Here is a 72,089-nt window from a genome sequence, read left to right on the forward strand (position 1 = left end):
GTGTTACCTCCCCGATGGATGTGTTGGTTGCACTAATGATATTCCTGGCGGGCTGATCCAAGCACTGATAGAGCTGTGACCTGGAGAGGGCGGCACGTCTGTCATTCTATCAAGAATAAATAAGCCATAGTGGAAATGAAAAACAGAAACTAGGGCCTGGGGTCAGGCAACAAAATTGTCTGGTAAAACTTACTGAAGCCTGAACTGCTAAAGAATTCAGAGCTAAATTTGGAATACAGCACTTTGCTAGAGGCATAAAAATCTCTGTCTGTTCACTGTTTTATTGACATGTAAATGTGTTTCGATGACTTTAATGTAAATTTAGCAAAAGCATAGAGGATTTGTTGATAGAATTCCAGACAATTACTTTAATTTTCAGTGCTGTTTTTAGTAGCTTTGCTACTTACCTGGTTTATTACTTTTGCCGTTTTTTGGATTTTTTTCCTTCCCCTCTCTTTTTTTTTACTATGAAAATCAAAATGCTGCTCTGGAGAGACACTAACTAAAATACTGTTTGCTAAAGAGAAACATTGTTCTGAATTTTTCTGTTCTCTCCTCCTCAGGAATTTCCAACAGAATCAAAAAGAGGGAAAGAGAAGATATTTTCTTATGTGATGAAACTCTAATATTATTGAACCAGTTTTGCAACACATATCATTCAGGAATGTGGGGGGGTTTTCCCTAAAAGATCAAGACCCTGATAATGTTTACTTGCTTTCAGGTTCCACTACAATCTCAGCCAATCTTTCTCTGAAAGCCCCTAAACTTTGGTGATTTAGCTAACAAACTGTGGGCAAGACTGAACCAAGTTCTGAGGGGAATGAGGATGAATCTTTTGTGTTTCATTGTGAGTAGAGTTCTGGTGGTGGCAGTGAAGAGACTGAAATATTTAGTCTTAATTTTACTGTGAAGTTTTGGATTTTCTTTTGCCAAGGAGTTGAAACAGAATGAATTATCCCTAGCATTCTCCTTCCAAGGAATTGCACAGAGAAGACATCTAACCAGAGTCCTGAGTGCCATCCAGTGGGCACCAGAAGTTTGTGGATCAGAAAGGGAAGCCATGAAGAAGTGTTATCCCCTGATGACTTGGATGATGTATACCAGGAGAAATCTAGAGTCAACTGTTTCCAGGTCTAACTATGTCACCATCAGCCTTCCATTGGAATGTATTTGTCACAAACTCATATAAAAGAATCTGTCCAGACCAGGGCAACAAGTGAAGCCTCCAGGCTCAGATTTGGTGCATGTCTATCTTCACCCCTTTCAGAAACACACACTAAAATCTGGGTTACATGCTCTAAAATGACCTCAAAAGGCATACCAAGGTTGTTTTCTGGAGTAGAAAATGACATATAATTGCACAGGACTGTACTACTATTCCAATACTTTTTCAATACAAAATTTTATTTTACTGTACTAAGACAAGCATGGATATCTATAATTATTCCTCTTACCCTCTGGTATTTTGATCACTACATAATAATAAATCGAAACATGTGCAGACTGCAAATCAGAGATGCAATATCTCTTTGTGGGAGTGCAAAGTTTCATAAACCACAATAGGTGTCTAACTTTGTTAGCACCCCTTAAAAGACAAAGAATATTTGGAGCTGCAAAGCAAAGCAAAATGACACTACTGAATAACTTTTCTGTGTTAAAACCAGCAATTCAACAGTACCCAAGATATTTTGATACACTATTGATTGATTTCTTTTGAAAGGTGATTAATCAATCTACCTTGTTAGTGTCAGTGTAGATCTATAGGACTTAACACTTTTTAAAAGCATTTACATCTCTGAACAGATTTGTTTGGAACCCAAGCTCATGCAACTTCATTGCCCATAATTAAGTGACTTTTATAGTAATATTCTGTCCCTTCATATAAAAATAATAAAATTAACAACTATCTTGAATGTTTATCATAAGTTACCAAGAATTGATTTCAACAAGATTTTTTAAATGCTACACTGCTGTTAACGTCTTATCTTACTACAAGAAAAAGTATGCATTTAGTAGCTAGATTTTGAAAACACTTTGCATTCAAAATTAGTCATTAAAAGTCTTCAGCTTTTCTTCATATTCTTAAATTAAGACAGATCAGTGTCATCTTAGGTACATCACAAAACAGCTCTGTCTGAGGCCTAAGCAAGGAATGCTGATCTCATTTGGAAATTTTATTTGTCAATAACAGGTAAGCAACACTGCAAGTATGTTCACTTGAATCTAATAATAGAAAACATTTGCAAGTCAAGACACGCTTATCAGCAAAACTTGTAAGAAATTCATAAAAGCTGAAGTATTTTTAACTGAAATATAAGTAAATATGTTAACAACTAATATGGATTGTACTTACATCTAAAGGGTTATTTTGAATACATCAAATGGACAAAAATATGGCTGCAATGAAGAATATTTCTGAGTAGGAAGTATTTTGCACAGATTGTTGGTTTAAATAATTTTCAAGATTGAAAATAGAAAAGGGGGAAAATAGGTGAAACACAGTTAATCTTTAAAGCTATTTTGCTAATATGCTGTATTTTCCTCTATGACATCTGTGTTCTTAATATAAACTGCAAGTGGTTCAGTGCAGTCCTTAGCATGTCTGACATTGTCAGTGTTTATGATGTCATACTACAAGTTACCAAATATGGAAGCATCTTGCCTCATGCTTAACTGAATATGGCAAAAATCAACATTTTCATTGATCCATTTTAAGCAAAAATAATACACTTTGCATGTTAAAATAAAAAGAATCACATGAAAAAAAGTCTCACTGTCATTAAATCTAATGTGAATAATAATTTCCTTCCGGGCACTAACATTCTCAAAAGGTCCGTTGTTGCTTCTTAAGGTGACCTGAAAGTATTTGTCATGGCTTTTTCTATGAGACTTAAAACAATAACTTCAGAGACAGATTGAATGAGAGGCCTAGTCAAGAAAGCTGTCTTTCTTGGAAAAATACAAGTTTTCTTCTTAATTTGAAGAAAATCAAAATTACATCTCCATGTAACAAAAATGTTTCTGAAGGGAAAGCCAAAATCTACCTAAATTGTTAAAAAAAAAAAAAATCTGCGATGTTTATTTCACTATTGATGTAGAATATAAATTAAGGCCTCAGAAGAAGAGGGAAAGTGCATCTTTCAATTCGGCAGCCTTGGCATCAGAAGAAAGTGCTATATTGTTCTTCACACAAACCGTCCCCATTAGAGCTCAAGATGTTCTTTTCCTTTTAATCCTCATTTGTACCCCTTAGCCATTTGTTTGGAATTAAATTAGCTGCAATTTGGAAAATGTGGATGAAAGGTAGTGCATTGAGTAGATATCACATGTTTCCTGAATAGTGCCTGTTCTGCCTCTTTCACAGCCATTCATTGTGCCTGAAAGGGTGTAGTGTGTGAATTGTTGGACTGTCACTCTGCAGTGAAGTCTAGTAGCCAGTATTACCATGGAAACAGCAGGAAAAAGACAATTAACAAAATGGTTCTGATTTTCCTTATTTCTTGGGGGAAGGGGTGTTCATTAGTGATTTTTTTTTGTTGTTGTTTCTTGTTTTCTTTTGTTATTTTCCCAAAAGAAACACAGAGGTAAGGGAGGAATATTCTTGTTAAATTAGATATTGTCATCAGTGCAGGCCTAGTAAAGCAACAGAAATGTGTGTTTGTGCAATAAAATGTGAGCCCTTAAGTGTTGTCTAGTCTTATTCCTCCCTTTCCCATCACAGAAAAGAGGTCTCAAAATATTCTTAGGTGAGCGACTGTTAATGAGCAGAGCCTGTGAGTTTAACCCTCACACATTCATTGGACTTTTAATTAGTCCCTCTCAGAATCACTCCTATGACAGAAACACAATATACGCCTGAGAGGGGTTTAAACCAAAAGGGGGCTCTCTTTAGATTTTTAGCAATAGTTTAAAATCAAATAAGTTGGAGGGAAGGGCTGTGGGCTGCTGTAAAAGGCAGATTTTTCTGCCTGAAGGACATTCCAGTGCAGGGGTCCAGCTATAATTTCAAGTCAGTCAAGTTCACATTCTGCTTCCAGAAATGCATCAAACAAAGGAGGGAAACAGGCTCTTAGATAGACCTCTGAGTATAAAATTGTTATTTCTCCCTAACAGTGTTACCAGCCTTGACAAATTGTAGTAAAAGGAAAAAAAATACCTGATGCAAATTCTATGCTAACTTCTTATGTCAAACATTTCCAAAAGACTGAGCTCCAGGTTGTGCTCATGTCGCACAGGAGCTTCAGAAAAAAAAAAAGTCCTCTCCTCCCTGCTTATACAGATGCAGTCAAGAACAGTACCAGCCTCATTTTCATTTATTGATCCTTTCCATTGTAGGAGCAATAAACATAGCAGAAAAACTGATGGAGAGCATTGTGATTAGACAAACCCTGTTTCTTTATGCTTAGTGGCAGCAAAATTTTGTGTGCTACTGGTAGGTTTCTCCACTAATATACTAAAAAAAGACATTCAGTTGTCTACAGTGTTTGCTAAACACGCCCTGGTAAATCTATTTTGTAATATATATTTGTTGTTGGAACAGATCTGTCCTGTATTCTGCATTTGAATAGCACCTATGCCTTTGGGAACAAGGACTACTGGATCTCTAGACTGCACTGAGCAGTTATTAAACTATAAGAATAGTTGACTTGTTTTTTATTTTTAAGGAAGAGGTTGCTGTGAAGTCCTATATTAGCTCTCTGAATAGCGATATGGAAAAGAAATTTACTTGCATTGTTGCCTACCAAAGTGAATTATTTACAGGACTGCGTTGTATTTGAAGAAAGGTGAAGAGTGCAGGAATAAAATGACAGAACACATGCTAAGGACATAGTGTAGAGATTTGGGATGAGTTAAAAGTGAAAGGAGAATTAAGAAGTGGAAAGAAATTAGATGGAAAGTCTTGGTCACTGTTGTCTATCCTAGGTAAACACAACAGACCTCTAGAGCAGTGGAGGGCAAACCTAGGGAACAGAGGCTGAAGGCATGCCCTGTCTCAAAGGGTATACTCCAGCAGCATTCAAGGAGATGGCTAATAGGGGAAAAGCAGGAAAAGAAAGAGAACATAAGTTGAAGCAGCCATCAGGTTATCTGATTAATATAACACTGTACAACTTCAGAGTTAAATCTGTGAAGTAGAAAGATGAAGGGAAGTCATGGACATTTCTTTAAAGCATAGCAGTGAATTTATGTAATATTTTGCATTACTAGCTTACAGGAGAATCAACACGCATGTAACCGTAAGTAGAATTTAGCACTGAGGAAGTACTTGTTTTCTGGTTTTGTTTTCTTAGTGTCTGATTAAGGAATTTTCCATAGTCCTTGAGCTCTGACCTAGCAGGCTTACAGCAATGTTGTTAATACCCGTCATGAAATAGGCTGTTGTTGATGAAATGAATGAGGAATCTTGGGTTTAGATTATAACACAGATATCAGCAGAAACCCAAGAAATGCAAAGGAGCTCAAACTCTTTACTTAAGAGATAAACCATTCTATGATAGGCTTTTTTCCCACTTTCCTTCACTGTCATTATGATTCCAACAATGCTCCATTCACTCCCACAAACTATTTTACTTTAATTATTGGTTGAGGTAATTGGTGTTTTCATTGGGCTCAGCATGTTCTGTGCTTTACTTAGTCCTTAGCATTAACACTAATGCACTTGGAATCCAATACTTTGTAGGTTTTCCTGCGGTTTAACTTCTTCAGGAGCAAAGCACAGGCTTTGCCATAGAGATCACACAATCCAAATAATAAGAAAGGAGAGAAACAGCATCAGCTAAAAGTCATAATAGTTGTCATAAGGTTGCTTTAGCTCCAGTCAAAAAAATCATGTTTATTTGTTTGCTAAGTAGGCAGGGTAATTAGGGGAAAAGTAATTAATGAACTTCTCTGGGGCCAGTTATGCCAAAGTATGTCCACATTTTGTGCCTACTTGAATTGTGGACTCAAATTTCCAAAACAGTCCCAGACAACTTTTATTTGGGCATGCATGAAAACACATATTATTTAATCTGGTATGCATGTATGTAGTTATTGTCATAACTAAATGTGGAAATTTATATGAGATTGCTTAAAGCTGACTTTGTGAAAAGAGCCTTTAGGTTTTTGATAATTTCACTGTGGCATATGTAAACCTTTCTTTTACTTCATGGTCTTGAGAGCCTTAATTTTAATTTTTTTAGACAGTATTTTGTGTTCCAATGAACTCTCAAGTCTCACCAGCAAAATGCTGTGTGAAAGAAATGCTTAGGTATCTTAGTTTAGATATCTTAGAATTATTATTGTTTAAAAAGTCATGAAAACAAAAAGATAGTTATATTAGTGACTTGAAATATTGTCAGGAAGATAAAACAGCAAGAACCTTCAGTCTCCTATCATAGCCTCCCATGCACATGCTGGAGGTAAAAATTGTGGCAGTTTTGACAACATTTTTATCAACACAAGCTTCAGGAAACTGTTACCCTTCAGGTGAGTATCCTCTGCAGGACGAAGACCTCAACCAGTCAGTTGGTTCCTGTCAATAGAAGATTAACTAGTGGCAGACAGTTTTCAAAGGAAGCTGTAAACTTAAATGTGACTTAATTGTTTTCTCCTTTTGATCCTTTTTCCCTCCCAAGAGCGTTGCACATAAAACACTAATTCCTGACATACTCTTCCCTGTTGGAAAAGAACATTGCAACTTTCCATGGAAATCTGTGCAGTGGTAGAAGTCAGATAATAGATGATCTCTTGCAACATTAATTTGCTCATTTTTGTTGTGAGTGGAGCAGCCCATTTGCTTCCACTGAGGAGGCACAGGATTGCTACAGCACTGTCAACTTGGTCATGAAGGAACACGTTCCTTCCACTCTGCATGTTGTAGAGCAGACACCTCCCTAGCCATGCCTAGCCACACCAGGCCTAGCCATGGGTGTGTGAGAAAAGTTCTTCATTAGTATTTAAAATTAAGTTCTCGTGGGCACTAAGGCCATTTTTCACTACACAGACATAGGAAAGTGTCATGATGAGTGATGTTTTAAAGCTCCTTCATAATGCTAGAAATAGCCATAATGTGAATGAGAGGTGCTCCCCAAGGGTAGGGATGAAACATCAAACACTTACAGAGATCTGGCCTGGATCCAGGAGAGGAGCTGATTTTAGAAGGATCACAAAGGTAGTTTTTATGTGTCAGTAGGACATATGTAGGATACTATATCAGCAGAAATCCAAAGACTTGCTGTCACAATCCTACGTGTAAAAAAAAAAAAAAAAAAAAAAAAAAAAAAAAAAAAAAAAAAAGGCGAATTAGAATTTTGCTAAAAATATTGTTATTTTTGTGGACATATTGTACTAACAGAAAGCATTACCTGTCAAATGTGCTTCCACCAATCTGCAGATTTTTATTATTTTCTCAAAGAGCAATGCCACTTCAAAGCAAAATTACTATGTAATTATATATTCAATTAAAGTAAAGCTGCCTTAACCACAGCTGAGTTCTCCATAATTGTTTGATGTCATGAAAATCAAACTTCCTGAAGAATAATGACTCAACATCTGTTCTTTCCTCCTTTTCCCCTCTTGGTTCTTCTGGTAGCTGAAAGAATCTTCTTTTGGGGCAACTTTACACTTGGTGTAATTTCAGTCGAGTGAGTGCCGCAGCACAGGACTTTAATCTGGTCTCCTTATTTTAAACCAATGTTTAACTGTGCCACAAACAGTAACATAAAAAAAAAAGTCTGTAAAAGCTTTATGGATCCATTCTTCAGCCTCCATCTAGTCAAAATCATGTTTTAAACAGCTGTGATAAAATCCACAAGAAATTTAGATCTTCTATAACACTGTATGTAAAGAGTTTGTATTCATTCAATGCTACATTTATGAAGATGAAAAAACTTCTTATCCAAGCATAAAAACTTTGAGAAACTAAATTTTTAGATCAACATTTGAACTTTGAGGTAATGTCTAACTGGAGACTAATATATGTAGATTAATAGAGATTTGTCCTTTTGTCAAAGGACAGAGGACATATACAATGCCCAAAATTCAAACCATTTAATATGGAAGCATTTTTCTATTTCAAAGTTTTGTTAGTAGTTATTAAGGGGGAAAAAAAAAATCTTTGCACACTGACATAAAATCAAAAGGAAAATTGTATCAAGTGACTTTTTTACTTTATCTGGACCTGTACAAGAAAACACTTTTCATTATATGAAAAAATATGTCTTCAGACAGGTTTTATATATTCCAGTGTTGGAAACTTTACAGTTCTCTGCAGATCCTTTCCAGTCTTTCCAAGCTTTTTACCGTTTGGATTTTTTCTGACACCTACTATGTCTGTTTCTTGATATATTTTGAGCACATTTTTTCCTATCATAGCCCTCACAGGCTATTATTTTCCATTGTACAACAGTTTGGAAGACTATTGTCCTCACTTCTTCATGCTGGAACCATTCCTCCATGAATCTCATATTTGGTTCATGACTGAAATTTTCATCTCCTCTCCTGAAGCAATTAAATTAAATCCTGATCCTTCATTCCATACTGTGTAGTCAATGATTCCTAAATTGGGCATTTTCTACCAGGCTCTATTCCATTTAATTCTCTTTTTTTTCAGTCTGCTATTGCCATTTTGAATTCCAGTCTATTTTTTCTAATGTATGTTACAATTCCTCTCAATTTCATGACACTTGTGGGCTAACCACAGGTCATTAATAATGGTCTCGGAAGAAGCAGATCTGGACAGACTCCAGCAGAACAGTTAATTGTTTGCTTTTGCTTGTCAGTGAATCACTGATAGATATTCTCTAATTCAAAAATCCTGACTTCCTCCCCTCGGTCATGTGTATCTGAAGACCTTCTATTCAGAATTGCTGACAATTTCCAGAAGTTTTAAACACCTTGAAGTGCTTCACCTAAAATCAAGACCTGCACCTTTACTCTGGTAGTTGTGTATTCCATATTAATTACTACACAGAAGCCGTCAGGCATAAAAGCTCATACTTTTTATTTATTGCTTTGAATACAATGTTCCATTTCTTCACTGCACCAGTGTTTTATGGCCTTGAAAGGAGAGGATGGTGTTTGCAGATATTTGCTCCTTCTTTTTTTTTCCAGGGTTTCTATAGCTCAGTAGAGGACTTTGGATATGAACTTTTATCCTATTTATTGCTTTTTATTTATAGAGAAAATTAATGACCTCTCTAGGTACATTAACATAGAGGGAACATTTGTCAGCAGTTGCTTATTGTGCAACAGAGAACTTTTTCAGCACATGGCCAGACTTCCACAAGGGACAAGAGTAAATGAAAAAGGAGGCAGCAACAATATGATTATGAATACATTGCCAATTTGTACATGAAAAGCTTTGAATATTTTTTCCTTTTTCTTTTTCTTTTTTATAATCTCCTGAAGTGTAGTGCACATGGGCATTTCTAAGTAGATCTGGGCAGTCCTGCAGATAAATCAAAACTTAGACAAGCCAAAGACCTGGCTTTTCTCCATAAGCAAAAATACAAGCCAAGCTGCCAAAGTTGGCTGCCCATTAAAAACAAAAACAAAAACAAAAACAAACACAAAAACCAAACCCAAAGCAACAACAACAAAACCCCAAACCAAAACAAATTCTAAGTAAAGGCACATAAATTGAATGTGACGAGGAGGAAATCATACCAAAGGATTGTCTTTATTCACGGATGTGAAGCTGAGGTAAAGCTTGTAACTCAACAGGATCTCAAATTAACCTTCCTTTAAACCAAGCCTAAGTTTAAGTTCTGTAAATTTATATAATTAAAGTAGGATAACAGGAACCTTAATGTCAACACAATCAGGTCCCAGGAACAAGTAAATCAGCTCTTTATTGGAATAAACAGTTCTTACACAGCATAGAATTACACCTTTTACAGAAGAGGAAGTTAGAGAGACAGAGAAGGATGAAAGAGGAGCCTGTTAGAGACCTGATAATTAAAAGGGTCTTTTTCAAACACAAACAGAAGATTATGATTGAGTTTAAGAAATAGCAGTGCTTATATATGCACTTATTATCAAGAAAGGTTCTAGTATTTAAGTAAAACAACGCTTATGAAGAAAAATAAGATGGGCTATACACAGAAATATTTTCAAAGCACAATGTTGTTCATGGATTTCCATTAAAAATTGTGGCTGTTTAGAAGTGTTCCTTTTAAATTATCATGGACTAAATCAGAGACTAGAACTGAAATGTAGCCACACTCTGAGAGATAATGGCAGTGGAGGCTGCTGTTGTTTATTCGTGCTGTTCGCATTTACTCTGCAAACGTATAGTTCAGTTTAATTAGCATGTGATTGAAAAGTGTTGACGTCTTGTGTTCTGTGTTGCTAAAGGGATTTCTTCAAACTGGGGAATATGTAAATTCCTTGAAGAATTGTTTATACTACAAGAATGGCTTTTAAGTAATTTTGATGACAAGAATTAAAGTAGGCAGTCAACATAGTTATTTTGAGGATTTAATATATTGTGAACACAAGAGTGTAAATAACTTTTGCAAGGAGCTGAAGCAGACTGTGAAAACATCTGTACAAATTTTTTATTTTTAAATATTCTTTTAGTTTATGGAACAGTAGAGTTTAATTGCAGCTTTTGTCCCTTCTCATTTCTGGCAGCTTAAAGTAAGATGAATAAATATAAAAAAAAACAACCTCTCCTTCGAAGCTCTGAGTATAATTTAAAACAGAAAAGATTTTTAAATTTCTATGTGATTCTTCTCTGGACTATAAAAACAGTAAATGTCTGTAGCTTAATTTGTTTCACAAAGTATATTTCTGATTCGCTGTGGTTTTATACAAGTAAAATATGGATTAAACTGTAAATCATACTTCTTTGAAGACTGCACATTTTAATTGTCTGTATGGCAGAGGCAAAGTATTGTCAAAGGCCTGCATAGTTCAGAAAACTCTAGAAATATACATATATTGAAATTTCCACTCCACAGAAAGACTTGCAGCTTCAGAATCAATTTTGATTTGAACCAGAGTGGGAAAAAAAAACCCCAAAAAGTTAGAATGACATGGGTTTTGGGCTTATATTTTGGAAAAAAAAAGTTCTTGAATAATGAAAAACATTTAAAAAAATTTTGTCATAGTATTGTCATGAGAATGTCAATTTTTTTTAATTTATTTTAAAACTGGAAATGAAATAAACAATGATTGGAGGGGTTTTTATTTATGTCCTAGAGTACAGATGTTGATAATCATGAGTTGTATGGGAGCATGCAAGAGCCACTGGCAGCAGCTGCAGCCATTAAGGTACACAGCAGAGTTTGGGGAGGTTGCTGGAAAGCCTTCCTCACTTGTGAGGGTGATTTCTTTACTTGTCCACAACACTGATCCACAAAAAGGCCCAAAATTATCTCAGTGGAGGCTTGTACCTTTTTAGGCAGATGATTAGGTTCTGATAAGGATTAATCTAAACTGAAGTGTTTGTCTAGCTTGGGCCTGTTAAAGATTCGAGTCACGAGGTCTAAGACAGCTTCCTAAGCTTCCTTAGGACAATGCAGGATTATTTATCTGTTTTAGCCAGATGCTGATGATAGAAAGGATTTTTTTCTTCACATTAGGTCTGCTGAGGGATTTGGATCAATAGATGCTGTACTTTCATGTGGGTAAAACTAGGTGAATTTAAACTCCCTTTAAATATCAGAATAAAACACATAGAGGAGAAAATCCCTTTTTGGTTTATTAGCCAGATAACAATCCGTTGAATCCATTGTCCTCATTGTGTCACTAATTGATGATGGCGTTAAACAAAAATTATTTTTCCTCAAAACCAAAGTTAACATACCCCACCAAATGACACAGTATACCAGCTAAGTACTATATTTGCCAGGCCCTACTCTTTTCTTTGGAATACCTCTGAATGTCCTTCTCCTTATCAGGTAAAGTTCCTGCCACTGAGGTACAATGAACTGCAAGAGAGCTGAGTTCTACCACCAGCCTTTTCTCCCATTTCCATCAATAGAAACACTGTTGGATGTTCTCCAATAATTCTTCTCATCAGTCTTGTGAGTTTAGATAAAACTTCAGCAAAATCACAGCTAGCACTACTCCCTCTGAACAAAGGGCAGTTCAAAGAGATAGTGGAAAAAAATTAACACCTGGATGTCTTATTAGGAGAACATAAATCAGGCTGTGATAAAGGAGAGGAGAAAAGACATGAGAAGGTGAGGGAAGCAGAAAAGACTGCATAATGGATCAACTTCCTCAACTACTTCTAGAAAAGGTGAACCAGAAAACCAAGGAGATCCAGCCCTGCAAAATCAATAAAAACTTCTATTGACTTAAGTGGTGCCACATCACAGTCTCTTCTTATCCCTAAACCTTGGAGAGATACCAGGTAAGACAACTGCCTAACCACATGAAAGAAACCTCTGCTCTACCAAGCCCAAGATGAATTTAAAATTAAGGAATTTTGGCAAATACTTGTTACCCTGTATCTCTCACCTGACAGGCATATAATTAATAGCTTAGCAGGTGATAAATAACGTTCCAGGGTGAAAATCTATTCAAGTGCAGACAGCATTTAGTTATAATTTTGTAAATATCTTAGAAACAAAGATAGACACAAGCAACCAGTCACAATAGAAACAATTAGAAAGAAAAATAATGCTTTTTTATTTGCAGCTACATTTTCTTTTTTTCACATAAAGATTACTCTTTATGGATTGCAATACCCTCCTTAGAAGCAATAAAATCCCATCTGACATTTTACAGACATTACCTTGGCTTCCAAAAGCATTTCTTAAAACTGCAAGCTTTGTATGTCCAGTTCCTGGGGTTAATACTTCATATAAAATATACAGAATAATTCCTGATCTTTTCAATACATATTGAATTCATGAGGCTTGGAAAGTGAGGAAGGAAAGAAACTCTGTTAATCTTTAGTGTTGATCATTCTGACATGTCAGGTTTTAAAACTGGTAGATGAAAGTCCAAAGATGCTTTAAAAAGCAGGTTGACTTTTACTAATATATTGAAGAAAGATAATCTTCTGTCTTCAGCATCAGCCAGCATAATCAGGTGGTTTTGCTTTTCTTCCAACTATTCTAAGACATAAACTATGCCTGCTAGTGAACACAGTCACCCCATACACTGCTTCGCAAAAGGAACGAAAATTATGTACTATTTCATTGTGCTGCAGGGATTGGCTTGATCTTGGCTGCCTCATTGAATTAAGCAGGACTTATATGTAGGACTGAACAAACCACAATTTTTTCTACTACAGAAGTATTCAGCCAAACTACTGGTTCCCACTGCATAGAAGTAAATAAAATTTAAATTTAGAGTCTTATCATAATATCAGCTTTTGTACCTGTACAACAGGAACAGATGGAGTATGGGAAAATTTTGAAGTGTTAATTGATTTTGTTTGAATCCTGTTACCCTCTGTTTGGTGTGAATTGTTGAGTTGTCAAAAGATTAAGTTATATAAGAAACGGAGCAGAGAATAAACAAAAATTTCATTCTATTGACATCAGAGGTGTATCTTGAGCTAATATACAATGTTCACACTAGTTATCCCATCTGAGACTACAAAAGATAAGCAGAAAAAAAACCTAATAAAAATTAAAGAAAAACCCTGTTCTCAGAAAATAAAAATTAGTTTTGTTTTTTCTTAAGAATAAGGTAAAAATACAGAATTTCTTTGAAATTCTAGGAAATTTGGGGAGTTTAAATATTTAAGTGTATTTAAATAGGCTGAGAAAACAAATGTACAGGAATATAAGCAGTACCTTGGGGTTTGATAATTATCCCCCAAAACAATAAAAGGAGCATTTATCTTTGTGCTTCACAAATGCAACTACTTGAAATTAAGATCTAATGTGGGGGAAGAGAGAATGTGCTGCTCCTGTGAAGCCATGTCACCTTCCCCAGAAGCAGATGGTATAGAGAGTTTATGTGGATAAGGTTTAGGAATGATGGAGTAAGATCCTATGTAGAAATTCCTGTATTTACATGCACCTAGGAAAATATCAGTAGGACAAAATAAGGCACATAGGAAACTCCCAAAAACTCTGCATCCTATGGATCACGTATTTGATCACATGTAGTTCAGATTATAATCTGAAAGAAAACATAATGTCTCCACAGGATTACATGGAGTTTTCTCCTGTCAAACACTCACACACTGAAGGCAGGAAGAATAAAAGTGATAATTAACCAGGCTGAGATGAACACCTCTTCCACTGCCATGTCTAACTTCAATGCAATGCATTGTTCCTTTAACTAAATATTAGAAACCAGATTTTAGGCCACAATTTAGCTCAAAACTATTTCTCTAAGTAAAAAGAGTTTCCCTTCAGGAAACTGACCTTCTGTCTAAAGTTATTTTACCTCTACAATAATACTTTTGACCTTTAATAAAAAACATAAATATTTTCTTACACCATAAGCAAATCATGAAGTACTGAAGGTAGAAATCAATAATGGTATTTGAGAAAAACCATTCTTTCTTCTGTATTTCATCAGTGTAGAATGGAAAAAATACTGCAACAACTGGGCAAATATGTGGATTAAAACCCCACTGTCAGAACCACCTCAACATCTACTGCACAATATAAAGCAGTAGTCTTAGCAAGATAGCAAATCAGACGACCCTGCCTTAGCAAAATTAACCCAAGAAACAAGCACAATCAATTGAACCTTATGCATATAAATTTTCAAGGGATGAATTAGAACAAGGCCAGGAATTTTTGTTGGTTTTGTTGTTGTTTGAAATATTTCTTATTGTTTGCAGGCATATAAATATCAGAAGTGTCTGGGGTTTTGTAATATTTCTTGAATGACTGTTTCCATTGTGAGATTTTTCAGTAGCTTTAATTTTAACTCAAATGAACAAAGATTATGAAATCTGCTGACAATTTCCTTGTTACTATGATATTATATGTTTGAATTAACTTTTGGATAGCTAGTTTTATTTTTTTTCCCCTCTGGAAAATGCAAGATGAGTAACCTGTGGATCCCAATTACATGGGAAATTCCAGCTTTGGGGACACTGGTTGTTTATTAGAAATTGATGGAAAAAAGAAACATTACAAAGCAGCAAGTATTTGTCAATTTTTGTGGTGTTTAATCCCAGTTCTGCATGTAGAAAAAATGCATTCATTCAATGGTAAGGACTGTTCATTTTCTCCCTGATTGTATCTTTTATTTTTGAATCTTTTCCTTTGCAATGTATATGTACCTTGCTAGCAGAACATAATGATATCCAGACCTTGCAACAGCAGATGAAGAACAGTGCACATGGTTGAAATAATCCTGGAAGCAGCTGGAATTGCTTAAGGCATTTCATAAATAAATAAATACAGAATAAATACTCAAAAACTTTCTATTACTGTGACTCTGAAAGAGAAGAAGGCGAAGAATCCAAGGAAGCAGATCACAGAATGAAGCCAGTACTGGAAATACCCATTAGATAATCTGCTGTTTATTAGCATTTGTTCTGCTACCTCTCTCCCACAACAGCCAGAGCTATTTTATGCTTCACTCACTTTCTCTAGAGGCAGATCTACCCTGGACTTAGAGAAAGCAAGCAACATTGGCCATACAACTTATATACCATGACTCAAGGTACCTGCAAGGGATTTCCATGTTTTACAAACACATGAGAAAGGTATTTATTTTCTAAAGGAAGAAGGAAAAAAAGTGTACTTTGTACCCCTATTCAAGAGTTCTGTGACCACCTGGCAATGTGATAAGATAAATAAATTAAAAAGCTTTTTTTTTTTTTTTTTTGTAATGGTCTTGTAAAATCACCAAGTTTAGAATTTTCCTTTTTAAACATCCATTTACATAATGACATTTTATAAAATGTCATAACACTTAGTTTAGTATCTGTAATGTATTGGTGGATAAGAAAGAACAATCATTAAAATTTTCATTGATATAGGGGCTTGGCTTTTATGTTAATTCTGACAATCATGTATTTTAAAATATTTCACCACAACTCTTATTGCTTATGGCAACAATGGTTAAAACTATCCATTTAAGAAAATGCTGAGACTTGGCAATAATAGCCTGTAAAAAAAACTTTACTGGCTGCAGACAAACAAGAGTGAGTCCAAGTCATCTGTATTGATAAAGAGCTACTGGTTTGAGTGGAGTGACCACGCAGATGAAGTTGGTCCAGAGTGATGGAGAACAGTTATTTGCTCCCTTCTTGGCAATAAAATGTCTGACCAAAAGAAAGAAAACCTTCCCCTTTTATGGTCTAGTCTGGAAATCTCCACAGATTTATATAAGTACTCAAGTATTCCTCATTTTCACTATTCCTTTTTCTCTGCCCTATGCAAAAACTGAAATATGTCAAGCAGAACAACTGTCTAATTACCAGTAGCTAAATGAAAATTGTTCCCTATCCTTATTGCTAAAAGTGGTCTTTACTTCAGTTTTTCTTTCAGATCTGGACTGGTGAAAGGAAGGATGAAAGTGTGCAGAACAAGTCCCTGTGAAATCTAGCTTTTAATCTGGTTTAATATCTGCCAGGTGACTGAGAGCATGTTTTCTCAGTTTGGGAAGATGAGTCAACTAATGTACTTTGTTCAGACACTCATTCCTATCCCAGATATTACATAAGGATTTTTGCACGCTTACATAAATAATCCTTACATTCTTAAGCACTGTATGGAAATTGTAAGGCACAGGACATTTTTAAGGACTGCAAGCATATCAAAATATCATACACTGTATATCTTAATTTTCTCTTCTGAGCATTCAGATGGTACACAAAAAAATTTGATTACTGGCAATCTGTAACTTGATTATAACAAATCTACTTTTCAAGATTTTGAAGATTTTTTTGTTTTGTTTTGTTGGAATTTTTTTCTTTTTTTTTTTTTATGGTTGGTTTGGTTTGGTTTGGTGAGGGTTTTTTTTTAAATGCAAAACATTAAACCCTATTACTAATTTATTGAAACTAATTTTTATATCATTACTAATGCATCCTATGTGTACCTCTTCAGCACTGATTTCATAAAGGTAGTTTTAAAATTAGTGAAACAGGAGGCAAGGACAGGTTTTGGTCAGCCTCAGAAAACAACACACCTGCTGGATTACAATGCAAAGAGAAAAGTGGAAAAACAGGTTTGCCAGGAGAGAGCAATTGAGAAAAGCTTCTGCATGTATCTGAAGGAAATGGAGAACCAAAAATCATTTAACCCCATAGAAAGTCAGATTTCCTGTCTTTGATATCTCCCTTTAATAGGAGATATTAAGAAAAACAAAGGAAACAAAATCCCGTACTTCTTTTGAAGTTGAAAGAGGAGGTTATATTGTTTAGTAAAATGCCAGCCAGGTATTCTTCCCCACTTTTGAGCTTTGGCTCTCATCCAAAACATGACAAACCAAGCAAATGAAAATGTGGATGTCCTTATCACTTTTGTTTCCTGTTTCATACGAAATTATAAGTTATATGGGTGAGAGAGAAGGATGCAAATTGAGGAAAATCATCTATGGTAGTATCTACCTTTTATACCATAATCTGCAAATTTTGTTGTTCAAGTGTTGCAACCAAACTGTTCTTGGAGCTTTAGAAAATAGTTTAGAAAAAACCAAGTGCTCTTCAGACACCACAAAGTTACCATAACTATTAAGTTTGATCCTCCTTCTATTGAATGAATGGGAAACATTACCTGAATTTCAATAGAAACAGAGCCACAACTTCACTGACATGAATTGTAAGGCACTCTAATAATTACATTAGTGATGTCCGGGGAGATCTTCAGCGTTTGCCTTGATAGTGAGGGTGTAAAAGAAGAAAGCTAGGTTTCAAAGGAAGTGCAAGTATTTTAAATCCTACAAAAGACATGTTTTAATATTTCAAAAGCTCAGGAGAGGAAAAAAAGAAACACTTTTTCCAAAAAAGAGCTGATTTTTATATCCTGCTCAGTGTGCCTGATGATACTTTGAGAATTATATCCTTCTAGAAACTCTCTGTTACCTACACAAAATGGACTTGTATGGTTTCCTGCCAAGGATGCCAAGTTGCTCATTTCCTATAGAAAAGCTGTGTCCTAACTGAAAACCAGGGAATGCTTGAACATAAAAATATGGAAGTCTTCTGTTATGCAATCCTAGTGGCTGCTTTTTGGACCTCCTGCTTGGTAAATTAATTCAGCTGTGATTGAAGAAGGAGTACAAGGTGTTTAGAGTAGTCACACAGTGCTGCAGTCAACATAAAAACAATCAGTAATTCTAAGGGAATTAATCAGTAAGGTGAGAAACTATAAATAACTGCAACATCAATTTTTGAAAGAAAAAAAACCCCTAATATTCTTATGTTTCATTTTAAAGTGAAAAAAAAAAATAACCCTGAGAAGGGCAACCTGGAGGGAGTTAAACCTAGACATTTTTTTAAGCAAATAATTATAATTTAATTGCAATATTGTAAAGCAAAATTATGCATTGTATTCGGTTTGAATGTATAGCACATACATTTCATGCTTAATAGTCACTTTTGGTAACAAAAATAAAGCAGTACAAAATTTTACCTGAGTGCCCAATGCCTCAGGAAGAGAAAATGTAAAGAGATTGACAAAGATTTACATTAAAATATCTATAATGAAAAATAATAAAAATTTAATACTATCATTTAGGCTTGTTTTACACTAACTTCTGAATATTCGTATCTTTTCAGATTGCAATAGTTGCAAAAAGTACTTGGGCAGGTCTTCCATAAAGGTGTTCACAGCAGACATGCTGCTGATGCACAAAGCAGGCATTTAGTGATACACAGCATTGCCTTTACATAAGTCTGCTCTGCAGTCAGGTGTCATTGAAACCTCAGTGGCTTAGACACTGAGAGGAACAAAAATGTGGGAAGTGGACTCCAGCATAAACTACAAAATTTTGTTTGAGATCTGGGGTATGTATTTGGCAACTAAACCCCATGCTGTTAAATCAGTTAATTACAGTATAGCCACACCCTGGGGTAAAAATACATTGCATTCACAAACTGGAATCTGCAGCAAAATGACTGAGGCCACTGTCTATTTGATACTGAAAGGGCCAGCTACTATGAGAGAACACTGGGAATACCCTCTCACCTAATTTCAAGTGTCTAAATTTAATCCCCTTAGACTCCCCACGCAGCCTAGGCACATCCAGAGGTGTGTCACTTCACTGCTTGCTCTTGCCTGCATTGCAATAGACTGAATCACACTCTGCAGGTATTTATTTCCCCTCCACCAACCAAGAAGAAAATCCTGGGAGTCTTGTTTCAGCCTGCTTGCTCTTGCCTGCATTGCAATAGACTGAATCACACTCTGCAGTTTTTCCCTCCACCAACCAAGAAGAAAATCTTGGGAGTCTTGTTTCAGCCCTGTCTATCTCAGGGCAAAGTAACCCCACAAAGTGCAGCAGCACAAAGCTTTGACAATAGGAGTGTTCAGGAACAGTCGAACACTGGAAATTGGTGAGAGGGAATTTGGTTTCGGACTAAAGGTCAGGAAACTGTATGAAAGGGTTCAAATTATATTGTCAAAAAATGCATCTGTTTAATTACACATTTCATTTGTTATGATGTGTATATAACAGAAATCCAATTCTTTTTCCTACAGCAATTACTTCCTTTTTCTGGGGGTTAAATGTCTTATAATCACGCTGCAAATTATCCAAGTGAGATGGTGACATGTTTTTTTTTTTCAACTTCCAGATGAAGTACCTGGGATATAATCAACTTAACACAATGCCAGTGCAGTCCAGAGGATTATATCAATGACAGATTTGATCAATAATGCATAAAAATGTTTTATCTGTGAACAAGCTGTTCAGATTCAGATCAAGTGTTCATTCAGATCAGAACGGTAGGTGTTAAAAAAAAAAAATTAGAGCATAAAAAAACCAAGAAATGCATCTTTCCAGGTGAGGTGACAACAAGCAGGGGGTTGCAAATATTGGCTTTCACTTCCAAAAGGTGATGAGTTCCAAGTTTAGTATCCATATACAAAGAGCAGGAGATGCTCTAGGCAGCAGATGCAAAGAGATACAGATCAGTCTGAGAACTTGTATGTACTTCAGACTTGAGGAAAGTCTGCATATTCAAAAGTTGGTTCATTTTTCCTAGATATAGAAAAAATCTAGTAAACAGTTTGTTTGCTTGCAAATATTGCCTTTCCTGAAATTTTGTATATATGCTATAAGCTGTTAGTTCTTGTAGTCATTGAGGGGTTACTCACCTCACCTAACATTAATTAGCCAGCAGAGCTAGAGATCTAGATACCTGCTCTAAACTGGTATTTGTCCTAAACAAACCTGATAAAGTGGTGGAAAAAAGAAAGATGATGACTTCTTATTTCTGGAGATTAAAATCCTGACTTCCTCTAGTAAAACTCTTTATCTTCTCACTCATTTACACAGAGATCAGCCTATTATGCTGTTTCCACGAAAATACAGACCAACCATAAAGTTTGAAAAACCTTCATCTTCTATTTTCGACTTCACAATCTTAGTCACATATGCCTAGATATACTTATGAAACAATTCAGTCTCTAGTTTTATATAGCAATATGCATGTTCTAGTCTACAATAAGTAAAAGATATATCAAAAACATGCAATGACAGAGCTACAGCTACAAGAGCCAAAACTAAGTAGTAAAGAGATGCACATCTTAACAGTTTCAGGAAGAAAAAAGAAAAAAATATTCCCATCTTAGTTCATTACTAATCCCCTCCAGCTGGTTTTCTTGGCCAAAAGAAGCAGAAGAAAAGCTACATGGAGGACGCAGCTTAAATTGACAATCCTGAAAATGTAAATCTGCTTGCAACAAAATGTATAAACCCTGTAGAAGAAACTGGATTCTGCCAAGTGATTCGTTATTTTAATGACTTCCTGCTTTAATGCACTTCCTTTCTTTTCCTTCGTGCAAACTGCTCTAATCCCTGTTAAGGATTTAGCCTTACAATGGAGCTTTTATAACTTTCTGGATCCTTGTCATGTTGGCATACGGGTCATTCCCTTTATGTCAGGACAAGAAGAAGGTGAAGAACAGTTGTCCTATTGGATAAGGAAAAATTCAAAGAAGGACTGGCCAGATATTGCTCTGAAATACAGAGTCTTTAGTTTTTTTCCCTTAGGAGCTAAAATGCTGGCAGGTAGCAGGCGTGGAGAAAACCTGAACATGTTTCAATGCTATCTCTTCCAGCAGATGTCACTAAGAGGCAATGCTGTTTATAGAATGGCCAAATTGGAGACAAGCAGGTATTTTTAAATCACAAAAGTATGGAAAAGCTTTTCCTAGCTATCAAAGAAATGTTTCAACACTGAAACATTTTTTAGCTCCCAAATAGGACTTTACTTTGGATCCAGGTCTGGAAATAAACTCCCGGTTTCCACTACATTTCAAAGGTTATGGTAATATATACACGTTACAGGAAACTGCATGGAGATCAGGAGACAAGCTGAGTGCCACTGCTAAGGAAATAGTGAAGGTTTAAAAGAAATAAAGGTGCCTTAATCTGTGTAAATTGTGTATTTCTAAAGAAGGCAATTATGAGAATTTCTGAATGCTGCAAAGATTTAAACTTCTTAAAGGCATATACTGTTGTTGTTATTATGATCATTACAGTTTAAAAACCCCAAATATTTGGAGTATACAAGGAGAAAGAAAATAGTGGATTCCCAGATGAAAATCATGCTTGTTTAACCTCCCTAAGACAAGGAACACCTCTGCTGTTTGGCTGTGCAGCATCCAGCCCACTGAAGTCTCAGCCCCTGACAGGTACTCTGCTGCTGCTGTGATATCTATCAGCGGGGTCAACTGCAAACAGAAGATGGACCATTAGGTCAGGTCATGGATCAATCCCCACATGGTTTTAATAAGAACAAGGCATAGGCTGTGCTTGTATTTGCTCTTGTCCAATCCACTCTCCTTAGCAGGCACAGGTTTTGCACGAATTGTTCATGTGTTTTAGTTCATGGGCAGAGTTTAAAGGCCAGAGATGGGAGCACGGAACGTACGAAGAAAGAGAGCAAAAAGGTTCCGAGACAAAGCTAACACTTTCCCCTGCAAAGGAGGGGAGGCTGCAGCCCCAGCAGCACAGCCAGATGCTTAGAGGTCTGCAACAGAAACTCCCAGCTAATGTACAGCATGAACAGATGGTGCTGCAGCACTCTCACATTGCCTGCATCTACACCCACCACCACCTGCTATCTAATCCCCTTCCATTATTCAGCTTCCTGGTAACGAATCATTGCATTCTCACCTTTTATTTGTTTTTACATCACATCAAGCCCATCTATGCTCAATCTAGGTTCATACTACAAAACTTTGATTTGTTTTAGGATTACTGACTTTCTACAGCTGTGAGAGGAAAGGCAGGCCCTCAGCTTCATTGCAATATATATAACTTAATATGTAAGAATCTTCTGCCCTTTTAAAAACATATGAGAAAACACATATTAGAAGGGAAACAGGAAAACATGTTATAAGCATGCTATGCAAGGTTAATAAGCTTGCTGTCTCATTTGTTCTGTCTGCAGCCTCACAGAACTTTAATTAGAAACACCAAAAACCCTAAAGATGCCTTGAAGAACACCAATTCAGTTGCTTGGATTTTTTTTTTTAACATGGGTATGGTCCCGAGAAACATCTGTGTCTCATCAAGAATTTGTCTTCATAAGGAGGTCCTTAGTATGCCCATAATTGTGGGTTATGACTGTCCAAATTCTGAAGACTGCAAATGTCAGCAGTTTTTAAAAACACCACAGCCTCTCAATTTTAGAAAGGTCAGTAGGACCCTATTACAGTCAAATATTCTCTGCAGGCTTCATAATTCAAACCTCTATTATTCTTTGCTCTCTATTCCTCTTCCCTATTCCTTTTCCAAACACCCTGTATGAATAAAAGGATCATCATTTCAGTGGAATGCAGCTACCCCTTGGATGGAAGACATCAGTTCAGGGCCAGTAGCACTACAGTACACAACCATTTCCAGCAGCCAAAATCTGCCCTTGGACACAAGTCAGTGGAAACATGCACATTCAGTGGTAGACTCTGGCCCCAGAAGGAGAAGCAAAGAGTAACACGAGTAACTAGAGCACCTGAAACTGCCAAAGGGATTTAGGTTGGCAGAATGCATTTAACCCAATTTGGCACGTGGTCAGGATACTAGGAGCTAATAGCTTATTGCTTAAAAGAGCTGGTTCTTTGTTTAATAAAAATGTTTGTGGTATTTGTTTCATATCTTATCTGCCAGCTCCAAAATAAAAAGAAAACCCAGTTTCCATAATGTTAGCATGTAAGAACTCTCATTGTTTTGGCTCATTGCATGTCATGACATCGATGAAACTACCAGATGCAGTTTTTCCTAGAGAGTTCCCTGCTTACTGGCTGGGCCTTCAGACCTGACATTCCTGTGGAAGTGTTGGTACAATATGGGTGAGATGGAAGAACAACATGTCAGGAGCAGAGAGCTGCCTCTTTTTCTGCCAAGCCACTGGAGAAGCATGTCCTTACAGAAGAGACTTATCCGACACTCCAAGCCTGGACAACATATTCCCAGAAAAGGACTGGGAATACCCATATATCAAAACTGCAGCCTTGAGAATAACATATACACTACCAAAATGCTGTTAAAGTGGATAAAATAGGCTTTTTTGCTTAATAATTTCATTATTATATAATTATTACATATTATTATATACATTAATATAATTATTATATATTAATCCCCATTTTCATTATTTTGCTTCTGCTCTCTGCAAAGCAGCCATTATGCTCCCCATTCATTTTAAGTCTACCATGACAGTGCATTCACTAGTGTAGCTACTTACAGCTGTGCACAGTCCTACTCATGTCAGAGTAAGATTATAAATGGTAAATATGGAATTGGTTGACCAGGGTCTTCTGAGAATGTCTAGTATTTGGCTTCTGAAATATTTATAACTGTTCATAAGTTCTAATAAGAAGGTTAGACTTTCTAAACTGACCAAACTATTCCTAGTGCATGAATATATATTTCTTTATTCTTCTTTGAAGCAGATTTTTTTCTTTGTAATGACTGTATGCTTTCAATTTGAAGAACTATAGAGTCACTTTAGGAAAGTTATTAAAAGTTATTATAGAAATCATACTTCTTGCCTGTAAGCAGTCTTCCTGCAGCAATCTGTGTCTTTAGTGAAAAGTGGTCTCTAACAGTCTTCAGCTTTAAAAGTGATGAGCTTAGATGAAGCTGCTAAAGACTGCTTAGAGGCAGCTCATCTACCTCACACTCAAGAAGGTGAAGGTAGCGCAGTAATGAGACCCTGACCCTCTCCAGGGTGCTGGGTGCAAGCTTTTCCCCTTTTCTCTGTACTTACAACCAGGGCCTCCTTAGTGCACCACCTTTGTGGATGCCATTTAGAATTGCTTAGTTCTTCCCACATACACAATACAGAACTGAGATGACTTGCTCATTTTATGAAAACAGCACACCTATGTGTAACCTACAGGTTTCCCTAGTAACAGAAAGCAAAATTTAACACCTCCATTTTTTAACTGAAAGACTCAGTTCATAATTTTATTTTTTAAGTTGCTTCATGTGAGGAAATATTTGGCCAATTTGAACTGTTTTTTTCTGAAATGTTCCCCAGATAAAACTTAAAATTTTGATGACAAAGAAACTATATTCCTGAATTTAAAAGAGAGACCATTGTAAATTTTTAAAGAACCATAATAGTGTGGTATTAGTACTTTATACAGAAATAATAAAACAACTGATACGCAGCTGGATAATTCTAAGTATGTATGCTCTTAACTTCACAGATAAATTCCTAGATCTACAACCACAAATGTTGAAATTCCGCTTCTGATTTTTAAGATACAGTATTTCAAGACTAAATCCATGTTAGAGGTCAGTTCCAAATCTCACATTTTTCCTTACCAAGGACATATCTCGACCTCATTGTTCCTTCCCAAGACTTGGCCTTGATATATGCTATTTAAAAAGCAAACAAAGAGCATGAACTTGTTCAAACTCTGGGAATATTTCAGCCTACAGCTCAGCTAAAAACCTTTATCTGAAACCAATGAACTTCTCTGGACCATTGAGAACTGACCAGAGGGGCCAATTAGCTGTTGCAGTCTCACTGATTCTGTGTCAATAATTTATGAATTTAGAGAGCAGGCCGGTTTTTGCTGCTGGTTTAAAATTGAAGTGCTGGTTCTTACAAAGTCTATGCCACTCAACTGAACTCTGTGGATCGGCACATATACAAACCTACTGAAGATCTAACAAAAATAGTACATCATGTTTTCAAACATATCCTTTCCTTCCAAAATCAAAATTTAGCTCACCATTGAAAAAACGTTAATTAGACATCCGTATTTTTTAGAAAGTGAAATAGCTACTTTGTTTCTTTTCTCTTTCCAAACAGTTTGGAAAAAGCACAGATCAGTTTTACATCAAAGGCAGGCACCTAAAGAATCTGCCTCACAGCAGAAACAGCCAACATCTTAAGGCATTTTTGGTCCCCTTTGTATCCCACCTTGTGGCTTTTCTGACTATCTAAGAAATAAATTTATGTCTGATGCCACAGGCTGCCTTTGTATTGGCTAATTGAGAATGACTGAGAATGTTTTATTGACCACAGAATATGACAGTGGCAGGTGACTTTGTCCATAAAGGCAGATGGCAAGTATCACAGGTACCAGAGCCTTCATGATTCCACTGATTTAACTTATTTCTACCATTTGCTGAAGAAAATGTCAATCCACTTATTTGCCAAAACTGGGGCAGATTACAGTGCATTCTAGGGTGCAAAATCTGCCATTACCTAGCTTGATTGAGTTTACTCACTCATTTGGCAGAGGTCACTAAGGGTATTTAAACCAAAGATTTTTAGACTGCTGCACAGAAAATTTGCTTTTTGGCTCCAGAAATGGCTGGGCACATGCTGCAGCTCTTTCCAGCTGCTGCAGAAATCTCCAAGCTCTCTTTTTTGCCAGGGTATGTGTAAAAGCCCATCAGTCTTCCATGCTGATCACTTGAAAACCAATTAAATTGTATTCATGCATTCCAAACACTGATCTTACATATGGACAATAATTTTTTTTTTAGCCACTATTCAGGATGCACTACAGTGACAAATTTGACAGAGGTCTACCTTTACATCCACAGATAATTTAAAGGGTCGCCTTTTTCACCCACAAAAATTTAAAAAAAAAAAAAAAAAAAAAAAAAAAAAAAAAAAAAAAGGCCCAGAAGCCTCATGTAAAGATTAAGGTAAATTCCCAGAATATAATTTATTAATATCACATATCTGTGTATCCTAAAAAGACACTGCAGGAAGCAGTTTTCAGGAGGCCCAGGGAAGAGTGGGCCCATGGACAAGCAGTTTATGGAGTCCAGTAAATATAACTGTGTTCTGAGAGAGTTTCCATTTCATATCAGCCAAGAAATCTTGGGTTCCTTTAAATATGTGAGTCAATAAAAACTGATATAGTTTGAAGGTACAGTAATCCTCTTCTGAAGCTACTGTATCTGGATATCTCTGATGAAATATCTCTGGTTATTATGCACAAGTTTAGGTTGAGACCTGGCTAAACTCATTTTCATGAAGTGCAAAAATGATGACACATTTTTATGACCATATTTAGTTCAGTGCACCACTGAAATCCTAGCATTGCTGACTCCACAAAGATTCAATTCATATTTCAGAGTGAGAAGATAAATTTGCTTTAAAAAAAAAAAGAGTAGTTGGCTTTTATTTAAGAGAGTTTGATGGTTTTAAGGCTATGTCTTTTTCCATCAAAATCAAAAGTTAACTTGGAACCATACAAGAGACTGTAAATTAAATTTAGTGAATACCATTTTATGATCCATCCTGATGCATGTAATTGCCATAGGTAGAAAATACATCTGTGGTGAAGAACTGGAAAATTGGAACATTATGGAGTTTCCACCAGGCTGCCTTGTTAGTGAATCTAAACTAATCTTTAATGAATTCCTGAGAAAGCATGAAGAGGGTTTCTTCTGTTAAAAAAAAGTGCTGCACAAGTGAAAATGGAGCCAGAACAGACACTGCCGCTTTGCTTTAAGGATTTAGATATGTTATTTAATTTGATTTCTGCAGAGAAAAAACTAAACAGTGATGGCAGCTGATTCTCTCTGGAGTATCTGGTAATCTATATTAAGTAAACTTAATATGGAATGTAAAACAAAAGACTCTGAATGAAAAGTTGCTCCATACTGGTGGTCAGACTAAGTTATCTGGAGAGATTCACAACACATAACACTTGAGTTAAACTATGGCTAAGGTTACCCTCCTGTAAAAGCAGTATAGTGTATCCATACGTGATGTGATTTTAAATTAACCAGCCAAAAACTGCAGCCAGTCAGCTTTGGCAGGACAAAGCTTAGTGAGGTCTAATCGACCTAGGTGTTTATCCAGATTTTTTGGACAGATTTTTCAGGCTTGCCTAATGCCAAGCTACTAACTTCTTTTAACCCTTCTTTGATCGAGCTATGCCACAGAGTCTCCCAGGTGATTTTTAATATTATATGCCATAAGTAAGGGCTTCAGAAGGACAGAAATAGGATCAAGGCCTCACACCATGGAAGATGGAAAGGAGGACAGAGAAGGAAGATCTCCCCTTTTCATCATGTCACCTCAGCCCCTCGCCAGCAGCACAGTGGGACACTGTGGTGACACCCAAATGACCAGACCCACACAGGCAGGACAATCCTCTCTGGTATGAAACCACCAGAATCTAGACTGGGTCACACATCACAGAAGCACTGTGGCCCTAATGGTCTACCAGTTCTACCATATATGAAGGATAACTGGAGGCTTTAAAGCCTGCAGTCAGCAAAACAAACTCTCGCTAATTAGAGTGCCAGGGGCTGGATGTTTCTAACCCTGATTCCCCATGGAAATCTCTCATGGATTCACAGGGCTTTGTTGTGATTGTACGTCTGTACCACAAAATTGTTGGAGATAACTGTTTCAGCATACTCGTTCAAAGACACGAGACCTATAATTTTACACCAAATTGGCTCTAATTGCCAGCAAAAGCACTGCCTGTGCTGAGGCATTCTCTAAGGACTTGTCTTCACTGCACAGAAACTCAGACCCTCCCACTGTCCACAAAGTAAAACCCTCTGACCTAGGGCTTTAAATATGGACTAATTTATCTGGCTAGGATTACCTGCTGAGAAAACCATTGAGCACTAATGATGTGTCCTTTCCTCTTCCCAGCACTGAAAAGCAGGCTGGGGAGCGTGGGGCCAGATTCCAAGTAGAATGGGTAGAATGAAAGAAGTGGAGGGAGTTGTCTACAAAGCCACAGGGAGAAATTAAGATAATGGTGAGAGGCACCAGAATACAAGCTGCTGGTAGAAGTTGCTGAGAGGAAACTATTCTGAGGCACCAAAAGGTATATTTGCAGTTTTAAAATAACTTTTCCAGCTGCAGGATGGGAAGAACAGCCCACTGGTCAGACCATTAGAAAATCTGGATTCAAGTAGCTGTTCTGTCACAGATTTTCCTGAGGCAGTCGGTTGGCTTCTTTTATGCCTCAGAGACACAAAATATAGCTACATTGCCTTTTTTCACCCATCGGCAAAATTGGGGAGGACAGTTCTTCTCTACTTCACAGAAAACACTGAAGACTTTAAATTGCTCTAACTTTATGGTAATAGGAGCTGTAGAAGCACCTAATCCAACATGTTTTTTTTCCTTACTAATAAATATAATTTCTTTTTAAAAAACCTGCTTTTTCATTTCCTATTGATGAATTTCCAAAGAGAAGAGACCTCAGTGCTCATTAATACCTGCAGTGTACAAGTTTTAGTCATCAACAGTTTGTTCTCAAGTGAAACTGTAATAATATTAAATTATTTAATATAAGGAAATTACAGAAACTTCTTTAAATATTGTGTTGTACACCTAAAGCTCAGATTCTGGAAGTAAGAAATTGCTGATGACAGAACATGCTGCTCTTCATGGCAGCTTCCCAATGCTGCCTTCTCAATGTCAGCTACTGAGAGTCACTGTTTTCAGGTTTTCTAGAATTATCAAGAATTCTCAAAGAGAAAAGAGAATGATATGACAATGGCATTATTTATGGACCTAATCTTCTTGTGTGAGCACAGAAAGGTCTCAGTTACAATGAACAGATAAGAGAATGAGCAAAGAATCAAAGGATTAATGAGATGTTTGCTTTGGGACAGTCTGAAGTGTCAGAAAGTACCACAAAGCAGTGGTGTGACAGAGTATATGAAACAAATAGGCACACTGTGGGTTTAGGCTGGGTTGTTTTAATCTAAAAAAATGATCATATGTCATCTAGGTCACATAAATCCTGACTTCATGTTTCATTTTCTTAGCAGTTTGAAGACTCAGTACAAGTCTGGAAAGAGCACTAGGCCAGTTATTACACTTGAACTGTTGTGAAGCATCAGACAGAAATGTAGATAAAATAATGGAAGAGGTATTTAGTTCTCTGGAAAATCATCTAAACATATGAGTGTGTTTATTTATCAAGAGAGAATAAAACATTACTTTCTGGGATAGAATGAAAAATAATGGCTAATTGAATAATATGTTAAAGTGTCTCTTAAATGGGGGATCCATATTAGGGTTTGCTGAGCATGCAGAACAGAGAGAATAGAATTTCCTGGGGTTTTTTTTGTTGTTGTTTTGTTTTTTTTTTTTTCCCAATAGTCAGTGGCTGTGTGTTGTTTAACTTGAAGGAGACTTGGATCAGGCCCTAGGCATCTAAATTAACAGGGTACATCAACAGTCAATTTTGTCCTTGTGCTGTTGGAAAATGGACTATGCCATTTAATTTTAATAGCTGTGAAGCAGTTTGACAGCCTTGGATGAAAAAGAAGTACATAAATGCATAAACAAAAGTATGAAGTGGAAACTTAGCCAGGATTTCTGTTTTCTTTGTACTACTGATCATTTCTATCAGGGAGTTGGTGACACATTATGTCATTCTAAACCACTATTTATCTTTGCATGACTATGAAAATGACAATCCTTAATGTAACTTATTTATACTAAAACATTAATTAATGTTTCTTTCTTCTAGATGGTCTTTTTCTCCAATTACAATTTCTATATTATGTTTACAAGGAAATTGGGAATAAATTACAAAAATCAAAGTTTTCTCTTGTTCTTCACCCCTAAACTAAAATGAGACAAGGATACAGCAGAAATCTGAGTAAGTTTATTTCACTTTTTTCAAAAACCCTCAACTGATGTCCAGTAAAAAATTAACTGTTATATAGCTAAAAGGACAGGAGTCTTAGCATGGCCAGTTGTAGAAGAAATAATTTTCTTGATTCTGCATTTCTCATTCTGCACATCTTGACATTAGGCAAGATGACACATCTTCCTAGAAATCCAGTCTGGAGACCAGATCAGTTACTGAGGCAGCCGATGCTTCATGCGCTGGAAGGAAATTCTGTGCTTTCTGGGAGTACATTTCTTCAGTCAGGCAGAGGTGTGTTTCCTCAGTTTCAGCTTCAGGTGCATCCTAAAACATTGCAAGTGCTAGCTGGAACATAAGGTTTTTCTCCTCAAGATACAAAAAAGCAAACTCCTGTGTGCACTCTTAGCTAAGGTGGTAGGACCCTGTCCTTCCTCCCAGAATTAATCCCTGAAATTAATTTCTGAAACAAGACATTATGACCATGCCCCACTCATTTTTCTTTCACTTGGATTCCTTGCCTTTCAGCTTTGCAGACAACCCAGAAATGCAGGATCAGATTTTCTTGGTAATTCCCTGATATTAATCACACTTAGTTTAAGATCAGGATCTGTCTGTGCTACAGCACAAAACTAAACTTGAGATCCTGAGGTCCAGGCCAGCCTGGGTAGGCTGGATCAGTGGGCCAAGGCAGTTGTGCAGGGTTAAACAAGGTAAAGTGATGGGTCCTACACCTGGGTAACAACAACCCCAGGTAGGGGGAAGAGTGGCTTGAAAACTGCCCAGCTTCTCAGAGAAGCTCTTGGGTGTGCTGGTTTACAGCCAGCTAAACACGAGTCATAGTGTGCCCAGGTGGCCAAAATGGTCAGTAGCATCCTGTCTTGTACCAGCAGGACCCAGTTTGTGGTCAGCAGGACAAGGGCAGTGATGGTCCCCCTGTGCACACACTGGTGAGGCCACACCCTAAGTCCTGTGTTCAGTTTTGGGCTCTCCTGAGGTGCTGGAGCCTGTCCAGAGAATGGCAATGAAGCTGGTGAAGGGTCTCAAACATAAATCCAACTTCAGGGAAGCTGAAGTTGTTCAACGTGGAGAAAAGGAGGCTGATGAAGGACATTGTCATTCTCCAGAACTTCTTGAGAGGAGGTTGCAGAAAGGTGAGGCAGGAAAGCAGTGGTAGGACAAGTGAAGATGGCCTCAAGTTGTATCAGGGGAGATTCAAGTTGGATATTAGGGAAAAAAAATTACTAAAAGAGTGGCTAAGTATTGCAACAGGCTTCCCAGGGAAGTGGGAGGGTCACTACCTCTGGAACTCAGATCAAGTCAAACCTGTCAAAAGCCAGGTAGACGTGGCACTTCTTGATATGGTTGTGTTGACATGGTGGTATTTGAACAAAGCTTGGACTTGATGATCTTAGAGGTCTAAGAGGGATTTGTCTAAGTGTGGAATTATAAAATATATTTCTACCTCATCTTAATCCATACAGAGTCTACCTATGTATGCTCTGAGTATTTTTATTAGCATAGAAGTTAAAATAAACAATTATTCAAGAATATCCCTATTTCTTTTTAGTTTTACCATGCTACAAATTTTATTTTTAACAACCTGTGGATTACTACTGATGACATAGACATTGACCTTTAAAGGCTGCATTTATAGAAAGTAAATTCCAAGGGTTATTTTATACAATAGCCACTAGGAATTTGAGGGAAAAAAATTCTTATAATGAAAATTTTCCTTTTCTATTTCCCCCTGCTTCACCCACTGGACTGCAGAGGAGATTACCCCCTTAACAGAAAGAAAAAGCATATGTCAACTTGCCTCATCTACAGAGCCTTCAGGCAAAATGCATCACTTTTTGGGACTGTCAGGGCTTGAATAAATCAGAGATAAGTGGGTTAAAATGTCAGTACCCACAGGGACCAAAATAAACCTACCATATTTTTTCATCCAAGTGAAATCCTATCTGCAGTACCACTAGCACTTCATTCATTCAGTCTGGAAGACAACTTAAAATTCTTAATATTTTATTTTATTTATTTAAAAAAAAAAATAAACATCCCACAAAAATAGTTGGGTTTTTTTCCCCCCTCTCATTGTAATAAGCCTGTGAAAGTCATCTTGTGCAAAAGGTCAGATAAGCGTGATGTGAAAGATGGTGCTAAAAGGCTTTCAAACTTTGTTTATTAATAGATATAACCTTTTCACCTCTGCTACATCTGTCACTGCTAGGTTAAATATAATTTATCTTACTGGTCACCTGACTTCTTGTTATTAGTACAGGGAAGTGGCACAAAAACACACTGAACAGTCACAGATCCATTATAAAAAAATGCAAGAGAAGAATTGCCTAAGCCCTTCTAATAAAACATAACCTAACATGGAGTAACTGAAGACGCTGAGGGTAGCCCCTGGCTTTAAAAGCATTCACTAGGCCATTGATCATTGAAGACAACATGCAGTGACCTCACACAAACACAATGTAAACTCCCAAACTCATTGATGGCATTCCTAGCACTCTGTCTGAATTTATACTGCCTCTCTGTAAACTGTTTGACATAAGCAGTGAAAGATGGAAACAGAAAAAGGCCTCCTCACTATGATGAGCATAGCACCAAATGCAGCTGGATGCCAGTGAATTAACTTGTAGCTTACTTTGATGTTCAAAGAAGTCTCAGGCCAAGATGTGTGTTAATGGAATTTTCATAAGATTGTTGGAAGCATATTTTTCCTCCTGGATAGTCCAAAAATATGCTAGAGCATAAAAACTACCTGAATCTATTTTGAGGAGATGAAGAAAAGAAATGGAAAAAAATATACTGCGTTATTACCCATTTTTCAGAAAGACTGCTAGGGCTATGTTAGTCAAATCATGCACTCAGAAAGGCATGTGGGTGTATATATGTGTCTCTCCTTCCTTCCTTTCTTCCTTCCTGCCTTCCATTTCATTTGAGCAGCAAGAATGTACAAGTGCAGGATCCTCAATATTTTTACACTTACTTTCACTAAGTGTGCAGCAAACACTAAATGTATCTGCTTTATACTCTAAAATTATATAAATTAATTGTAAGGCAAATGTCAAAATGTGAATATACACAGAATTAGAGTAGGAAGCTGAAGAAAGCAGCAGAATTATATCAGTCAACATATTAAATGTTTAAACAATTGTGGTGTTCTTTTAAAAAAAGCTTTAATATTTGATAGTTTAAGTTTAATGTTTGATATTTAAAATATCTAAACTCAGATTATTGTGGATGGAAAGCTCAAGGACTTTGGTTTTGGTTTTTTTTGTTTTGTTTTGGGGTTTTTTTTTTTTTTTTTTTTTTTTTTTTTTTTTTTTTTTTTTTTTTTTTTTTTTTTTAAGAAGAGTGCTGCAAATTTTGTAGAGAATTTATTGTTGATATTTAGATATTGTGCTCCTGAAACGAATAAGTGGACAGGAAGTAGATGCCACTGGAAAGTTCTCCCTTCTCTTTTTAAACCATCCATAATAGCAATAGGTAAAATCTTTCCCTATACTCAAAACAAGGAATAAATCAAAGACAAATAACTACATGAAAGACAGAGAGGGATATTTACAAGGACATACAGTGACATGACAAGGGGGAGCGGTTTCAAACTGAGAGTGGATGTAGATTAGATATGTAGATTGGAAAAAAATTCTTTACTGTGAGGGTGGTGAGGCACTGGAACAGGTTGCCTAGAGAAGTTAGTTATGTTTGCTGCATCCCTGGAAGCGTTCAAGGCCAAGTTGGATGGGACTTGGAACAATCTGGTTCTATCCACGACAGGGAGCTGGAACCAGATGATCCTGAAGGTCCCTTCCAGCTCAGGCCATGCTGTGATACTCTGGTTCTAAGACACAATAATATAAATGAAGTTGTGTCTGAAGGTGGTTTTCATCCTGCTTCTAAAATGGCATTGTACCTTTCTTGGGAGCTGATTGCAAAGCTGCATCACAGCTCACTGCTAATCAGCTGTGAGACCCTACTAACTGAGTATTGCTAGCATAGAATGCTGCCACTGTGCACACTACAAGGACATCTCAAGACTTTGCACAATTCCAACTGAAGTGTCAAAATAGAGCTGAACAACAAAACGTATCACTACCTTCCTGTGCAGTAAAAATTAAAAAATCCAGAACCATCTCATAGCTTACAGGTTCTCAGCAAAGTTACTGCCTTTAAGTCATGAGAAAATACCAAGTTTTGTATTTCCACTTGCTACAGAAAAACACAGATATAAGAAACTGTGAGAAACACATCTGGCAAGCACAGTCATATCTATGAGAACTGCTACAAGAGCAAGTATATATATTGATTTATAATTTTGGGCATGTGGGACACTGAGTCCAAATCCCTCTTTCAGTTTCATACTGTTGTTGTCTCCTTTTTCACCTGTCATCTGAGAGCTCAGTCTAAAGCCTGAAGTGGACAGGAGTGGCTGTTAGTGGACCTTGAGTAACCCATGTACTAGAGAGTGCGATGCCTTGTTTGTTCCATCCAGCCAATGGCCTTGCCCTGAAGTGGAGCATCCCTGGTGGATCAGCAGATCTTTTTCAGCATTTTCTAGTCTTTCATGTGAGGTTTTTCCCTCTAGGTGAATCCAGGTTTATACAAACAAGAATTATTTTTTTTTGTTCCCTGTAGAAGTCTAATAGGATTCAAGTAGGGCAACTAATAATTTTGACTCATTAGCTTAATTTTAGTAGTTTAGTAACAAAAAAGTTACAATGAGAATCTGGGCAGGTAAAACCCCTCTGGTTTAAATTTCAGTCCCTTGTCTCCAGCTGGAATTGCACCCACCCACTGCTTCCAGAATCTCTTCTCTTCTAGAAGGACAGAGTATTTAATCCTCATCCTAATTATCAAACTTTTTAAAATCTATCTGGTCTATTTTAACTACATTTTTACAGCCTGTATCTCCTATTCTCCACTCATCCTAGGAACTCTAGTCATTACGCATTCTTAGTCAACTATGAAGTGCAAATGGCTAGAATTTCTCATTGGGCTAGCTCATCTCCTTTAGCTCTTTCCTTCTTTGGATTTTTATAAAACTATGAATGTGTTTTCTCCTGCATGAGGAAAAAAAAAAAAAAAAAAAAAAAACACTAAAACAAAAGAGGTGAACATTCATTATAATTGCATTTTCTTCCATTCACCACAGCCTATCGTGTGAGTAGGTCCTGCCTCCAATTGTCACATAAACAGCTTTTGGAAACATAATAGAAATTATTTCAAAATTGCTTTGGGATAGCACATTTTCTCAGAAAGAGTTGTCAAGAGTCAGGTTTCCAGTATAACAAGATTCTGAGCCATGGGATTGATAGAGATTAATTGCATCACCAAAACTGGTTGGCCCTCTCAGAGACCTGACTGGGCACTCAGACAGCAAGCTTTGCTGGGAGGGGCTTGACTCTAGGCCCTTCTGTATCATCTGAAGACACCAGCTGCTGTCTCTGTAGTGAATCACAACTGCTATGCACTGCTCTGGCTCTGCTGGAGTAACACACCTTCCCTTGGCTGCCTTGCCTCAGCCCCCTCCTGGTGCTGTTCCCACTCCTAGAGAAATCATAAACACCTTGTGTGCGCCTCTACCCTCAGTTCTCGCCTTGGACTGCTTGCCTTGATGCACAGAAGGGCTGAGGTTGTAAGGGACCTCTGGATGCCATCTGTTCAACCTTGATGCTGAAGCAGGAACGCTCAGTTGTCCAGGACCATGTCCAGACAGCTTTTGAAAATCTCCAGAGATGGAGGCTCCACAACCTTCTCTCTGGGCAGCCTGTACTAATGCTCAGCCACCCCCAAAATGAAAAAGTGATTCCTGATGTTCAGAGGGCACCTTCCACATGTCTGTTTGTGCCCATTCTCTTTTGTCCTGCCACTGGGCACCGCCTGGCTCCATTCTGTTTGCACCCTGCCTTCAGATATTTTCTCATATTAGTAAGATTCCCCTTCTTTGCCCTCTGTTCTTTCTTCAGAGTAGAAATGCCATGGTCTCCAACCATCCTTGTAGCGTTCTCCAGAATTCCCAGGAATCTCCAAGACTGAGTACAGACCCGGACACCACACTGATCCAGAGGCAGTCCCACCACCACAAAGGAAGCTCCCTTCACCTACGGTCAATTCCTGTGTCCAATAAAGCCACAGCAGCCACCCCTTCTGTCATTCTGGCAGAGACATCTTTGCCGGCCCTTGCGCCACGTGCGATCCACACCCGACCCCCGGTCCTGCCCTGCGCACCCGGCCGTACTGAACCTCCTGAAGCTCCCTCTCTTCCCGGAACTCGCATCCCTGTGGATGGCAGCACCTGGCGTCAAAACGAAGCTGCGTTGGCCGGGAATCGAACCCGGGTCAACTGCTTGGAAGGCAGCTATGCTCACCACTATACCACCAACGCCGCGGTGATGGCAGGTCTTTGCTTGCCTTGCTCCTTCCTTTCCTGCTTCCCTCTGTTCCCAATTTCCCCACAGGATTTACTGCCTGCCCTCAAGCACAGCAAAGAGCTACTGAGGGAGTGTCTAAAATTAGCTACTGAGAAAACTCAAGTTTTGTCCAAGGCTACCAAGGCTACTAGAAAATTAGAAGCTTGTTTGCTTCTTTGTTTTTAAACACTGATAAGAAGGTTTTGTTCAGTAAGATGTTTCCAACGTCCTGATTGGTTTAAAAGAAATTCCAAATAGCACTAAAACCTTCAGAAGGGGGACTGTGCACAATTGGAAAAAAAAAAGCTGGCTGACATCTGATGAAATAAGCATCTTAATTTTTTAGTAAAAGAAATAGTCTTTCCAGCATTAATGTTGCAGATGAGATTTTTATCTCATGTCTGAAAAATTAGGTGGAAAAAGTTTTAAAAAACAACATATGTTGTCCTTTCCATCAACTACTGTTTTTGTCTTCTCAGTATCATCCAAAGAAACATAAGATTACATGGAAAAAACAGCTGAAAATAAACTAAATAGAGTTGCAAAAGACTGATATTTGAAAGAGGGTTATCTGAAACACATTCCTGAAATGCCGAATCTCCAACTTGAATACATTTTTGTGGCATAAAGTGTGGTGAAAAGTTTTCTACTACAGCGGATAGAGCCAACAAAGTATTTTAGAAGAACAAAATCTCAAAAAACTCACATGGTGTGAGAATATCCTATGAATAACACAGGGCTCTCTAGGGCATCCATGATTTCACTTCTGAGAATGTCCTGTTTGCAAGCAGATATGGTTCCTAACAAGTAGGAATCTCAGCAAGTTTGTGGTGGAAACAATTCTGTGTCAGCAGAGAAGTCCTAAGCAGAGAGACCTTCATGTCTCTTTCATTCTCAAATCCTCTGTCTTCAGCTTCCTGCAGTGGAAATCAGAAAAGTTGCAATATGTAATATTGGTCAGACATCCACTGATCCTATCACTTTCTGTCATTTGGCATCTGAATAATTAATAGGCCCATAGAAGGTCCCCCAGGCCTGTGCATACTCTGACCATTTTACAAGTGTTGGTATAGATGACATTTTTTTACAACTTTAAATGAAAGTCTGTCATGCACAGCTAGACTGTGGTAAGGATATTGAATCTTCTCTCTTTTTCTTATCATATTTTACTTTAAAAGCCAGCAAAACCAGCTGAGATCCTCTTTGGAATGCTCTGCAAATAGCTGATGAGGACATAATGTAAAGTGTATTTGTAACTAAGATTTAACAGAACAAACTAAGAGGGCTGAATGGTGCAGAGTCCATTTTGACTGCATGTGACATGCAGTGCCCATGTTGCTGTGCAAACTCACACTTCAGCTCTGTGGTGCACAAACAGCAAACCAGTGCTACTGGGAGCCACATTTTCTGTGCATTTGTTGTGGAACCTTTTTACACAGAGCCTTGACCTTGAGCCAGTAGGCTTATAGATTAAGAAGAAGTTAAAATGGGACACACCAGACTCACTGATCATTATCACTTCTGTAAAACACATACCTTGTTGTGATGATTGTCATGCTTTTCTACTAATCTGTAGGTACCATAAATATTTTCTAGTAAAGGCATGGATAGTAAATTTAAGCCTAGTGAGAGTTGTTTCCAACATCACTGAAGAGTATGGTTTAAAAATCATCAAAAATGGTTATTATTTATATACTCCCTTGCAGAGAAATTCCATGGAACTTGGAATTCTGTGGGCAAACATTTGAAAATAATTACTGTTTAGGAAATTTGAATAACTTTAGTAAAGAAGTCAGCCTGGAGGAAGTGTGGATGTTCTTATAAGAATGATATTTCTCATCCTTCAGCTTCTAGTCTTAACTACATCTTCTTTGTGAACTCACTATCCTGTAATTTAAGGCATTACAGAATGAAGAAGGTGATTTTAAAACAGTGTGATAGAACTGGAAAGAGAGATGGGCCCCTGTTGAATTGAGAAAAAGCACTGAATGAGGATTTCCAGCTCTGAGAAAGCTGGAAGCTGAAGTGTACAGACAGAACAGGACAGAGAAGTGGGACAGGCTAAGCTGATCTCTGAAAAGCAGCCACCTGCATCTCAGCTCATAAAACTGCATGAGATTCCTAAAGTATTTTAAGCACCAAAACTTGCACATTAACTCAGAGGGCCACATTCCCAAAGTCAGAGTAGTCTTATCCTGCTTAAGGAATTCTAGAAACACTTCTGGACATCTGGAAGCACCTGGAAATCTGTTGAAATCTGACACCAGTTTTCCAGTCTCAAATGCAAAGCCTCTTAAACTCCTGCGTGTTCAGGCAATAGACACGCATTGCCAAATCAGGGGCTCTGCATGAAATTTGTCCTGATTATTTGTTTTGCCTCCTTTTCTCTCTCACACACACAGATGCACACAGGTTCCAGCAGTGCTTGATGAACAAGATTAAATTAACCTTTATTATGTCTTCCCAGAACACAAAGAATGAGCAATGGTAGCATTTCCTAATCTGGTTTTAATTCACTAGGCAACAAATCTGTTTGCTATGAGTCTACTGCATACAGCTTTTAGCTGAGAGGAAGCATTTTGCTGTGGCATAATTAAAAGTGTTCCAATTGCACACATAACCACACACTCTCTGCTTTCTTATTAAAGGTTTTCTTTGTTGGGGCTTACACCAAATAAGTTGCACATGTGACTGTTTTTGCTGCAATATCATCTTCAGCTACTTAGTGCATCACCATGCTAACCCTCGATTAACCCTTGCTTCAAAGGCTGCTCCCTGCAGGTGCAGTATCATGGCTTTTCTGGCAGGGGCATGCCTTGCTCCCTGCTGGTGACCTCTGTCATTGCTGAGGGCCTGGGCATGCCAATGCCACATGTGCTTTTGGTTTACAGCTCAAGGCCTTGGCTAATTGCAAAACTGGTGTGGTGCAGATCCACAGCGTGTAGGAATCTAGAAGATATTAAAATGGAATAAACAAAACCTAGGCATTGCCAACACCGAATTTGTCCAGTTTTCTGGCAATAAGCTTCTCTGCAGAGTATAGATTTTAATTTAGTCTGGAAGATATATATATATGATTGTACCCGAGGTCCAAAGGATTCCTCAGTCCTTATCAGAGAAAAAGTTTGGGAGTAAGAACAACATATTCCAGGACATGTCAAAACTGTTCAGTGCTACAATAGGAACAGAATATGTCTATTACCTATTACAAGTTTTATCAACTTCTCTGGGAAAAAAAAACCAGCAATAAATCTTCAAATTAAAGACGTCTAAATTTTGGCAGAGTAAACTTCCTAAATATGTGGCAAACATTACAAACATTTGATCCTTTGGAGCTGTTTGAAAGTTGTATGTATTTGGACATAATGGACCAATAGAAATAAAAATTAAAAGCTTTAAAAAATGGTTTTAGAACTAATTTACTTAGGGTCAGCCAAGTCTAAAGTTAATTAAAAACAACAGCCAACATTTATAGGGTTTTGCTTGAAAATCTTACCTTTCTCATGATTGATATTCTTTTATACATAAACTGATTGTCTTAGTTACTGATTTCAGTTTTATCAAATGCTGTTCTCCACTCAAAGTGTTCACATAGTTGGTTATAAGTATTTTTCTATCAAGTCCAATCTCCATGAGTGATCAGTTCTCAACATACAATAACGTTAACATACACATAAACACGTTTGTCAAAGAAGACAACTACTCAAATTCAGAAATACTTTAAAATAGGCTGTGAAGAAGATGACATTTCAAAATTCCTGACGTTGCTGTTTATCAAAATCCTTGCAAACACTGCTTAACATTTGTAATGCTACTTAACTTTGTTGCCTTTATTTATAACAGTCGTAAATTACTTTTTCTCTTTTTAATAAAATGGTATGATTTTAGACTTTTTATAAAATATTAGAAACACTACAATTTCTCACGATCCTCTCCGAGGAATTTTATTAACACCTAGTAATATGTCTGACCTTTCAAAAATAAGCCAAGTATTTTTTTCTCTACCAATAAGTAACTGAATTTTAATGACAGCAGTAAGATTCTTTCCCTGGTGTATGCAAAATCCATAATACTAAAATAAACAGCAGTGAACTTGAAAAAATAAAATAAAATTTCCTGAGAAATATTATTCCTAATTTGAAGGAGAGATCACAATATCAGATGCAGGGAAGCCCCAACAAGACTGGCACAGTACAGCTAAAATAAAAACTCAGCAGTCAACTTCTTTGTAGTTATCCGGATGATGAAATAAACGGAAAATCTAGCAAGTTTGCCCAAAAAAAAAAAAAAAAAAACCAAAAAAAAAAAACCAAAACAAACAAAAAAAAATTAAAATATCTTAAATTATTCCTAAGGCATTACTGGTTTTGTTCTTTAGCTTTTCTTTGAATTATCAGTGGATAGAAAGTTTAATGAAAACCTGAACTGAAACTTTTTCATGCAGTCACTTGGCTTCAGAAGCAGGGATGCTGTGTATTAATGTGCATGAGCACCTCAGGGAGTGGCTCATTTCAGGATCATCTCCAAGGCCATCACAGCCCTGGCTAAGTGTCTAAAATAAACTGATGAATCACTTTCTGAATGGGCCTCTTTCTATCAGTGTTAAAAATAGGAAGTGGGTAGCTCAAAAGTTTTACACGCAGTGGCTTTAATATAGATAGATTTTTATAGAAATGGTAAATTATAAAATGACAACTCCCATTCTTTTACAGTCTGACTAGCTCTATTAGCTGTTATGTTACTTTGACATATCACCTGAGGAGACAAATTTTGAGGTTTATTAATATATGGATATTTATATTTTTGAGCAGACTAGCTACCAGTCATCCAGCAGCGACTTAGATGTTTCCAGGTGTAACAAAATTACTTAATATTTAGAAATTAGCTCCTCAATCAACCAGAGCTTTACTGTCTCTGTGGTACTTCAGGGAAACAGAAGTCACTTAATTTTCTGTATTCCATGAATATACAAACAGACATTTTTAAAAATCCAACCCCAAATGAAGAGGATTATTAGAAATAAGGTGTCTGGTTGGTTTTTTTTTTTCCTTTGAATTAGTGTGGGTTTTTGAAGAAGACAGCTACTCACCCTTCTCTCACTATTCCAAATTTACTAACCCCATCTGAAGTCTTTAAGTAGGAAGGCTTTAGTTACTTACATCCTTGTATTTGCTTACCTTTTCATACCAGTATCTGTTCTAGGTGATCAGATTTATAAACAGAGTAGTAAAAGAACCTCTTTATCTCTACAAATGTACAAGTCACATACATAGTGTCATATGCTGTTAAGAACATTCAAAGATCCAGTAGGCTATTTTTTATTTTTTTTACCCTCCAGTGACACGGGCAGTCACTTGGTGATGTCTTCCAGCTAGCCCTCACCTCCTGGTCCGTGCCCAGAGTGGTCACCCCCTGACCGCCCCCTGAAGCAGTCTGGGTGGGGGTGTGAACAGGGCCACGCAGCTCTCAGCAGCAGCAGGCTGCGCCGTGCGACAATGGGATAAAGTCCTGAGTCGAAGAAGCCAGAACAAAGGAGATGAGAGGGGCCACTTGAATAAATTCCCAAGAGGATTCAACCTCCGAGAGAGTCCAGGGACAAATGATAATTCCAAGAGGGTAGAAGTGGCTTAAGAACAGGGGAGGGTACTAGCAGAGGATATGAATCTTAACCAAGAGCAGAAGAGCAGGTGAGGAATGTAGGTGGGGATCAGATTCTAGGCAACAACCAATAGGGGATAGCATGGGAGGGGATCAGGCTTGGCACACCAATGGACCTTCGAGGGAAGGGCGATACACAAGGAAGGTTCTAGAGAAAGGGGTGGGGTTACATTTGACGAACAAGGGAAGAGGGCAGTACTTCCAGGATTGGCAGGGAAGGGTCTGGAAATCAGGGCGGTGCAAGGGAGATTGACACGGGACTGACATAGGATTAGCAGGGAAAATAATAGTAAACAACTTCAGGGCAAAACCATAGGGGAAACCGAACGGGGTACATGGAAGAAACTACTGTAAGCTCACAATAAGAAACACCTTAAGATTACAAAGAAAAACAAACCACCACACTCCAGCACACTCCTTTTTCCCCATTTCTCCTTTTCTTGGCATGTTTCCTGTTTCTTGGCATATTCTTTAAGCAAGGAAAGGCACATCCACAGCCTTTACCTACTTTTAGAAGACTGGAAGATTTGACTGTGAAGGCTGAACACTAAGACCTGATTGAAAATAGGATTTTTTAAAATTATTTTTTAATAGCAGAAAAATTCAGAACCATAGAGAAACATCCAGATTTATTTTGTCACTTTGTTTTATCCTTTCCTTTCTTACTATCTGTTTTAGGGGAAAGTTTCTGCTTTTGTTTAAGACTAGGTTATCCTGATTACTTTGGGCTACAGAAATAATTTATCTTTTTTGTTTTTATCCTTGCTATATAACCTATTTTTGCTATATAATGCTGGACATTTAAACATTGGTCTGTAGTCTAAGATTCTGTTTTACTCCATCTCCATCTTTCTGGGAGCTGAAAGGGCTGAAGGGGAGGGGAATCACAGGGAATTACTAAGTTCTGCATCTTTAGGGAAATATGCATATGGAAATATGTGTAATGAGGTGCTTGCATTTAGTTGTGTAGGGACTTCTTTTTTCCCTTTACCTTCTGAAAAGGTTAATATATTTCATTTTTTATGGTCAGTCCAAAAGATTATGCTTTCCAGAGCCCTGTCAAATGAGTATGATTGATGCTCTAGTGGAAAATAAATATGGGGAAAATTACTCTGGAGTATTTATGCATTAAATAAGCTAACATTCCCTATTCCAGAGGCTCACAGAAAAATGAGCAATTAAGCCGCTTGATTCTTGCACTTCCACACAGAAATTGACTTCTGTGGAAATGGGGAGCACTGTTTAAGGTGATTGTGAGCATTTCTCAGTGCTCGACTTTTAATGGCTTTTGTCTGAGGTTTGCATGTGGGTTGTGTGATTTGACCTATTCCTGCTCAGGACTGTCAGGCTTTGACATTTTAGAATCATAGAATATCCTGAGCTGGAAGGGACCCAGAGGGATCATCAAACTCTAGCTCCCAGACCTGCACAGGACAGCTGGGCAAGCTTGCTATAAAAAAAATTGGTTCAAAATACGTACTCATTTTAGAGGGGAAAGTTTTTATTTTTCGCAATTCTTGCTGCCATTCAGGAAAGCCAATTCTACAGTTTTGTCTTAATATTGGTAGGAGTGATTAAGACTGAATTTATAAACATAAATGCACAAAAATAATTTTATCACTCCTAATTAATGACTTTTATTATCTAAGTGTCAATTTCTGTGGAAGTTAATTTGGAATTAAAGTTTTTCAGCTCAATACTCTGCATCTGAAGTACCACAGAGCTGCTCTGAGATTTGCTTATGCTAATGTAGCTTTCTATACTGATAATTACATTATTTTAATCAAAACTTTCTGTAGAGACTCTTGAATGGTTCTTAAATTGGAGTTTTATTGTATAAAAAGTAAATTGCATTAGAAGCCATACCAACATTCCATTGGATTAAATGTAGATGCTTAATATAACAGATTTGGGTACACTGGTTACCTTTTCTTACCTTTCTTTTGTTATGATTTGGTTTGGAATTTGATTACTTTGACACCTAATCCTCTAGCTAGTCTGGTTTACCAAGTTATCAGACATCAGATGTGTTGCAGAATTGTTTGTTTGTTCTTCAAGCATTGGTCATTATCTGCAAAAGCCAATTATATTATGGAGCATGAGCATAATTCATGTTCACTGCACATCAAGTTGACCCACAGTTGCTTTGGTTAAAAATAGAGATCAGTTTCCTCAGATCCGGTGTAAATATACTAGATTTAAATTACCATTATTGGTGACTGAAGTTACCAAATTTTTATATGTTGATTTTTAACTCTTTTTATGGGATACCATACATATTAAGGAAAGAATTTATTATTAGCCCTTCTAAAATCTAAATAAAATGCAAAAAAGTTAGAATTAATAGTCCAGTTATACCAATTAGCATTCACCAAACTGATCAAATAGTCAACATACTTCTGTTTCAAATTCTCTACATAATAGAAATCAAATGCTATTAAAATAGTTAAAAATACAGGTATAAAAATAGTGTTACATCATTTAATATTATTGGAAGATAAGCACAAGTTAGGCAAATCAGGGAATAGACAGCTGCTCTTTGGAAAGATGTTATGGCTTAACAAGGAAGAAAAACTCTCAAAACAAGCCAAGGCAAGTTTAAGCAAGGTCTGGCAAGTCATCATACCAGTTTCCCTTTCTTTAATTGCTCCATCATACCCAGCTGAGTGTTTCTGAAACCAGCACACTTCTGATTTCTTTGTAAGGAAATATGTGGGTCTCATGACTATATTAGCTGGAGATGTGCAATACACCTTTCACTGAGGCCTTTGTCTCTTGGCTTTTAAAGACAGCAAGTCTCACAAACACCCCTGAGGAAAAGACTCTTTTCTACACAGTTGTACTAGTAAGAAAATAGATTTTAAACAGTTCTAATGAAGGTATTCTGAATTCTTTATTCTTTGCATGTCAATTTGGTAACGATTAAAAACAACAGATGCTTTAGCCACTTCTCTCTCAAGACACCCCACCTTCCCCCTTGCCTGCCTATTTTGGCAGGGGTGGGACTGTCTGAGAGCTCTGTAGACCTTTCTTTTTCTTGTTTGACACTCAATGCAGAGACTGTAGTTCTATTCCTGAATGCCAAGGCAAAAACTTCTGACTTTTCCTTATAAAATAAGTTTTCTTTGGCAAATTTTTCCACCTTAAGGACTAGTATATGTCATATTCAGGATCATTTCTTGCAAAGACTCACAAGCACTCACCAAATCCCTTGTAAACTGTCGACTGAAAATAAAACGTCTTTATACTATATGTTTTCTGTACCAAATTATATGGGTTGTTTGGGTTTAACCAGTGTTATGTAGTTTTAACTCCCTCCTTTCACTTTTTTCATTCTGTCTCTATTTAGCATCATCTACTGTAATTTTTCCAAAGAAGCCATAGCCAGCAAGTTGGTCATATGAAATGAGCAGTTATATAACTTTAGATTAAATATTAAGTGGGCAAGCACATTTTGCTAACAGACTTCCCTTTTTCCTCCCTCCTGAATCCACATGTGCACCTGCTTCAAGATAAATCCCTTTACTTCCACTGGATTCCTGTTGTGTTTGGCAGGCTGGAGAAGTGCAATGGAAGGGCACTGGGCTAATTTTTCAGAGATAGTCAGGATGCACACATTCCTCCAAAGTTAGTGGGAGCTGCAGGTGCTCAACACAGCCAAAAAATCGTGCCTTAGCTGGAAAATGTGTGCTCTCCTCTAGAAAAAACATTATTTTTAAAATAGAGACCTTCTGTATCATCTGACCTTTTCTTTGATGAAGTCCTTCATTCTTCTGAAAACAAAAGAAGGCCTAATGAAAGAAGCATTGTTTAATTAATGTTTTAGAGATAGACCACAAAAGAAAAATAAGGATATAAGGGAAAGAATTGTCTAGGATGCAATCCACGGATAAAAGTGAAACTTTTACAAAACAGATAATTCTGAAGAAAGAGGTATTTCAAGAACATTAGAGTGAAGTGCTGAATGCTTTTCTGACATATTCAAGCTTTTACTCCTAAAACTTGAATAAATCTAAAAGAAAACATCAGAAAGAGTAAGAATGACAGAAGAAAATGGAAATTCATTAAATTAAATTAAACGCAATAATCAAAAAGAAACTAGAGAAGAGAAAACAATGGAAGAAGTTCATTCCCACTGGGACTGCAGCTAAGTAAATAGGCTTAAACCACAGAACACACTTTTCTTAGTGTCATCATATTTTGAATGTTTATTATTCTATTGTTTAGTTTCCTTTGGAAGCCAAAAAAGAAAACCAGCAGAACAAAAAACCACACATTTAAAAAACAAAAAACAAAAAACAAACAAACAAAAAAACCCAGAAACAAACAAAACCAAAATCAAACAAATAAACAAAAAACAACAAGGAATGCAGATAGTGTCATCCATAAATAAAAATTCTAAATTAAATAAGATTAAGATCACAGAAAATGGCTAATTATTAAGATCTCAATGAAACTACTGTTAGAAGTAGGAGCAAGAAATGAAGGCATGAATCTGAACAGGGAAAGAAAACAAAGCGCAGAAGAGGGATTTATAATATGGGTACAAATTTCCTATTCCTGCTGATGCCTATGATACCCCTGAAATTAGTACAGATGGTGATATCTGTTACTCAGTATAATCAAGATATTTTTCAGTATCAATGTGTCAAAAATCTTATGTTGGTAAGGTGGCTCTATGCTGTAGCAGGTTTGGTTGTAACACAGTCAGTGGCTAAATCAGCTGCCCTTTCCCCCACAGCCACCAATTTCTGTAGCCAGTTTTATGCTCCAAATAGAATAGCACTTTTGTTCTTTGGAAAAAATACAAAATGTCTCACGAAACACCTACAGCTATAATAGATAGAATAACCTTTTAGAGGTGTAATCACAGGTACCAATACATCTTTTGCTTTCACTTACAGTGTTTTAAAATCAATATTTTTCCTAGAGTTCTAGGTGAAGAGTTCCTAGAGTTCAGGTGAAATTTTCTCCTGAGAAAAGTCCTGTAATATGATTATGTGTCTTATTGGTGAATGCTTAAGCAGTTTTAATAAGAGGTCATTAAATCTGATGGATGGGGCCTCTACAATCAATGTCATCTGTCACTCTATGCTCAGTGAACAGAAATAGAAGAATAATTGGTTTCAGTTTTCATGAGTTTCACTCTTTCCTTATTTCTGCATCATATGGGATAAATTCCTTATTTCTAATCTGGCTTTTTAGTCACAGCTGGAACACAAAGGAGAGTGTATACCTGACTTGATAAGTTTTGTCTAGGTTTGAGTTGAGAACATAAGCTATGAAGCGTGCTTTTTTTCTCAGACTTTCTGCATCAGCCCATTTCATTTTAATCAGGTAGAAGTTTGCAAACTTTGCTAAATTACACAGTCAAATCTTGTTAACTCCTAAGTATCAAAAAGGCCTCAAATGAGTTTGCTTTCACCTGATTGAAGGTTTATTTATATTATAATTCCAGTCTGGGGCAGGGGAAAGAGTATAATAGATCAACTTTTAGAAGATATCTGCCAGACACATGGTTCCTCATCTATCACATTAGTGAGAGCCTACCTAGCTAATTATTGACTCATTTCTGCTTATTTCTGTGGGAACAAGCAATGTCAACAATGTGTCATTGCTCCCTAGACCCTGCAATAATGGTTAACTTGTAATTCTGTCATTACTAAATGAAAATCTTAGAAATAAGTCAAAGAAAAAATTAAATTCCCAATAGAAAAAAAGAAGAATGAAAAGGGTATAATTGTCCTGAGAAAGTCTACATAATGAAAGACCAAAAAAAAAAAAAGCATTTAATATACTCATAAAATTAACAGGACAGAAATTAAATAAAATATAGATGAGACTTCAGAAGTATTAGTGATCTGGACTGGTACTAAACAGGTTCACTTCCTACATTCCACATCCCCTAAAATGCCATCTTTATTGAAGTCTGAATTTACAGAGCATTTGATCAGCTGTGTTTGATTCTTAACATTTGTAAGGTCAGGTTATCTTTACCTAAAAAGAATAATTAAATATAACTCTGAACCAAGAATGTTGCAGTGAGTCATCAATAAACATCAATGAAATAATTCATTAATTACTGATTAATCAATAAAATGCCATCTATTCAATAGTAAATCTTTATTATGGTTTCATTTATTGACTATAAACAGAGATGGCACAGTCTCACTGAGGCATAAAGTTATTTATGAGGACGTTGATGATGAGGCATATTATGCTGGTTGACTATGTTTAAAATAAATCTATGAAACAACAATCAACATTTAATAGTTTAATATTTTTTCTTTGTTGATTGTATTAACCATTAGAACTAGACAAAAAAAAATAGTGTATGTTTTAATTTCATAGAGAATATCTGTATCTGACATTAAATAGCAAGATACTTACTTACTTGGTTTGCTGAAGATGTTGCAAAATAATCTGACCATAAAATAGTAATTCTAGTCTGAGTTTTTCTTCTCCAAAAAGAACTGAGAAACTGAAAATCATAAGCTGTTCTTTAACATCACGTAACAAGTAAGTCTCATGCTGTGGGGTAATGTAGACTACCCTCTGCCAGATTGAAGTCAAAGATTCTCTCTGAATTCATGGAAATTTAGGCTTTAACCAACTAATTGTACAGAAAGGCCAGCATAGCATTTGGCGCTAATTTTCAGTAATTTAATTAAGGTAGTATTTAAATTAGACTTAAAAGAAAAAAAGGCACAAAGCAAAATATTTTGTGTATAAATGTTTTAGGAAATGCTTTTTTGTTTCTCTTATCAAAAGAAAAAAAAAGTATACTCAGTCTGCCACCTAAACCCAAACTTTTCAGTGTTTATTCCATGAGGAATGTCTCACTGATCACAAAGTGGTCTCTGGGATGATGATGATGATGGAGCAGTGAAGGCATCACAGAACTGAGCCCACACAAGACTCTTTCTCTGCTGAGAAAACATTCTTGTCTATAAACCAGATTTCCAAACCAAACAGACCCTCCATGTTTCTATGCCATATTTCACACCACAGGCTGGAGGATGCAGCAGTAATTTTATCATGCTTCCCATCTCCTTCCACTCCCACACTTTCTAATTTGTCCCATCAGCTGACCTTACCTACGAACGCAACTATTCTCTAACTGCACTCTTTCAAAACTCATCAAAACAATAGGGATGCTGTTCTTCCAAACACTGGAAAATGAAAATAATCTGATCTTGGGAGAGGATTTCAAAACTAGTTGCCCTAATTCATCTGCTATCTATTGTGGTTATATCTTTTTCCACTTGTAAATTTATTACATTAATCTTTTATGAAGAAAGAAGGGCTCCAACCATCACAAATTCTCTCTGAGTCTAGCTGCTCTTCTTGTTCTCGTACTCTGCGTTATAGGTCAAATTCAGGCAGAATACTGAAGAAATATTTTCTTTATACTATTTACTCTTTGTCATAAAAATCCTGGCACTGGAATTCAACTTTTGTCCTTTGATAACTGGTATCTGAGTCTTTCTAGTAAGGGAGGAATCAGTGACAGGAAACATCCAGATAATCCCTTATTTTATCTCTCAATTCTCCCCTATCCTAAGAAAATAGAGAAAAATGTAACCATCAAATTCAGAATGTTTTCCTCATCCCTCAAGCAAGGGAAACTACTAAAGCCTTCCTGAACAACCTCCTTCTAACATAGCCTGTATGTTGGATCCAAACTTTGAAATCTTAACAAACTATTTCTGCAGCGTTTGGTGAGCTTCCTAGATTTCTCTGAAGTAAATAGAAATTCTCCTCTTGAAGAATCACATTGATATTCTTATGGACTGCAAGCAGCTTTGGGATCTTATTACAGCACTCCAGTGAATATCTGCCTGGTCACTTGGTGGGAATGAGGAGGGACATCCTTTCTTCAGAGCTGTCAATTCTCTGCAGGGAGGGGATGTGAGGGATGTTAGGGATTAGGAATCCTGATTCTTTTTCAATTAGAGACAACCCTGTCGTTGTCTCCACAAGCCCAAACCCCTGCCAGCATCTTTGTCTTTATCCAAATCCAAGTACTGCCAAGAACATTTCCAATTGGCTCCAAGCATCTCACAGTGGCTTAAGAAAAGTAATTGGTCTCACACATCCATTTGGATGTGGATGTGCTCCCAGCAGGATTGCCAGAGCTCGGTGACTACATGACTGCTCTTCCACGGTGTGAACAAGACACATGCCACAACAGAGAGCTCTAGCAGGGAGGGAGGTTTACAGCCTCTTTTACTGGACCTCCTCCTATTTATCTTTCATTCTGCTCTGAGGTGCTTCACATGAACTCAGATAGGAAGCTGAGACAAGAGTGGCTAACAGCTGCCACAGAACCCTTCACTCATCTGTTTTGTTTAGCAAGACTGAATGCACAATTTCACATGTAATTTATATATAGTTGCCTTTCCTATGCACAACTGAGACTATAAATAGGAAAGGCAGGATACAAGGAATGCAGCTTAAATCATCTGAAATTGTTTTAAAGAAGACATCTGGAAACCATCTTTGAACAAGCCATCAGGATAAGACTTTTTTTAAAAAATGTCAGGGGACAGCCTTTCCACTGAAGCAGAAGTTAGGAACCCTAACTACATCAGATAAGGACTCAAGTCAACTATCACATTCATGAATTGAAAGTCTGACTAAGATTCCAAATCAAAGATAAAAACAAAGACTGCCAAACACATAGATTTGTATGAAAATTGATGTGATTACAAGAACTACAAAGAATAAGTAAGCGTGTAAAATCTGTGAGACGGGAACCAAAATGGCTCAAAGACAGTAGGAAAGCACTAAGACACAAAATAGAGAGGATGCAGTTCAAAAACATTAGGTAAAAAGGAGCAAGGGTATGTTTAAAAAGACAAGAATCATGATATCATCCAAGGAAGGAAGTACCTCTGCAGACAGCAACTGCAAAGCTCCTCCTAGAACCATGAGCTGGACAACGTGATACAGCTGTCATTTAAACAATTCCTTTGAAAGGGGTAGAAACCTGAAAAGATGAAATTTTTTTCTGGATTCTGCTATCAAACCAGAACATCCCTTGATACCCATCAAGGTCGTTTCCAATCTTAATTATTCTGTGATAACTTGAAGTGGCCCACTATTATGGCACTTACATATGGAGAATTTGTTTTTTAACTGCCAGCTGAATAGGAAGAAGATCTAGCTGTCTGCAAAATATAGAATCATAAACTTATTTGGTTTGGAAAACACCTTTGAAATGATCAAGTCCAACTGTTAACTCAGAACTGCAATGTCCACCACTAAACCATATCCCTGAGTGCCATATATTTTAAATATCTTCAGGGATTGTGATTCAAACACTTCTCTGGGAAGTCTGTTCCAATGCTTACCAGCCTTTCAGTGAAGAATGTTTTCCTAATATCCAATCTAAATGTCCCCTTGCTCAACTTGAGGCCATTTCATCTTGTTCTATCACTTCATACCTGGAGGAAGAGACAGACCCCAGATGGGCACAGCATCCTTTCAGGTGGTGGTAGAGAGCAATTAGCTTCCCCCTGAGCCTTCTTTTCTCCAGGCTGAACACCCCCAGCTCTTTCAGCTGCTCCTCATGGAATTTGTGCTGCAGACCCTGCTCCAGTTCCATAGCCCTTCTCTGGACACTATTCAGAACCTCAATGTCCTTCTTGTAGTGAATGGTCCAAAACTGAACACAGGGTTTGAAATGTGACCTCACAAAGTATCGTAATCCCCTATTTATTTTGTTTAAACAAAATATTTTTGGTTTTAGCAGTCTCCTGAAGATGCTAAAGATGTCTAAAGAGTAAAACCTAGCTGTTTTACTTTAGGTTGTCCTAAACAGAGGTCTTTTCATGTGAAAACTCTTTTTAACTTTCTTTCATTGAAAAAAATCTTAGAAAGACATTCAATTTTCTGGCAAAGCCTTGAAATCTACCAAAGAGTTTACTATGTGTAATTTGGTTTAGTTTAGACAAATATTTAGAAATTAACAGATGACATTTTCTCTAGTTACTTATATGTGTCAATCAGGAAGGATGGGGAAGATAGAAATTGTTGAATTAGGATAAGTAAATATTTTCTAGTGAGTGGGAAATGCAAGTAATTTTTAGCAATTTTATTAGCATACATAACTGTGATATTTACTAGTTAGCAGTTTTGTACATGAACTTTAGTCACACTCTTGAAATTCAGCATATTGGGAAAGCTACTTAAAAATTCAAATGGCAATTTTACAGAACAACTTTTATTATTCACACAAATTGGGAGATAATGAACAATTTTAGAGATTATATTTAATAAAATTTGCTTACAAAATAGAAAAGGGAATTATTACCATTTAATTATCTTTAATTCACTTTTCAACTGGAGCAACTGGATGATTAGATCTTACATTCATTCCGCAGATTCTGAAAATGATTTTTTTCTGTATTACATTGTAAGGTTCTCTGGCATCAACTTCTGAGTTGATCTGTCTGACACACTTTGTTATTGAATTTATTCAGCTGTAGTCTGGGCCAGGGAGAAAATAATTTCTTGTTGGTTTATGAGGCAGTCATTGAGGTAAGACTGTCTTGGTCACTGCTGCAGGGCCTCAGTCACTATTACAAATATATTATTAAACTAAGTTGTGAGAGAAACTCACAGCGACAAATACATTGCTAATCTGAGAGAGAAACAGAGGAAGTGCTGGTTTTGCTTTGTTTTCAGATTTAGGGAGATAAAAAACTTTCCTTATCATAGATATGTTTTCTCTATGCTTGTTTTCTTTACACACATTTGTATATTTCTCTGCTGAAAGAAATATTCAGAACAGGAGCTGAATTGTGCTTGACAGGGTGGGAGGACACTAATTTTGACCCAGCTGACATTCTGGATCCATACCATGAGTGGTACAGATGTGACCAGCAGGCAAGCAAGTGCCAATAGCATCACACACAAGCAATAGTGTGTTCTCTTACTGTGTGGTGTAGGGAGAAATTGCTTACTTAGTGTAAATCTCTTCCTGTCCCACTAATCCAGCTGGGTGCTCACAAGGACTGAATAAATTGTTTACTCATCATAAAGATTAATTTCAGCTGGTGCTGCTTTGCTGTCTGCAAAGAAAAAAAAAGCAAAACAAAACACAGTCTTTAACTGAAAGTGAAGTTTCAACTCTCTTGTTCCATGCAGATGGTGCTGTTTGCCAGTTATCTCTCAGAGCAGGAAGGAGACCAAAGCTTAGATGAATTACAGCTGGATCAAACTAATCCAGGCAAAAGCTGAAGTTAATGAGGAGCAGAAAAGTAATTTGTTGAATTCTGTGATTACCATGATCTCACAGCTAGTCAGAATATAACCCCACTAATAGTCGACTCAGTAGGCAAAAATGACATCTTTGATACACAAATTATAGTGCTACCAAGAACATTTTCTGCATGAAGTGATTACAGACCAACCTTGCTCTAAATTCTGTTTGAAAAACAAAACAAAACAAAACTCATCTGTCACATTGAGAATGAGTCTCCCTTTTCTGTCTTGGTAGGACATGATGACCAGCTGGGCTGATCCACTGTCTGGGTTGGAAGGGAAGGTCATGCAGGCTGTGAAGCTAACCCGTGTTATGGACAGGCTGAGACAGGGAGGTAACTCCACTCCAGGTACTCCACAGTTCCTCATAACAGGTGTGCTTCACCTCATCCAGACAGAACCATGCTCTGCTCTGTGTCACAAAGGTGACCGGTGACACTTCTTGGTGCACCTGCAGATGAATGCCAGCAGGAGATGACAAACATCACCTGCCTCTCTCAGGAAGGGTCCAGATAGCTCTGTCATGCAGTGTGCATGCTTCTTCATCCCATGGCAGCTTGAAGGAAGAATATGGCAATGCTCTGAGCAAATAAAGTATACCTTGTATACTTTACAAGGTATACAAATGGGGGAAAAAAAAAAAAAAGGGAGAAAGAGCAAATGAAAGACCTAACTAGCAGTTGCACACATATCTGTGGTTTGAGGATGTAAAGGAGTTGTTTCTTGAACTTTCATATGCACTTGTAGCCTGCCAGTACAGATGTGCTGCAAACTGGAACCACATCTGTGAAAATAAGACCTGCTTTTCAAAAGCAGCTTTTCTAGAAAGCAGACAAATCTCTTCATTTTCTATTGTATAATTCGGCTGAGTGTGTATAAAATGAACTGTTATTCTTGGCAGAGTAAATTACTAATATTTTCTTAGCCATTAAACTATAAATACTGGTTTTACATGAAAAAAAAAGACACATGGATTTTCATATACTTACTTTGCTTCAGGTGTTCTGTTGTTATTTACTGGGGTTCACTCATAACAGTCCACTCATTTGAATGCCCTTTTCTACTATAGACAGAGTTTATAGGGTCCTTAACATCCACAATATCATTTTTATTTGACTAATGAAGTGATGATTCATTATAATTCCTAGACCTACATGTCATCACTGGAAGAATGTAAAAGTCTGATTCACACTGAAGAAACACATAAGATATCTCGCAATGATGCAAGGGAGCTTGAGCAAGAAATGAGTAGTTACCTTATTGACGTCCAGGCAATTGCAAGATTTAAGAATACACAAAGATTAAAAAAAACTTCTAGTACACATTTCATGGAGACTAGGTCAGACAAACGTCTGTCAGGAATCATTGATCCTGCCTTCAGGCAAAGCAGTGGACAAATAGACCTCCAAAGGTTTATTTCCAACCCCATTTTCCTGTGATACTGTGATGGGACCTAAATTCCCTTGGGAGCATCAGGTGGTAGAGCCGCAGCCTTTCTGTGGAGTTATCCATAGAGTCTGGGAAGGTTATTTTCATAAATTCCAGTGTAAACAATTTTTATTAAGCAGAATTATTATTACTTTGACTTTTTTTTCACTATGTCTTGTTGCAAGCCTATGTGGAAAACCTTCAGGCAAGGTGAGTCCTCAAGGACAATATTAGAAATCTTACTGGATCAATGCATAATTTTATGGAGCTTTTTTCTTCCTGCAGATAAGAGCAAATTTTTTAACCCCAGTCATACTAAGTCTGAAGTACAACAACTTTATGAGTCTCAAAGTGACAGGAAGCAAAAACCCTATTTGTATGGAGACCTGCCCTTTCTTGACAGCAGATTATCAAACATTGTAGGATTGCCTGAATTGAATTTCCTAGTTCTATAAAAAACCAAAGATCCAAAGGCATACAGCAATTCATTTATCCAAAAGATGTTGCTGGAAAAAAAAAACAAAACGCACACACACAAATCATAACATGCAAAAGACAATGGTTTCTTGAAAAATGCAATTTTACATCCTCGAGTTGTGTTCCTTCATACAGAATTAAAATGTTGGCATTTCTTGATAGGCAGGGTGGTTATTTGATAAGATTACACAGATAGTGATGCTCATCATATTTCACACATAATTAAATACAACAAAAGTAATATTTTAAACAGATAAGCAAGCTCACAATGGGTAATTATGTGTATGGAGCATTCTGTGTTACAGTGTATAGTGTTTAATTAGACCTTAAGGGACAGTGCAAATTTACTAATCATATGTGCAAGTCACAGCCAGCGTTTCATACTAAAGTTCCAGACTCCTGTCTACATCTGCATGTAATTTGCTTATTAGTTTAAATGCACAATTTCAACTCTTTAACATTCAGTTTTGATTGGTTTTGCTGTATTAATGGAATAATAACATCATTCATAATCAATGTTCTCCAAATGTAAATTATTTTAATTGTTCACACATAATAGTGTTCTCTATTAAAAACACATACTGATGCCTCGTTGAGAAAATTAATTTGCTGTGTTTGTTACTATAATGAAATAAAAGTTGTTCCAATTTAATGAATTCAGCAGTAGATTTCATAACTTCATTATGAACACAAACTCAATTTTCTGGGGGTAACTTACCATTAGTTCAAATGAAAAGATTCATTCTCTGGAAAATTCAGGAGTCACTGGTTCTATTTCTTGGGGTCATTCCAATTAATAAAATGAGAAATATTTAACAATGCCATAGAATGAATATTCCAACATGCAGTTGAAATAATTCTTCCTGCATCTTGATTTTCAGAGTTTCCCCAGCTGAATTGTTATTTTTAAAAAAAGTTTCCCAAGGGAGGCTACAGAAAAAAATAGTGACAGCATCATTTAACTATTTTCATACTAAATTGTTTAAGTTCCTTTTGTAGCTTCTCTCATGAACTTGAAATCTATGGCTCTGTTTTTGTTCAGCAGGTCAAAAAAATTGCAAAGCTTATCACCATTCAGCTTGAAGAAAATGAATTACCACATTGTAAACCCAAATACTTTTAATGCACAGATGTGGAAAACATCAACTCTGTGGATTACTTAATGGATACCACACTTGATCACTGCTGGGTGTAAAACTGTGGATATTCATACTGAGTCCTTTCTCAGTAGCATGAAAAAGATTATGGTAAGCCAAAATCGACAATAAATTTAATCGGATAACTGAAATGTGATGTCTAGCTTTGGGGCTTTCTTTTGCTGTGTCTTAAAACCAAATTACTAATCTTTGGAGCTTAGAGAACAAAACCTTAGGGCTATTAGGAAAGCAATTAGAAGCCATGGGTAAATAAGAAGTCTTTTCTTGGACTCTGGTATCTCAAATATTCCTCTACTATGTCTGTTCCACTTCCAGGTAGTTGTTTTTGTTTTTTGGTTTTTATTTTTTTTTTTAACACAAAGAAAAATTTCTACATGTTTTAAGATCTTTCATAGAAAATTAATGCCAACTTAATAGAGAAAGTATATCTTAATTAAGAAATTGTCTAATGTGTGGGGTTTATGGTCTTAGCACTTCTGCTGATAGCCCCTCTTCCATGCCTTTCTGGGACATAAAGTTCAGTACAAGATTCTAGGCACAGATATGAAACAGGTTTTGTAGCAGATCACAATTAATCATGTAATGCTGTCTTCAGGCCTTCACACAAAACTATGACTTTCACCATCACAACTCATTTGTATCTAACTATAAGCATATGGGTCTTTCTTATTGAAATCAAGGAATACAAAATTTTACCTCACTAGAATTGCACTGCCAAACTCCAAGTTAAGTCAGTTTACTCTGCCTACTTATTCCTGTGATTCAAGAAAGGTTTAAACTCTGTTGGATTTAGTGAAGAACATTCAATACCAAACTTAGAGTACTGTGTTATGTAAATGTGGAACAAGTTGTTGGGTGGATTCAAGGGAGGGAAAAATATGCCATTCTTTTCAGCTCTGAATGTGATGTTGGATAGATAGTTCACAAGGTAGCTCCTTCTCATTCATCTTTCTGAAATCTGTGTCCCGTTTTTTAAATTCATTGACTTAGGATAATTTAAAAATAATCCTTAAATTTTAATATTAAGCCAAAGTGAGTGGAAGCTTCAGACTTTCTTTATAGTAATGCTTAAGAAAAATGACACACTCTTGGATACCCTCCAGTTCTTGGGTACTGTTATAGAATTTTTGTATTTATATAAAAATTATACCACTTCAGTAGACTACCATAAATGTATGTGGTATTTTCAGATTACTGCATAGAGAAGTCGTCTTCAAGTATCTGCCAGCTTTTCATAAAACTCCAGTTTTTCATAGAATCTGTTATTAGCACCAAAGCAATGTATTAGTTAGCTACACATGAATTTTATCACACAGTGATCCAACTTAATAGCTACAGAATTAAATGAAAATTGATCCTCTCCTGAGCAGAGTCCAAAGGAATAATATTTAAAGTTACAGTTGAATCAAAGAACGGTCTGGGTTGGAAGGGACCTGAAAGATCATCTAGTTCCAGCTCCCCAGCCATGGACAAAGACACAGAAATCAGGTTGCTCAGTGACTCATCTAACCTGGCCTTGAACACTTCCAGGGATGGGAATCCACTTTGATGGGCAACCTGTTTCACTGCTATCACAGTAAGGAATTTCTTGCTTTTACCTAATCTAAGCCTACCCTCTTTCAGTTTAAATCCATTACCTCTTGTCTCGTCACTACATGCCCATGATAAAAGTTCCTTTTTAGTCTTCTAGTGAGCCTCCTTTAGCTACTGAAAGTGTCCTCAGAGCATTCTCTTCTCCAGGCTGAATGGCCCCAACCATCTTGTTGAAAGGGTGCTTCATCCCTCTGAGCATCCTTATGGCCTCCTCTGGGCTCGTTCCAGTGCATCCTTCTTATGTTGGGAGCCCCAGAGCTGGACACAGTACTGCAGGTGGTGTCTCAAAAAGCCAGAGTAGAGTGGGGGAATCATCTCTCTCTCTGCTGGTTGCACCTCTTGATGAAGCCCAGCAGTGTTTGGCTTTCTGGGCTGCAAGCACACACTGCTGGGTCATCTTGAGCTTCTCATCAACCAAAATTCCCAAGTCTTTCTACCCAGGGCTGCTCTCAAACCATTTGTCACTCAGTCTGTATTTTGTGTTTGAGATTGCCCCATTCCAGGTTCAGGACCTTGCACCTAACCTTGTTGAACTTCTTGAGGATTTCATGTACCCATCTCTCCAGCCTATCCAGTTCCCTCTGGATAACATCCCTTCCCTCCAGAGTGTCAACCACACCACATGGCTTGGTGTCATCAGCAAACCTGCTGGGGGTGCACTCGATCCCAGCTGTGACAAAGTTGTTAAACAACACCTGTCCCAATACTGTCAACTGGCATTGATAACTAATTCAAGCTTTAATGTATAAGTCCATAAAACAAATGAGCAGACTTGGTGTGTTCTCATGTTCAGCTTCATTTTCTCTTATCTCTTTGCCCAAGGCATAAAGAGAATGTACTTCCACTTATTCTATTACCACCCTTTTCACCCCTCTCCAAATCTATACATGAATGGTCCTTTCTGTTTTCCATCATTGCAATCCCATAAGTGTCTTCTCTCCTTCTCCTATAAGAAGAATCCAGAATATGAAAAAAATATTGAAAAGAGTGGGGTTTATTCATTTTAATTGGAGAATTGTCGGAAGGACAAAGAACTGCATCACGAGGCTGCTTGCATTACAAATTGTATGTAAGTCTAGAAGATGATTTCTGGCAGAATTTTTATATTTTCTTTCCCCTAAAAACACCCAGAGTTCTAGTTCTTAAAAGTAGCAAATAGGGTCTTGGTGATGACAAGAAAAAGAAAGTTGCTTCTAAAATTTCCTGTTTGTTTTGTTTGTATACAACCAGCAGATAGGGTTGAGGGTAAGATCACAAATGGTGATAAAAATAAAGAAAGGATGAAATGTTAATTCCATAATGAGAACTTTAATGAAATTACTGGAGCTTCAGATGAGAGTAGAAATATATTTTTTTCCCTCTTACAGTGGGATTAGAAAGTAATCATTTGCATAAGCAAAAGCCACTCCAATATGAGCCATCCTTTGTAATGCTGCACGTTCTGAGATTGATTTACAAATACAGGTAGAAGGAAATATGAATTTTATGCTTTGTGCTTCTTTGCCTTTTGTCTTTTGAGGAGTGGGAATCATGCTCCAGGCTCGGTGGATTTTCAGTTAAACTCTACAAAACTTTGTAGTACATTTTAAAAGTAAGTTTTGAGTAGGATCTATAATAAGGCATTTCAGGTCAATTCATTAACCAGTTCTCTTAGGAATGCTTTAATTACAGTGCTCTGAAACCAGAGGGAAAAATGGTAAATACTGTAGAGCCAACAGACCAATATTGCTAATTAATATGGATTGCAGGAGAAAGTGTTGACTAAAAAGCCTTGGATGAAATCTCAGAGGGATAATGAATTATGATCAAGGGGGATTTATTAAAAATAGACCTGCTAAAAATACTAAAATTTTGTGCACTTTCTAACATCTTTAACTCACTTACTTTCTGCAAACATTAATTAATTGTCCAAACATTGTACTAGAATAAGCAACTACTATGATCCCAAGTAAATAGTCTGACACTTTTTCAAATTGAGAAACTTGCCCAGAAGGCAGCAATATATCCATGGCAGACTGGGGAACAGAGCTTGCCTGCTTTGTTGGTTTCTTCTTAGTCTTAATATGTCAGACCACTTTCCTTTAGGGTGTGATCCAAAACCTAACAAAATCAGCAGCAGCCATCCAGCTGACCTCACAGGGCTTTGAATTGCCCATGGAGAGACATATCAGACTTTTGATCAGAGCTGCTGCCAGTAAAAATACAACACTGCTGTAGTAGAAAAGTCATGGTATTGTGGGTAAGGACCAATTGTTCCTTCTCCTACTTTAGGGTAGTATTTGGACAGCAAAAGACAATCTCATAGGGAAAGTCTAGTTTGGTACTGGATCAGTGCCTCAGTGTGGTATGACAACATGCCATACACTTTTTCATTATTTTTGCATGAAATTAATAAGTTCCTATTAATAAATGACAAGTTTTGCAAAAGTATTGATGACAGCTCCAACTACCCAGCTAAGTTCTAGCTAATTTGTTCCTCTTTATAATACCTCAACATTTTCAAACTGTTATACGAAGTTATTCATTTTGTCACTCTTTTGTGCATATGCCCTTCTATATGCCCCAAAGGATTTAGTTTGCTGTTCTCTTTCTGCATACTGTTTGAAACAGGCAAAGATTCACTTCCAAATGTCGTTGCACATTGTTTCTAGTGAGACCTCCAAACACAGAGAAACAGTAGGACAAGATTGTCGTGTATAAGAGACCAATTAACTTTTTCAACTTTTAATACATAAAAAGCAGGAGATATTTAATGCTTTTCTGGTATGTAAATTATCTTACTTTTTGTAAGATAAGACGTGCTATTATTATGGCACAATTTTTGTACTTTGACAAAATTCCTTCTGTGTTGAGGGATTGTATTAGAAAGCTCACTCAATAATTCTTTCCCAATTTTACCTCATGTGATCAGTTCTACATGCTTTGATTACAAGATCAAAATAGAATTGGGAAACCCAGGACAGCTCAGATGAAAATCTTTCACAAACATATGAATCTAGTGTACAAAATAGTATTTAGACAGTTAGCCCCCTTCTGTTTTGTGGTTTTTGTAATTTTTAAATAAACTATTTGTTTAGCTCAAGCTATGACTAGAAAATCTTATCAGTGCTGGTACAGTCCTGATACCCAAAATGTTGCAGCCACTCTTGCAAAATGGAGCTCTAAATGGTCACCAGAGGGCACAAAATGCCTGAATCATGGAAGTGGAAGATGTACACCAACATTCTCATATTTGGCCTCTGAAGCTATGTTTAAATAGAAACTTGTTGTGTTCAGAGGTAAATAGTACAACAATGTCAGCTTGTAGCTCTCATTTGAAACCAGATAGCCATTTTTGCCTTGGTGAATAATTCCAGGCTTACCTACCTAGAAAATTTTGTTCTGTTCCTTTGCTTAGGAACTAACCCTCGAGTTAAAAAGGCATACCTGTAGCTTTAAGGTATTCCTGGAAAAATTCAGTAAATAATTTCAGTCTGTGAAGCCTATGAAGTCCCCATTCATTTTTAAGGTCTCTCTACTTCCAGGGCACAGACCAAAGAGGAATTACTCCTGTTGTTAGTTCCCTTCTTCTGAGGTGCAAAGATCCTTTGTCACTGCTACTCCCAGTGCAAGATTATAAGTGACCCTGGCTAGTCTCCAGCTGTGCTGGTATTTCATGTTGCTTTTTAGCTACCAAGAAGGTAAGACCAGCAGCATGCTGGGCTCTGGCAAGATGCACAGCTTTTCTTATAACTCTTTGCTCTGGGATCCCTTTGGCCAGCAGTCCCCTCCAAGCTCAGGTAAAACACTGGGTCCATAAGTGATAAAATACTTTCCCTGATGAGGTCTATGATCAAGACACATGATAAAACATTTGAACTTTAGAACATTGCTTATCACCCTCCTTCTGCTACTGCAGCTGCAACTACCTAATCAGACGGAAATCCAGTATGGATGATGTACAGATTTCCCCTTGTCCATCTGAAAATGAACAGCACTAAAATACAGAGCATTCAGAAGGTAAGGATTTTAAGGTTGTACTGAGAGTGAGATCTGGGGGAAAAAAATGTAGTGGTAAGTAAATAAATGTAGTAAATAAACACCCTGTTGAGGTCAGATGAAAGCCTGTCCAGGAAAATATCTGGTTAGAAAAATATACTGAGCCCTTACTTCATGGATAAACTCTAGTTGTGAAAACAATATGAGCAGAATCATATCTGTAAAATGTGAGTATATAATCCATTACTCTAGTGCTAGTGATTGTTTCATTGCCTGTTTTTGACATCAACAACATCAACATTAAAAATTATTTCAAAAAGTTTCTCTTCAATGTAGCTGAGGCCTTTGCTTGCAGTGCTGAAGATCCAGGGTTCAATCAGCCTATGGCTCTTGCAGAGACACTATATTCCAACATATGTGCTAATATCAGTACTATCAGATCAAAGAAAGGAGATCCTGATGAAATATTTTTTTAGATTTCAGTATCAAATACTGCAATGTACTACTAGGCAATTCCCAAAGGTGACTAGAAAAGTCTTCCAAATTAAACATGCTGTTAAACTAGATTAAAATGACAAAAAGCAGATAAGTCAGATTAAAGTCTGATCCTACTCCAACCTTAATTCACACTGCTGTAAAATTATATCATTACAACATGCCGAAAAGTGAATTAAAGATCAAGTGCCAGTTTTAAATTTAATTTCCTCACATTTGCCAGTTTCAGATTATCTAGTGCTAACAGCATGACTGACACTTCACAGGCATGCATGAAAATAAATTCCTCTAATCCAGGACCTCTCTTGCCAACATTGCAGTTATCTCATGGGGTCTGCTAAATGAGTAGATTGGGAGCCTGGTAAAAATAGAGGGATGTTGGAATATAACATTAAAACTGAGGACTATTAAGGCAAGAACAGATTCAAGATGGGGAGTTAGACAAACCCGCATTAGATGTGATGTCAGGAAACGTGTTGCTCCTAGTTTAGGTGCCACCCCAGGAAGGGCTGCCTGAGAGAAAAGCTGCCTGATTGGGCCAGAAATGTGGGGCTAAATTTCTGCAGCGGCCTCAAAACCATGGTAAGGTGTTTCAGCACATGTGGGAAGATGTCCCACTGTGACTTTCTCTTGCTGCACATGCACTCACATTTGCACAGAGAAAAAAGGGAGGAAGTTCAGCTGCTGCCAAGTGCATGCACTTGAGGCACTGCCTGTACTTATTCCTTATTTCTCTCTTACGCTGATGTGTCATGATACACTATTTTTCCTCCTAGACCTCGTATAATCTTTCTGAGTCACTCCTTAGGTCAAGCAGTGTTAACTGGTCTGCAGTTCCACATTCAGTCCTGCTACAATGCATAGCGTACTGTGGAGGATATTAGAACTTAATTCAAACCCTGTGTTTAGCTGAACTTTTCATTGAAATCTTCTCTGTAAATGTCATAAAATAGTGTTTTAGTTGTATGTGATGGCTGGTTGTATAGGATGCAACAGATTTTTAGCCCAGGGAAGAATTATATAAATTAAAAAGACTGAGTAAATAAAGTAACCACAAACCATGTAAGCTGTAAGTCAAATGAAGTGTCACAGTCTGTAGGAGATTGCAGATGAACTTGGGGATAGGTTGTTGGAAGAGCAGCACTCATGGTCATCTTTCTAGAGAAGGCATCACACCCTATACAGATTCTTTACTCAGGATATTGCCCTTTTGTCATTACTTTAGACTGACCTATCTTGGCTATTATATTGGTAAAGTGAAAACAGAATTTTAACCAAAATTACCAAAGGCTAATATAATCAAAAAGAAAAGGAAAATATTCCTTCCAAAGAAACATGTTCTTTCCAACAGAATGAATATATTGAATTTGCCTAATCAGTAGCCATCTGAACTTTTGCTATTAAATTTCTGAAACCAGGGGTCAGATGGTAGGAAGGACTTACTCACTTTCTTAACTTTATTTGTATGAACAATGTTCCCAATTCAAGATTTAGCCAATGGTGGAACACTAAGTACATACAAACAATTTTTAAAACAGATGATTTTATTAAAAAATGTGCAATTTAATTTGCATGCTACTAGGGGAAGCACTTTGTTTTCTTATTCTTAATAACCTTAATATTATTTAGGATAACCTGTGTTATCCACGGAGTGAAAGAAGATAATTAATGTCTAAGAGAGAGGTGTATATAAAGTCAGCCTGCTGAGCTACCTGAAATAGCCAACAGGTTGAGGAGAGATGAGAGCCTGTATCCTCATGCAGATTAATAACAAACTACATCATAGTGTGTGTACTTTAGGTGGTGGACTCAAAGGATGGGCTTTAGACCTCATCACCTTCTCATGCCCTCCCTGTTGCAGCCAAAGTGGGTTCCCCAGAAATGAATGAGATTGCTTAAGAGGCAAGTAGCATTCAAATAACATAGAAAAAATGAACAAAATACACACATTTTCCAGTATTTCAGTATAAAATGTGAAGTGCTTTCAAGTTTTGTTCTTTGTACTTCTTGAATATAAACATACCAACTCAGACACAAAAACCAGAAATACACTCATTAGGAGAAACATTTGTAGAATCAAAACAGAAACTGGAAAGTGACATCTTCCCACCTTTTTCTGCTGTTAAACCCCTTGCTTCTTTGAAAGGTGGGCTTTTGATAGAAGTGAGGGGGAAGGGGAGAGGATTGGCAAAGTCATTGCAGCCTTGTGCAAGATCAGTTGCTACCTCCCTACCACAATATGAACAGTGTCCTTATTTATCTTTTTCCTGAACAGAGAACAAGAAAACGAGAAGTATTTAAGTAAAATTGTAATTGGACCCTACAATAGTTCCAAAAACAATGGGAAATTGAAGAGAAACATAATGATTCATTTTGGCTACTCTGTCGTATCATTTGTTCTTCCTTAGCTCTATAAACTGGTACATAACAACTTTTAGAAATATAGGAAAGTTAGAAACAGAAACCAGATGCTCAGAACTCATAACACCTTTCCCTTATTTCCTCTGAGTTCAAAAAACAAAGCCATCAGCATTTGTGAATGTAACCTTTTAATATAGAAATGAAATCATGTGTTCTAGTAGCTGATTGTGACAGTAACACTTCATTTCCCCCTTTCTGCTCTCAAGTGGCAAATTGATCTGACACAATGCAGAAACATTTTCAAACACACAGCCTGAAAAGCTTAAAGTGTATCTGTAACACATTAGTTTCTGAAAACTTAGATGTCTGTATAGTGTGTCCATATCTGTAAATTTCTGCAAGAAAACTAATCCAAGCAGATTTGAGCTAACATCTGTCTACAATATCAGCTACTTAAGTGAATGTATTGGTCAGGGCTGTTTCTAGGGGATAAATTGAAATAGATGTGAAATCAAAATGAATAACAGTTATGGTAATTCATATAGAAAATAGTTTTCTGTTCTTTAAAAGTCTAGAAAAATTTTACTTCTATTACTTCTTTCTGTTCCACAGCTTCATTTTGTGACAAGTTATAACAAAAAGAAAGGATGAAAAACTTTGGTTTGTAGAGACATTAAAAATGGTAAATCATGTCTTTGTGAATAAATTGCATAAATACTGTTTAGACTAAAACTTTAACAAATTACTACCCAGGTTGGTGCTACCAAAAATTGAGAATTTTTTATTTTTACTGGATTAGGGTTAAAATGTAGTATAGATTTTCAGACACAGCGCCAGGATGTGTCCTACCAGAAACTCACAAGAAAAATTGTGTTTCATACACCAAAAAAAAAAAAAATTAAAAAGTTGCTTTATATAGATAAGTGAAGCTGATTCGGCTGTTGTACCTTACAAATCAGCCTGTCACATTTGTCCAGGTGTTAATAAGTTCCATTTCCACATAACTTATTCTACAAGTGACTCAAACGTAAACAAAATGTGCCAATGGCCCCAAGGATGAAAAAAAAATTAGTTTACAGTTGGCAACATTTGCTGCCATGAACTGTGATGGCCTCTGCTGTGTTAAGCAATACCAATCCCAGATATTCACAGCTTATGGAAATAGCCTTTTTTTCAATAGCAGTAAATTTATATGTATTACAAAACAAACACAGAGACAGATACAGCCCAGTTCTGACTAGAGCTTCTCTGATTACAGTGGTCCACTCTAATTTATAGGTCCTACAGCACTTATAAACCCCAGTGAGCATTGGTCACTGCTTAATTGGTGAAGCTAAGCCCAAAACATTCTCTCTTCCTTCCTACCTCTGCCTGAAACTTCTCTTTTTTCTAAGAGACTTCACATGAGAAACAGAGCATCAATACTGTCTCTTTAAAAAACAGACTGGTGCATGAACAATTGATTTTAGCTGGCTTACTTCTTCTCAAAATTATTTAATTCCTGAAAGATATTTTCATATTTTCTTAAAAATTTGAAGGCATAAAGTAAATGATTTTTTTGGGATGGGACAATGATATTTAAGTAGAAGAAATAGATCATTTAATGGATTTCTGCTTTGAAATTTTCAAAACTTTCAAGCTCCTTACTCTCTTAACAAAGTATTAAATATTTGCACTCAAATTTCACTTCACATTCTTCCATTATTCTTACCTCCTACATTGTTTTGTGGGGTTTTTTCCAAGTGTTTTCTATTAGCTGAGGTCTACGTCTGATACTCAGAGAGGTGAGGTAAACAATAATCTGACACAAGAAGAGAAATGTCACTCTCATTCTCCTACTGGAAACTGAGTTTCACTGAACAGATTTCAATACTTATTTTTGAAGGAGAACATCTGACTCTTTCCCTCACCCAGAGAGGGAAAGGCATCTTCATGGAGAATAAAGTACTCCAAAATTTCCAGTCACCTCTGAAAATCCCAGTCTGCATACTCCAGAATGATCAGATGAGGGAGAAGGATAATCAGGTTTGGGAACAAAGAAGATTCCTGTATCCACTGGGAATTTCAACAGCAATTTTCACAGATCTGACTTGATTTCTGGTTCACTCCAATAATTTCCACTGCCATTCAAGCTCCTGTAACTTCAGGAGAAACTTTTATGGATGACCGTTTATTAAACAGGAGACATTTGGAGATTGATTATAAGTAAGAAGGAATGGAGAGGAAACGTAGAGAGAAAGATTGGATCAAATTAAATCAATATAGTTTAGTGAGGATTGCCTTACTTTGCCTATAAAATTAGAATTTTTAAGTAATTAAACAGATCAAGTTTCAGATCTATTAAAGATGAAACAATATCACCAATTGTTTTAAGCTGCCTTATTAAATAACCACTCTGGAGTCTGGCTTCACTGTGTGTTTCTTGGAGTTTTCTGGTGTAGATGTGAAATGCTGCTGATACACTGTGGTATGGTTTGAGTGCATTTTGGAGCGTTACAGTGTTATTATGCAAAATTCAAAATAAATCAGAAATAGAGCATCTGAGTAATAAAGACAAAACTTATATCTAAAAATAAAGTTATATGTGTATCCTGAAGAATTTTGAAATTGGTTTTTAATAAAAATCAAATTATTGATATTTTCATTCTTTTTTTCCTTAAGAAAATAAAAGACTTTTCAGTAAACGCAAGCAGACATTCTTGTCATGTTCTTCAGGCCCCTGAAGCAACAATCTCTTTCAGTGTGTAATTCAGTAGCTATAAAACATGGACTATTGACACAGCAGACCACATTGTCTCTTGCAGAACCATTATGGTCTTCCTTGTCAGCCAGAGTTTGCTTATTTAAAAAATAATATTCTGTGTGTGAGTGATATGATCCAGAGGGTGAGCAAGATAAAGACAGATGGATTAACTGTGGTGTATTTCATTCCAAGGAAGACTTTACAGTTAAAAAGTCATGTACTCTGCACACTTAACAAGAATTAGCCAAGTTTTATGAAATATAAAATTGTCCAAAAGATATATAATGGATCGTAATGTCAATGGAAATAAATTTATTTCTGTATCACATTCAATATCATGCTGGTTCATATCAAGAGGATTTTGGAAGGATTACATAAATGTACAAGGGAACTCTTTCAATAAAATCAAACCTCTATGCAAACATTGATGCTTCACTTTGAATTTGCTACTACTAAAAATATATAATTGAGAACATAAATAAATCAACATTTCATTTATTTATGAGATTGGCCCTATCTTTTTGTTGTAATTAAAACAAGGAAAGACTCCCCATTATTCTGGCCAGTGATTGTTTTCCTGTAGACCTAAAGAGAAGATATGCCAAGCTGTTCTCTCACAATGGGAGATCCTAAAAGTATCCTCCAAAATTCAAAGCACTGAAGAAAATTAATGGGAAGGGTTACTATCTTCAGACATTGCAGACAGTTTCAGTTAGTTTATTCTTAGTGATGAATCTTATAGGTATTGGAGGAGAAAGTTTGTTTTAAACAGCACTTAAGGCAATTTCTAAATATATGTCTCTTAAAAGCCAAAAGCTGTTTGGAAGCAGAAAGCTGCTTTAGGAATTCCATTGGCAGATTGCTGCTCTCTGAAATTCTGAATCCTGTATCATTTTATACAGGATTTTTCAGTACTGCCAGAAAATTCAGGAGAGGACAGAATTCAAGGCAAGCACACTGGCCTAGCTGATATTTCATATCAGAGTTCAGAGGTCTGACACACTATCTAGACTGTATATTCTATTAAGATATGAAGACTCACAGCAAGATTTATATCAGTACTTTTATGATTATTCAATACTGACAGGCTTCTCTGTGAGTTAAGTATTTTTAAATTTAAGAAATAACGTTGAAGAAAGTAGCACATGTGGAAATTATTACAGCATTGTTGCACCTACAATGGAGTGTTGGTTCTATTTCAACTGAGGCAACACTTAAAAATGGGAACTAACTACACTTTCAACTCAGGCAACACTTAAAAATAGGAACAAACTATGCTATGATTAAATACAAAACCTGTTGTCAGTACAGGAAAGAAAATAAGCAGTTTTCAAATCCTCAATCCCATTTTACAGGTGGAACACTAGTGCTGCCCACATGATACTTTCCAGACTTCCACAAAACAAGGTATGAAAACTACCTGAAAAGCAAATCGTGTATCTGTATTTAACAGACAGAATAATATACAGTATAAAAGACACAGGTAAACACCAGTTTATCTTCTAATTCACCTCAGTAAAAAATACATCTCTGCTTTTGCATGGAAAGTATGAATCCTACATTTTACTTTCTCTCACCAGTGCTATCATTTATGCTCTGTCATCTTCCTATATATGCACATATATTCATGCCCCTGAATCACGTAATTTTTACCAGAGGAAAAAAAAATACTGCACACCGAAACAGGAAAAAGAAAAAAAAGAAAGATATTTTTTCACAAAAAATGACGCAAAATGCCACTACTAGACCATCAAACAGAAAACAGTAGTCAAAGTAAATATAAAAAAATGTGTTATTATTCCCACTACTCAAGCAAGCTTCAGGTGGAAAAGCCCAAAATGTATGGGAGATTATTAAAAGTATACTCAATGAAAAATGAAACATCGGGTTAAGATATACAATTAATAGATCAATGCCATATTTCGCTTTAAAAAAATCTGCTAAGTGTCATGCTTAACAGTTTATCCATGAAGATTCACTAGGGATTTTAATTTAGGAGAAATGCTTACATTTAGCGGCTACAATTATTGAATGAAAAAAAATGAGACAAAAGCAAGTTTGTAATTGCAGCTGATGGAAAGCAGCATCACTTTTTCACGAGTTTTTTCAGCAGATGGAACTGGAGGGGAGGAAATGGTGGTTGTACAATTGGTAAGAGTGGAAGTAGGTGCAGCATGAATAAAATGGCTGATGCAAATAACCACATGCATTCACAGGTGACATCACTTTAAATGAGGCTTTTACATAGTTGTGAAGTTTCGCTTTTATTCTATCTGATCATTTGAAGCCAAAATTAGATGAGACAACATTTGTCTTTATGGCCAAACTACCATGAAAAGGCTAAACTGTGTTTTACCACCTTAAGCACGTGACAGCAGCGCCTTTTCCTCAACTGCCAGTTTGATTTGATTGTCTAAATATGCAGTACATGAAGTTTTCTTGTCATTCAAGTGATAATATTTGTTTTGCTTTTCCTTTCCTACCTGATATATATGCAGCTATGAGAAAAACACTAGCTCTTTTGCACTTTATTTGCAAAATCCAGAATATCTACATTCTCTGTCCATAAGACATCATGAAAATCTTTAGAAGAAATATACAAATAATTAAATGAAAAGCACTTCTAAATTCTGGATCCCATGCATATAATCTTATTGATGTTGCATGTCCTTTCCATGCACTGACATATTAAACAGAGGGAGGATGCAGAAATTAAACCTGCTGGGTTTTCCAGTATTAAAGATTCATTTCAGCCCAGCTAAGCAAAACTGTGTAGTTAACTTTGGAGGGAGACCTTAAGAGGGAACATAAAAATACCACTGCAGCCATCCAGTCTCTCAAAATATCATTGCTGTAATTGCCAGAATTATAGCTTGTGGTTACCTGCCACATTCTTTGGTGCTCAACTCATGGTTTTTGTGCTACCACAGTTTAAAACATTGGCTCAGGGCTGTTTTGCAATCCACATAATGCTATATCTACTGCACTCAGTGCAGTATCAAACAACACACAGGCCTTGAGACAAAGTGCGTTGAAACATACCCACATAACAAATAACATTTTAGATGGGTATAAAACACTGCATACTTGATGTTGTTCCAAAGGACATGTCTTAGCTTTTGGTTCTCAAACAGAGTGCAGTAATCATAAAAATAAACAATACTTCACATCTTTAAACTTCTGAGATCATCAAAAAGACAAGAGAATGGCCCATTTCTCAAGACTTTTTCCCCAGATGTTTTTGTTGCCCCAGATAATGAAGGAAACTTAATAAAAGTCATGATAGGGATCACATTCATGTATAGGCCAAATTTGTCATACTTTTGACCCCATTAAATGGGGTGGTAATTGCAGGATTATTAAATGTATTAAATTATTCCTGATAAGAAATTGAGTTCTGATCCATGTTGTAAATTTCCTTCTTTCCCTATGAATCAAAGTGAGGGAGACACAAATCATGATCCTGTAGGATTTTAAATTAAATTGTTGCTAATGTTAATCAAATTAAATGAGACCATTCAGAAAATAGAGAATATTTTTCCTCTACCTGTTTCCAAGCATATTTTGAAGAAGCCTACCCAAAGAAAGAGATTACTTTCCTTTACCAAACACCTTCCAGAGAAGAAAACTGATGTTTTAAAGCCCTAGGTTGACAAATTTATCTGGAACACAGACTATCCAAATTAAGACCCTTTTTATGCCACTGTCTTTCAACATGGTGGTCTACATTTGTCTCAGGGTTTCCCAAGGTGCCTTATGACTGGAGATAGAGAGGGTCAAGTGCTGTCACATTTTTCTGAGTCCCAAATCATTGTGTATTGACAGAGAAGAGTTATTAAAATTAAAAACATCATGCAAACTTTATGAATTATTGACCAGCAGACTCAGACTGGAAAAATGTCAGACTTAAGCAGGAGACTGTTGTAGGCACATGTAAGAGTGGTTGCTGATGGTCTCTTAATGCCTGTACAGCCTCATTGCTGTTAGCTGGCAAAGTGCTCTGGTGAATCCCTGTGTTCCCAGACATCACAAGCATTATGTTCTCATCTAACCTCTGATCCTAGTCAGGTTCATAACTGTCATGAAGAATGTTCATCAGAGCATGAACAAATCTGAGATAATTGTGAAAGTAATATATCCATTTCCATTTGCAGTCATGCAAATCTTGTCTGGTATCCCTATGACTAATTATGCAGAAACACAGTGAATGTTCTACATCTGCCATGACGTACACAACTGTCTTGGGTTTGCTTTTTGTTTAGCAGTGTGTCGATGACATGGAAACAAAGCATTACTTCCCCAGTAGTTCACTTAATTTTTGAATCCCATTCACTCTTTTCATAATATCAGTCTCCTTTTTATT

The 72,089-nt window shown here is 36.8% G+C and overlaps 1 non-coding gene across 1 annotated transcript; it reads right to left on the minus strand.

Annotated features, from left to right (window-relative positions):
- Positions 1 to 36,468: 36,468 nt before the first annotated feature.
- Positions 36,469 to 36,540, minus strand: TRNAG-UCC. Its single transcript has one exon. It is a non-coding gene; the product is annotated as a tRNA-Gly (tRNA).
- Between the last annotated feature and the right edge of the window lie 35,549 nt (positions 36,541 to 72,089).

The sequence above is a fragment of the Pyrgilauda ruficollis genome, unplaced genomic scaffold (genome assembly GCF_017590135.1).
Source record: "Pyrgilauda ruficollis isolate IOZ18807 unplaced genomic scaffold, ASM1759013v1 scaffold12, whole genome shotgun sequence".
Taxonomy (NCBI): Eukaryota; Metazoa; Chordata; class Aves; order Passeriformes; family Passeridae; genus Pyrgilauda; species Pyrgilauda ruficollis.